At 37.8% G+C, this 72,089-nt stretch overlaps 3 protein-coding genes across 4 annotated transcripts; 1 reads left to right on the top strand and 2 right to left on the bottom strand.

Moving 5' to 3' along the window:
* Positions 1 to 1,275: 1,275 nt before the first annotated feature.
* On the top strand, positions 1,276 to 8,128 carry LOC149815716 (lipid phosphate phosphatase 2-like). Of its 2 annotated transcripts, XM_089988319.1 has the most exons (7): positions 1,276 to 1,506; positions 1,605 to 1,692; positions 1,802 to 1,911; positions 2,048 to 2,141; positions 4,219 to 4,407; positions 4,507 to 4,566; positions 7,767 to 8,128. In XM_089988319.1, exons 1-7 carry the CDS (start codon positions 1,291 to 1,293, stop codon positions 7,961 to 7,963), a joined length of 954 nt encoding a protein of 317 aa, XP_089844445.1. In that variant the 5' UTR covers positions 1,276 to 1,290; the 3' UTR covers positions 7,964 to 8,128. The 2 variants fall into 2 exon arrangements, with proteins under 2 accessions (XP_089844445.1, XP_089844446.1); XM_089988320.1 differs by lacking the exon at positions 4,507 to 4,566 and having other exon boundaries at positions 1,291 to 1,506; positions 7,767 to 8,094.
* A 4,666-nt stretch (positions 8,129 to 12,794) lies between these two features.
* On the bottom strand, positions 12,795 to 39,698 carry LOC149815717 (APO protein 1, chloroplastic-like). Its single transcript, XM_089988333.1, has 5 exons — positions 39,636 to 39,698; positions 39,464 to 39,500; positions 39,331 to 39,377; positions 15,194 to 15,561; positions 12,795 to 13,843 (listed from the first exon to the last, which is right to left on the bottom strand). Exons 1-5 carry the CDS (start codon positions 39,654 to 39,656, stop codon positions 13,006 to 13,008), a joined length of 1,311 nt encoding a protein of 436 aa, XP_089844459.1. The 5' UTR covers positions 39,657 to 39,698; the 3' UTR covers positions 12,795 to 13,005.
* A 2,252-nt stretch (positions 39,699 to 41,950) lies between these two features.
* On the bottom strand, positions 41,951 to 44,054 carry LOC149815718 (uncharacterized). The gene is made up of 2 exons (XM_089990616.1): positions 43,676 to 44,054; positions 41,951 to 41,973 (listed from the first exon to the last, which is right to left on the bottom strand). Exons 1-2 carry the CDS (start codon positions 44,052 to 44,054, stop codon positions 41,951 to 41,953), a joined length of 402 nt encoding a protein of 133 aa, XP_089846742.1.
* Positions 44,055 to 72,089: the final 28,035 nt, after the last annotated feature.

The raw sequence follows: 72,089 nt of genomic DNA on the forward strand, positions 1-72,089 counted from the left end.
CATTTCTGTTTCTGTTGCACTGAGCCATCGTTCTCTTTCATCAGAGTCGTACTGTTTCTACCAACCAGGTGAGATTTCATCATTTTTCTTTCCTTCTTGGTTCCTTCATTAAATTTCTTTTTAATGTCTTTTTATTGTATTTGCTTGGGTGTTTCTTTTTGGAGGTGATGTGTGGGTTTCTTGGGATTTTGGAGGGAGTTCTCTTTTTTTTTCTTGTGTGGGGTGCATGAAATTCTCTTTCTTGGCATAATGAGATGAGAATAGTGGAAAGACCTTTGTTTTCCACCATTGGTTATGTTTAGGTTGGATTGCTTGATAGTTGTTGCAGTTTGTGGCTGTGCTCTTGATCTAAGGTTGATTTATACATATGCCATCCAGGGCTAAGTTTTGCTGTGTTGCTTGCTTCATCGGTTTTTTTTCGTTGGAGGTTTTTGCTTTTCTTTTCTTTTGTTGATATGGGTATAGTAAAATTTTGCTTTTTGCTTTTTTCTGTTTGAGATACGAGGGTTTCGGATTTTGGGTAACAAATCTGTTCGCATGATTTTTCTCAGCAATAGAAAATCTTTCTATATGAAAAAAAATGTTTTTGAGCTATACAAAAAATCTTGGTATATTTATAATTAGAAATTTGAAAAATAAAAGAAAGTGTGAAAGTAAATATGAAAATGCTTTGATCGTGATATTTTTGTTTTCAGCAATTTTATTGGGATATCAGGGTATTTGAATCTTGCAATAAATTCACGTTAACTTCAAAATATTGTCAGTTTCTTTTTTTACTATGGTTATAAGGAAAGAATAAAGCGGTTCTAAGTAAACAAGGGAAACTATCTTTTTGTCACTGAAAATTTTTGTTTCACACATTGAGAAGAAATGTACAGCCTCAACTGAATTTAATTAAGAAGAGAATGCGGCAAACATGTAACTGAATTTGATCGAAGTATAAACCATGAAGAGAGAAAGGTGGCATCAAGAGAAACAAGAGAGACATGATATGTGCAGCTTAACTTGAAAATCTAAACTGCTTATCATTTCTTGTTCATTTTTCTTTTATTTTCCTATGGGGTGTGTTCTTTTGTTACTCCATGAGCAGATCGCATGGTTATGTGTGTTTTTTTCTCCAAACATTTATTTGGAAACAACGCCCACTTTTTAATAATAAAAGCTCTTGTTAGATACAGCACTAACAGTCAGCCGCACGAGCATTCCTAGAGTGTCAGAAATGAAATCCTACATTTCTCTTGAAAACGAACTTCTCTAACTATCCTTTTGGTTGTTGCATTTCAGGCAAAGATGCCAGAAATTCAGTTGGGTGCCCACACAATTCAATCACATGGAGTTAAAGTAGCAAAGCTGCACATGCATGATTGGCTGATACTTGTATTTCTCATAGTGATAGAGATTGTTTTGAACGTTATACATCCATTTTACCGGTTTGTAGGGAAGGATATGATGACTGACTTGAAGTATCCACTGAAGAGCAACACTGTGCCATTTTGGGCTGTCCCTGTATGTTCTGCTTTTCAGCAATTTATTCCCTTCCATACTGAAAGTGATGTGCCGCTTTGCTCTTTTAAGGTTGTGTTGATTACTGTATTTTTTGCCAGGTAATTGCAATTGTGCTGCCATTTGTCATCATCCTTATATACTATCTAATCAGAAGGAATGTTTATGATTTTCACCATGCCATACTAGGTAAACTGACTTGTATGCTTGTTTCTGAGTTGGAAGCATTAGTACTTTACAACATCAGATATCATGGATAACATTGTCCATAACGATACTGTTTTGCATGGATGAACAGGACTTTTATTTGCTGTATTAATAACGGGGGTCATTACTGATGCTATCAAGGATGCTGTTGGTCGACCTCGGCCTGATTTTTTCTGGAGATGTTTCCCTGATGGAAAGGATGTAGGGTTTTTATTCCTTCAAATCAGGAATTTATTTGAATCTTTCATATGTTATTTTTATTTTCAGTCTTCTTGTTTTTTGTTTATTGGTTTATATGTCATTTTCTGATCGCAAATAATTGTTAAAAATTTTGCAGGTCTATGATACTGTGACAGGTGGTGTTGTCTGCCATGGAGAAAATAGTGTCATAAAAGAAGGGCATAAGAGTTTCCCTAGTGGCCATACTTCTTGTAAGCTGTTTTCCTCTTCTTCCTTTTCACTTTTCCAGTTAAGATATCTGCTGCTAAACTTTTTGTCTTCTTTCCATCAGTACCATCTTTTGCATTCTCGATTAAAGCTTTGGTGTTTTAGAGCTCGAATGCTTCTATTGTTGGCATTATGGAGTTATCTTTTTGTTTCATGGCGAATCACATAAAATAAAGAGAAGGAAAAGAAGCACTAGGAATATTTGGTGACGTGGGGTCACATAAATGCACAATTAGGGCATAGCCAAAACCTGAAAAAGTGAATCATGAAAGGGGACTAAGAAGGTTAAAACCAATGAGCAGAAATAAATCTCTGTTCTTGTTGAGGTGTATGCACTCTGTGAAACCAATTTGGACATTAAATTGAATCATTGCATGTCTAATGCTAGACTAGTGTTGTGAAAAGCGTTGAGGCGTAGCGAGGCGCTCCACCAAAATCTGAGGCGAGGTGTAAGCCTCGAGGCGTAAAGCGTAAGCCTAAAAAAAAAATATAACTTAAAAAAAATATAAAAAATTATAAATAAATAAAAAATGCTTTATTGATGAAGCAACAACTAACAAGAAATAAAAAATCTCAAATAAATAACTGAAAAAATATGAGATTAGCATGTAAAAGTAACATTAATGCAACAACTTGATCTATGTAAGTATCAAAGAAATAAAATATGAGCATTCCTTCAATAAAAAATTAACATTAACAATGAAATGCATATTAGCATTAACAACATCATGTCATAATTAAAATGGAAGCCTGATTGAGAGTTTTTGCCCTTGCAGGGAGGGGGGTCCGGGGGCTCCCCTCGGCCCGGGTTCTTGCTTAAAACAATAAATGGCAGGGGCCTTGGCCCCTGCTTGACAGGGACCACAATCGGCAGGGGCCAAGGGCCCTGCCTGTCGGAATAAATCGCACGGCAGGGGTCATGCTCCTGCCTGATGGAGAGATTGAAGAGAGGGAGGCAGACACGAAGGAAAAAAAATGAAGGGGGTCGGGGTTACCTGGGGTCTGGCAAGGGCTGCCGGATTCACGATTGCTTTCGGCAAGAAGGAGGAGGCCGAGAAGGGCGAGATTGTGAGAGACAAGAGAGAGGGACTACGAGAGACGAGAGAGAGAGGTGGGAGAGACCGAGACAAAATGTGAGAGACTGTGAGAGACGAGAGAGAGAGAGAGAGAGAGGGGCTGCGAGAGATGAGAGAGAGAGAGGGAGAGACTGTGAGAGACGAGAGAGAGGGTCTGCGAGAGAGAAATTAGGGCCCCCGACCCTCATTAGGGTCGGGGGTAACATTTTAATGTTGGTCAATGAGGGTTTTGACCCTCATTTGACCAACAACATGAGGCGTGCGCGCCTCACGGTGAGATGCGCCTCGCCTCGAGGCATACGCCTCAAGGCGTATGAGGCCTACGCCTCGATGCTTTTACGCTTCATGACTACGCCTCAAGGCACAAAGGCCCTCATCTTAAGGCGGGGCACACTTTTTGCGCCTTGATGCGCGTTTTTAATAACACTGTGCTAGACACATTGGATGTTGATTTACCAGTTCCTCTTAATTGTACTTGCATCATTACGTGATTAACATGAAAGGAAGCTGACTATAAGCATAAGCCAACCCTACTCTCTCTCACACTAGGATTTATGAAAAGGCGAGATGTTGCTCTAGAAATTGTAGATGATGGTTCAAATGCTAAGATTTGGTATTACAGATCTATGATCCAAGAATGCATTTATTTATACAATTAAGGACATGTAGAGTTAAAAATTGTAGTTGAAACCATAATGCTACCTGGTTATAGTGGGCGTTAATATGTTTCACTTAGTTGCATAGCAATGATTTTTCTTGTGCATTATGCATTGATCCCTTGGTTGATAATTCAACATACCTAACCCCTTATCTTTTCAGCTTCTATAAATCATTTTAATATTCTCTTTTTTATTCCACTTACTTGGTATAGATTCCTTCAAGAATGTTGGCTTTCAAGCACAACTGCATGTAGCATGTTCACTTGGCTGGTTCTATATCCATCAGGAAGATATTAAGACATACTGAAAGTCAAAATCTTGTGCAGGGACTTTTGCTGGTCTAGGATTTCTTTCATTATATCTGTCTGGAAAAATTAAAGCATTTGATCGAAGCGGTCATGTTGCAAAACTGTGCATTGTCTTCCTGCCCTTACTTTTTGCAGCTCTTGTTGGAACTTCTCGTGTAGATGACTATTGGCATCATTGGCAAGATGTATTTGCTGGTGGTCTTCTAGGTTCGTGGACTATTATGATTGAGATTAAACAAAGTGAATCTTATCTAAAGTTGCATATTTAAGCTTGTTTCTTACTCGATCCTTTACTATATTCTTCAGGTATGACAGTTGCTACATTTTGCTATTTGCAGTTCTTCCCAGCTCCATATCATTCAGATGGTACATTTTAACCTTCAAATTTCTCTCTCATTTCCTTTTTATGTCTATATTAATCTCTTTTTATGCTATGAAACCAATTTTTGATAGCCCCTAAATCAATGCAGAATGTGACTTCCATCAAGTTAAAGAAGCTTGTTTTTTGTGCTATGCTACCTTGACACTTCTGGAGGACCAACCTCTCACTTTTCGACACTTGGACAATTGGACACCAAAACTGAGTCTCCTAGACACTTCATGGAAACTTCATTTTTCAACATAGATTTTTCCGACCATGTCTAACACTTTTGTCTTATTACGTAAAGTGTCTGATGTCGGACACTTTGTCTCAACCTTGTTTAAACCCTATTTTCTCTCCATATATTTTATTGGATTCTAACTCCACGTAAATGAGTAGGCATGCGTCATGCCCCTTTGGTATATAGAAAGAGGTTTCTCTCTCTCTCTCTCTCTCTCTCTCTCTCTCTCTCTCAATTTGATGGTGAAGTCAAGCTAGTTGCTCTTGCTATTACCACAATCGTGCCTCACTCAATCCCATTCAAGAATTTACCTTTTTTTTACAAATTTGATGAATTGTGTGGTGCCACATATAGGGAAAGGTGAACTGAGGATATCTCATTTTTTCTTTTGAAATAGTTCTTTCATTTTTACTTAATTACCTCTCTCTCTCAATTTGATGATGATGTCAAGCTAGTTGCTCACACTATTACCACAATCAAGCCTTGCTCGATCCCATTCAAGAATTAACTTTCCTTTTTTTACAAATTTGATGAATTGTGTGGCGCTACATATAGGGAAAAGTGAACTGAGGATGTGTCATTTTTTCTTTTGAAATGGTTCTTTTATTTTTACTTAATTACCTCTCTCTCTCTCTCTCTCTCTCTCTCTCTCTCTCTCTCTCTATATATATATATATATATATATATATATATATATATATATATATATCGTACCTACGTCAGACACTGAATCCATGTCAGTGTCCAAGTACATAGTTTTGTAGTCATGGGTTTCCTTGAACCAGAATTAATTTTCCAAATCGGTATCTTGTTTTGTCCAATCGACCTTTTCAAGCTTTCTAGATTTTCAAAAAGCATGATGAGCAACATTATTCAAGCATTTTTTTAAGCCATGTTTGATTGTTCCAGTTGCTGTCTTCGGTTAAGTATTAGTCCCTAAAAGTAGATCTCTCCATGTAATCTTATTGAGAAAATAAATATAGAAAGCAACCGTTAGATGACTATGTTTGATAAGAAAATTTCATATTGGTTGGTTGAATTTGTTATATCTTGGTAGTATGTCACATATGTGCGGGTGCGGGTGCGGATGCAGCACTTCAAAAAGACTTGGGGGGGGAGGGGGTGCGGAGAGGATATATATAATTTTTAACAGTTTTAAGTTAACACTACGTGTATTTGTATGCATTTATGTATTTATATATATAATATAGATAAAAATGGACTTGATTAGGGTTAACTGAATCTACTTTTGTATAAAAATGGACCTGAGTGTGGTTGACTTCACCTAACACAAAGGAAGCTGTGTCCAAGTGTTGCACCCGCGTGGGTGCGGGTGCGGTGCCCTGTTAGAAGAGTCCGTGTGACATAGCGTGGTAGTCTTCATGTTTCTAATCACTAGGAACAGTAAGGGGGAGATGCCAACTGACAGAAACATAGCAATGAGTTCTGCCAAAGTGTCAAACTGACAGAAATATAGCAGTGACTTCTGCAAAGAAGTTTGGGATGTTCCTCTTTACTACTGGGAAGGGCATGAACGTCTTCATCTGCCTTTTTGCTATATTACCATGAATTTTGTTTCTCATTTTCTTCAAACTGGCTCTGGTTGAGAAATCAAGGTTCCAATTGAAATTTCATGTAATTAGCCAGTTGTCTCGCTTGGTTGGCCAGTAATCTGGTCTCTGTTGGGGGATCAAGATTATGTAGAGCCTTCTCTTTGTAAGACACGTTTCATTAATCATTATCCATGTAATGTCACTCAGTGACAAGTGATTTCAAGAAAAGTTTTATTAGCAGATGCTTGACAGCTCTTTATTTGCCAGATACTCTGTAGTAATATATATTTCATGTCTTATATATATATATATATAATAGTCACAAATATTGTTATCAGCTAATCCCAGTGAGGTATAATATTGGGATATTATAGGTTTTTCATTAAATCTCGGAAAATCTCAGGATTTAAAAAATAAAATGAAAAAATAAAAAATAGGAAAAAAATAAGAAAAAATAGATGTAAAGCTTAATATATTCCATTTCTTTCCCTTTCTCTGTCTTTCTTTCCTTCGTACCTTCATTATTTCTTCCTTACCTTTTTCTCTACTTCCTTCTTCCCTCGTCGCAGGGCAGCCACCGAGATCCCCTTACTCTTTCTCTTCCTTCTTTTTTTCCCTGTTGCAACTCTCAAGGCAGCCACCGGGAGTAGGGTCAAAGTCAAAGACCCTCTTATGTTAAAAAATTTAAAATCCTAAGGGGAAAAGTTAAAAAACTGATACCAAAAGTAACCTTTTAAAAAAACATTAACATAAATATCCTTTTTTTTCTAAAATCCCAAAATACCCCTACACTAACACTTTTGAAAATTGAACAGCTGCTGGGATAGCGATGTGTTATATAAATTGCTGATATTTTCAAAATAATGTGATATTTTACCTTTAATATCGCGATATTTTCAAAGTATCGGCGATATCTGTGACTATATATATAGCCATCTGCAAACATGCTACAGATGCAGTACGCAGTGTGGTGTTTATCCTAGCTTGATTGGTGAACAACTAGAGGTGCAACTTCTGTCATTTTTTCTGCAGTAATGACAGTTGTTTTATTTCATTTGCTATTTTGTGGTATATGTTCATGCTTGAATCCGTTCATTTCTGTTAATTGCAATTCAATGCATAAAGCATGTGCCTACCACTTAAACCCACTTGAGATGCTTGTTTTTTCTGTATTTTGCGCTTCAAGTGGGTGGAAATGCCTTATGGGTGAAAACCCCCTCACATGTTTGTTCTCTGTCAGTTGGCATGATATATGATGTAACGATAGTCTGCAAAACTATCATATGAATCAATTTGTTTGAGAAAGCTAGACGCAATGGATTTCTTTTTGGTACTTTTCATTGCATGTTGGTGTGGTTACGTAAACTCTGTGTTTGTTGACACATACATGGTGTTGGTGGTTCTGATGCAGGTTGGGGGCCGCATGCATATTTCCAGATGTTGGAAGCTTCACGTAGCAACGAAGAACAATCAAATGCTAATCACCTTAGTTTACGAGGAACAGAATTTGAGACCTCATATCAACATTCTGTACAACTTGAGGGAATGGGAAGATACAGCACGCGTGACACCAGTCCCATACTTGATGTGGAGGCTGGAAGAAGGTGAATTCTTTTGTTTCTCCTTCCCCTACAGCAAAAACATGCCTCCCACTGTAACATAGTTGAGTACCTTCTGTAATTTGGCATAAACTCCCTTTGCTTCAGGTTTTGTGAATGAGCAGATTTTTTTTAGCCAAATGTGTATCTGCAGTTTCCAGGTTGATATATTTGTTAGAACAAACACACTTTTCCATTAGAAAACGTTGGTATTGAATCAATCACGACATATTTTGAGATTGCTGACCAACATGCTTTGTGGACGCAGGCAAGTTTGGATGAAATTTACTATATCTCACATTTATCATTTGTGAGAATATCTAATTGAAACTTTTTGTATGCATGTTGAACTATGTCACATGGACACTATAGATAGGATCTTCTCTCTGGGGACATGACAGGAAACGGTGATAACGGACCGCCCTTCCTGAGATTGGATGGATATCACAGTGAGAGAAATCAAGATTCATTATGGCACTGCTGTATAAGAGGCTGCTGCATAGAGAATGTTGTCTTTGGTGTTGGGCTCTCAAGAGTCGAGATGTTGCACGTTTGCTTTAATACATTAGCGCCTAGCGGCATGGTGAGGGTGACAGTCGATCGGCATTACCCTTTTTATCTTTTTTACAGGATTTGCAATTAACTCTGTTTGGGAACTGTCAGTCAGAGTGAGTTTAAGTATTTGGTAAAGTGGCAGCTGCCAATTTCTGGATTTGGCAGCTACCACCTCTGGGAGGTTTAATGCAAAATACAACGGGGAGGCCATCTCACCTCCTTTCCCAAATGCATAAAACACCTCCCAGCAATTACGTCCCAAACAGAGTTTGACCAAGTTTTTGTCAAATGCATAAACTCCTATCCCAGCAATTAGTTCCCAAACAGAGCCTTAATATTAGCTCCGCGGTCTACCAGTTCGGAAGGAGTTTAGCAATTAGAAAAGTGAAAGGCTTCCAATTCAATTCCTGGGATTGGCAAGTTCTTAGGGTTGGAAACTGATTGGTTTCCTTTGGATATCTGACATATTGATTACTGTTTAATCAGATTTGGTAGAAAATGCCAAGGCCCTGTTTGTAAGAGCCCGGATCGAGTGCAATCACATGGCATAAATTTTGTACATTAAGCACCTGATTGCCCTCCATTAGGCCTTCGCCCCACAACTGTCAGGCTTGTCACCAAGATTGAGGGTAATTAGGTTCTTAATGCACAAATATTTGTGCAATCATATCATATTGCACCTGATCTTTTCACTGTTTGTTAACTGTGGCAGCTAACGGTGCAGTTAAGGAATCTCCAAATTTTGTGGTTTCATCTAATCCACATGATTGTTTGAGATAAGTGGAACGGTTCATCTGATGATTTACTACTTTGGAATGCAGCTAAAAAACTGAAATTAATACAGAAAATGCTGTACTTATGACAAAAATGATGCGTTTTAAAAAATATCTTGCAATTTACTAAATCCACTGGCTGAATGGACAATACTATAGGCTTTCAATTTTTTTAACACTTTTACCTCTCATAAATACGATCTTCCGTTTTTTGTGCGTTATGACTCTAAAACAACATACCCACAGATCTCGTCAACAAAATCACATGGAAGATTGTGATCTTCCAAAAAGGATTGTGAGATTCTAAAAAATTTGTAAAACTCATGATGAGTTTAGCATGATCATTTGCAAAAATCATAAAATTTGTGAAAGTCTTGTAATTGTGAAATTGCATGAGTATTGCAAGGCACATTACAAAAAATCCTTTAAGTGTCGTGGAAGTTCATAATTTGTGAAATTTTGAAAGAGTATTGCACGATGTATTGCAAAAGTTTGATATTATGAAATTTCTTATTCGTATTGCACCGCTATTTCAAAATTTCTTTTTTTTTTTGTGAAATTACATCCCATATAATGACGTTTCATTTATCATTTCTTTTTTTCATATATGGATGCCCCACATTTGCAACCCTAGGGTTCTTGTGGTCTCCAATCGATGGCCCCAAATCTTTTCAGATGACATTTTGATGACATTATGACAACATTTGGGTGTTCATCCCCAATTATCAGACTTTTGCAAATTTTATGATTTTTGCAGGTGATTGCACAAAACTGGTCATGAGTTTCGTAATTTTTTAAAAAAGTTTGCATTTTTTTTGGAATATAGCCACCTCTGATGCGATTTTGTTGGTGAGTTCTGCGGGTGTATTATTTTAGCATCATGATGCACAAAAATAAAAAATTCACATTTGCAAGGGATAAAAGCATCCAAAAAAATTAAAACCTGCAGTATTGTCCATTCGACGAACTTGATAAATTACATAGTGTTTTTTAAAAATAAGTCATTTTTTGATATATAAATATATACTTATACTAGGAGTCACTACAATGACATTTTTTTTACAAAACAAAGACAATTAGAAACAGTTGAAACTACAGTTAATTGTCCCATTTCCATGCAGAATTAGCATATATATAGAGTGGTAGCTGAACAACTACCAGCGGAACACTGTGATAGGCTCTCAGCTTTGGTTTTCGGCCGAAACACGTTTAACAGTGACAAAAGTTGTCACTAAAGGTCTCAATGAGACTTTTAGCAACAAAAGTCACGCTAAAGGTCTCGCCAAGATTTTTGATGGTGACAAAAGTCGCCGCTTAAGGTGTTTTGGCAGTCATCCCATTTTTGTTGTGCTTCTAATGATTGCCTAGCTACCACCTACTCAGGTTGTCATATTCTAGTGATTTCTTGTACCAGTGGACAAGCAAATTGTCCCTTGTTATTGGACTGTTTTGGGCCGCTGATGCACATTGATCATCAACGACATTTTTTTTACAAAACAGAGACAATTAGCAACAGTCGAGACTATCGTTAATTGCCCAATTTCCACGCAGAATTAGCGATCATGACCGCCGCTAATTGTCCAAAATCAACCCTAGACGTGCAATATATATATAAGAAAAAGTGGTAGCTGCACAACTACCAGCGGAACGTGTGTGATGGACTCTCAGTTTCGGTTTTCCACTAAAACACATTTAACAGAGACAAAAGTCGCCATTAAAGGTTTTGTACGAGACTTTTTGTCGCCACTAAAGCTCTTGTTAGGCGGAAACAAGCATGGAGCATCCATCATGCGTGTGATGGACGTTCCGTGATTTTTGTAGACTTTTGAAAAAGTGATAGAACTATTGACGAAAAGGGGATGATTGGCAGACTTCTTGATTCTCATTCGCGAGAGTTTTGGGACAAGGAGAAAGAAGTGTCACCTCCAGACAAAAATAGACACATTTTTGGGATTTTTAATTTTTTTGAGATTTTAAATTGATAATATACAAGATCAGGTTCAGCATCACCTGTTTGTGGGTTGGGTATAGCCAACCAATTCTTGATTGGACTCATGGTTATCTACCTCAGTGAAATCTCTGGCTAAAGAAGGAGAACCTGCATCAACAAGACGGAAAATAGAGAATCCATTTCTAAGGTTTCACGACCTGAGTCTATGTTCACTTCATCTTCTAAAGTTCCCAGGATGTTCGAGGATTTTCTATGTGCCTTCAATTGTATAATCAAAATTGAACCTTTGAATGTAAAATCAAGTTTCTTATTGTAAAATTATGGCACATTTTAGGCTATTGATCTTTGGAGTCGTTTACTTGTCTCTACACATCGAAGTGGTTGTTGTCGCTGCATGTTCTTTTTTCACGTAGCGACCATTTTCACTCGTTCAGAAGAATGACTGAAATACTTTTCAATGCAAGTCTTGAACTTGTTCTTAAGCGACTCACTTCTATACCTTATCGAATCAGTTCTGGAAAAAGCATATGCTGAAACCTACAAGGTTTGTTTAGAGGGAAGAAGCTTTTGATCACGTATTTGCATTATGTAAGCATGTCTCAAGGGCTTAAAAAAAAAACGAACAGCCCCAATGTACAAAAATTGTAATTACTCAAAGTGTGTTTTCACCTAAGAACATATTGCAAGGTGCAAGTAATTAACAAATCATAATTAACACGAGTCAATACAACCCACACTTTAAGTTTCAGCTCAGTAGGATCATACCTTCAATTGTAGAAAATATTTAACCCGAATACACTTATAAATTAACAACCCTTATTGAGCATCAAAATAAATGTACACATGGAGCTGATTTGAACCTTGCAACATTAAGAAAATTCTTGCTGTTGTTTTTTTGTGTAATCGAAGCCTTACTAATATCTTTACTCCAACAATTTTACCCCAACTCAAAATTGGTTAAAGTCCAGCTCCATTGACAACCAACCGTTTTTGTCTAAAGAGCCAAAACAATTCATACCTAAATCATTCCAGTTTAAACTGCTCTGAATCTGGTCTAATCTAGATCCCAAACCAAACTCAACCCTACCTATTAAAGACTTAGCCTGATATTTACTTGACCTATTTGTATCCAAACCAGTATTATACACCCTTACATGATCACCTCTACATGTCTGAAGTATAGGATGCATCTGAACCCAATTTCCATTGGTTTGGGTTTAATCCAACTTAAGATCCCACTTAAATTGGATTAGTGAAATCCAGCTCCATCCCAAATAAACCGACCCACTTACACCCTTTTATGCGTTGACGTGAAAATGGATTTTCAGCCAAAAGAGTGCAGGCTAGGTATCATGTGCAGCATGTACCTTGATCATTGGAGCAACATCGTAGCATGCATGTCATGAGTTGAGTGTAAATACCGCATGCATGCAATGATCAGGTAGGAGTCAAACACAAAATAGCCAGTCACCTCTTAAAGTTGGCGAGCCATAATCTGGACAATCTGAAAGTTGGAAGTTATTAAGATGGGTTAAATCCTTTTGTTACATAAACCACATGACAAATGCAGCCCAATTAGATCCCAAAAGCAACTCACATGAATAGTACTAGAAATTTGTATTCAATACCTAACCTGTTTCTCACTTCTGTGAATGCATATACACAATGATCAATGATGATACAAACCCCATCAGACATGATGGGGTTGATTGGCTGTGTATGAACTCATACAAGGTAAAACAATGTAAAATGGTATAGTTCAGGATCATGGCATCATGCTACAAGTTTGGCTTCCTCACAATCTGGAATCACAATGTCCAACCTCATCATTGGCTTATACTTCTCTGGAATCTTTGCACCAGCCTGCACACACAATTCAACTACTGCTGGAGCCTTCCCGTAATATGACTTCAGTGGAAAACTGAATGATGGCCCACTTGGATCCCTTACATGCCATACATAGTTGGGAGGCACCACCTCGTCGAGTGTTGCGTCTTGCCAACCATGTTTTCCGTCCCGCCACTGATGCTTGAATGAACCACACAGCTTGGCATTGTGACCCCATGGCCCTATGTGCACCTCCGAGCAGTAGCCACATGCTTTCACCGTGTACTTCTTCATCAATTTTGCTGTGCCTCCCCTAACAGTTTCCCATGATTCAAGCGTCCTCTCAGCAAGCTCATGCATTTCTGAAGCTGGCAAAGGAGATGGATCAGGATCAACGTTTATTCCGTATGTATCAAGGTCCAAGAGCGCAGACTGTTCACGTGTACACCGCTTGGGCTCATCTACAAAACCACCACGATCTACTACTTTTTTCCCAAGCATACGGATGGGAACAAGCCGTCTACGCGATGGATACTCAGGCAAGTCCACACCTGCTTGGATGCATAGCTCGACGACTGCTGGGATCCTATCATAGTCGAATCTCTGCTCATGCTTGATACGCTTGCCAAATGGGTCATAGAGGTGATAGGATTCTATGGGGATGAGAACATCGTTAATGGTGCCCCTAACCCATCCATGTTGGCCTCTACGCTCACCATTGCCAATGCCCTGACAATCTTTCATCTGATGACCACCTGGAGCAACGTGCAGTTCTGAGCAGTATCTGTATTTATATATACGGTCAGAAACTTAGAATTTCGCAGTTGGTGTAACTCATTTACAGGAAACGAGCAGTTTAAATCTGAGACCAAACTACTACGTTTTATATCAAAACCTCCCAACTCTCCTATTAAATGTCGCTATGAGGAAAAGAACTATATGGGAATAAAGGACTAGGGAAGTATTATATGATATATCATGGTTATATAACCTGTAACTAACAATCATGAACTATATTTATCAAGAGATAAGCTTTGCATAGTCGACTTAGAATATAGGCACCTTATTGAGCATCCCCTCTTCTCTGGAATTGAGACTGAGAAGTATGCATGTGCTTTGGTCCTTCATGCTATAATTAGGGCTGGTAAAAGAACAGAGCAGCTTGTGTTTTGGCTTGGTTCGGCTCATCACAAACTCGTTCGTGATCGGTTCGTATAGCTGGCGAGCTGAGTCCCGAGCAGCTCATTTAGCTTAAACGACTTGAGCCCGAATACATGGTGTTCAGCTCGGCTTGGCTCGGGACAGCTCATATAGATAAAAAATATATATTTATATATAATATATATTTTATGTGTAATATATAAAAAGAATGCATAAAATATATATAAAAAGAGAATGATGAATGAAATATATATATATATATATATATATATGAACTATTAAGTGTAATATATAGCAAACATATATATTTTAAGTGTAATATATACAAATATATATGTTCCACGGATAAATAACATGAAATGTTTTTACATGAGCCAGCTTGTGTTGGACTCGTCTCATTTAGGGAGCTCGGCTCAGCTAAACACGAACACGAGTCGAGCCATGAGTTCAGTCCCCTGGTAAACGAACCGAACCGGAACATGCACTGTTCGGTTCGTTTGGCTCATTTACCAGCCCTAGCTATAATCTACTAGTAGTGAGATCCAAACAAAATTAATACACCAAGTTTTTGGGAAGTGAAAAAGAAGGATGATTTTCATTTTATGGAAATAGCAGAAGCAGTCTTCCTTTGTAAGCAAAGAATTAATAATCTTAACATGCCTATCAAAGAAATTTCTATGATCATGTCAGCTCGCTATCATAGCTATCCTAGTGACTAAGTGCTAATATTCCCATTAAAAATACTAGGTGGTGATCTTAGTGATGCAATTGGGTCCAAGGACACATTCATGCAGCCACAGCAGTCAGATATTTGGTGCAAACTGGAGTGAGCATGTCATTAAACTCACATGGAACTGAAGGTTATTTATTGGGAGATATTTAAGGTGTGGCCAACTTGCACAAAAGACATTGGAGGAAGAGCACACTTCCACAGTACAGAAAGTAACGAAGAAAAGACATCAGAATCAGTTACCTACAACCATAAACCGGAACAAAGTTGACAAGCACTGCCAGGCCTTTAATCAGAGCTTTCCATGCATCCAGAACCTGATAAGCCACAGGAATTAGCTCAGGGACAAGTAATCCATTCTTTGGAGTTTCAAGATGCTTCTCTATTCCCATTTGTGCAAGTTTCTTATCTGCCCTTGCAGCTCGTTGTATGCTTCTAAATGGAACTGCATATGGTTTCTTCTTGTTCTTTGGGAGAATAGGAGGGAGATCAACATTCTGAGGATATTTGCGGTGTTGCCTGCCATTTGTATCCAGACTGGGTTTTCCAGCAACACAAATGAAAGCCTTCCTTGATGTCTGTCCACTTGTCCAGATTGGGTGGATTCCAAACTGTGACATGCAGAAGCCACAAGTTAAAAAAAAAACACTTTTCACGTATTGTTTTGCTCAAGAAGGCAGTGTGAGATTAGAGCAATGCAGAGAATGCTCCTTTTTGGATCTTCAACTAAGTTCTCAGACTATTTATATATCAGAGCTTGGATTAAACATCTAGAAGCATAAAAAGCTCTACAACCAAGCATTTTTATCTTTAGAAATTGCAAATCTGATACAGAAGCTAACAATACTAAGTTTTTGGTTATCATGTTGACTCTCCACCTGATTACTGCTTCGTATAAGTGCTGCTTCAGTTCTCTACCACTTTCTGAAACTGCCTCAAATGAATGCAGATATGATTTGTCCTTTCTTTTTCTTTACACCACTCTTTCTTCTAGACTTCCACCAAGATAAACATCTCTTATTCCATCTTTATCACCTTAGCAAAACTTATAACCATATGTGTAATGAAATATGCGGAAGCACGAAACACTAGCCACTAAGGGCTTACAAGATCACAATCACACAAGTGCACATGCACAAGTCCACTATGGGACAATACAAAAGTCAATAAGGCAAAAAAAAAAAAAAACACAAAAATGTAAAAAATATAAGCCTTTATTGATCAAATGCTTAACCAGAGTTACCAGAAGCGCCTAGGCAAAAGGGGAAGCGCGCTTCCCCGAAGCGCGAGGGGAAGCGTCCCCCTTTTTTGGAAAGCGCGCTTCCCTTTTATGAGAAACATGCTTCCTATAAATGGGAAGCGCGCTTCCCCCTCACTTCCCAATTTTTTTCGTTTTTTCGCTTCCCCGTCGCATCCGGTTCGCTTCTGAGATGGTTCAGAATTTTCTTCTAAGTGGTCCCACGCTTCCTCGCTTCCTAAATTTTTGAAAGTTCCTCGCTTCCCGCTCCCGCTCCCGCTTCCCGTATCGCTTCCCGCTCCCGCTTCCGCGACTGGTAACTCTGTGCTTAACACAAGCATTGAAAGAACTAATGCGGTTTTACCCTTATTTATACACAAGACCACATTAAAAGGGGAGGCCATTGGGAGATCCAAAGACTCGTTGGAGCTCCCAATGCCCTAGCCTTTGGTTAAAAGACAAAAAATAAAAAAGACTGTCACTAGTTGAGAGTTTGATAGAGTTTATTACAAAGGAAAAAGACCAAAATATCACTGAGAGAATTATATATATAGATAGATATATAATTTTAACACCCTCCCTCAAACTTACAGTATAATCACCGAAAGTCTTTTTAGTAGAAACAAAAAACGTGGAGCAACAAGAGTTTTAGTAAAGAAGTCTGCAAGCTGGAATTCTAAAGTGACAAAAGGCAACTCAATAGTTTCTCTTAGAAATTCATCATGAACATAATGACAGTTCATCTCAAAGTGTTTGGTGCGCTCATGAAAGGTGTAGTGGTTGACAATGTGAATTGCACTTTTATTATCACAACACATCTTCGAAAGTTTGGAGATGTCGATACCCATATCTCTGAGATGACTTTTTAACGATACAAGTTTCATAGTTGTTGTTGTCATAGTGTATTCGGCTTCAGTAAAGGATAGTGAGACATTCTGTTGCTTCTTGCATCTCCAGGCAATCAGTGAATCTCCTTAAAACACACAAAATCTAGTAGTTGAAATTCTATCATTGTGATTTCCTCCCCAATCAGCGTAGTATAAGCACGTAAATCTAAAGATGAGGATGAGGATAGAAAGAGTCCTTTAGTTATGGTGTTCTTGATATATTTGATGATCCTTGGTAGAACACTCATGTGCACAGTTATTGAAGCATGTTGAAATTGACTGGCAGAGTGAACAAAATGTGCTATATCTAGTCTGGTAATAGACAGATAAGTGAGAGACCCAATCAGTTGTTTGTAAGGTGTGTGATCTTCAAGAAGAGTCAGATATTCAAGTCTTAATTTAGCATTCACTACTTCGGGATTTTCTGCTTATTATTTGAAATTTCAGATTTACCACATATATCTGCAAAAATTTCATTTGAAAAAAAATGTATCCTCTACAGGAATATGCAACTCCAATTCTTAAAAAATATCTTAAGAATCTTAGGTTAGACATATCAAAATTTTCTTTTAAAACATTTTTAACATGACTAACTCTTTGTTTGGCATTTCCTGTTATTATCATATCATCTACGTAAAGTAGAAGGATAACAATATTGATACCTATATTTTTGACAAAAAGAGAAGTGTCAATATAACAGGAATGAAAATCCAAATTAATCATAACATTACTGAATCTATCACACTAGGCCTTAAGAGCATGTTTAAGACCATACAAAGCCTTTAAAAGTTCAAGAGATTTTCCTTTTTCAATATCAAATCCCGACGGAGGATCTATATAGACTTATTAATTTAGTTCTCCATTAAGAAAGACATTTTTAACATCTAATTGATATATAGGTCATTTTTTAGTTGAGGCAACGACAATTAGAGTCCTAACACTAGTTATTCTAGCTACAAGTGCAAAGATTTTCTCATAATCAATTCCATACTCTTGGGAGTATCCTTTGTAAGAAGATGAGTTCTTGGATCATCACCAATCGAAACTTCAAATAGCTCCAACCAAAGTGACAAGAAAGATCATTCACAAGAACCACAAAGGTTCATACAAAATACCCAAAATGGGTATACAACAAGAAGAAAAAAAAATATTATAGAATGAGAAAAGCTTACATTGTAAGGGGGCAAAGCCCCATATTTATATTACATTGAGAGAGGGGTAGAAGAGAGAGTTGTTGGGCATTATAAGGGGGCAAAGCCTCATATTTATATTACATTGAGAGAGGGTAGAAGAGAGAGTCGTTGGGCTCCCAACGGCTTTAAATAGAGCCATTGGGAGTCCAACGACTCTTTTACTTTTTGACTAAGTCAAATATTGACTAGTCAAAAAAGCTAAAAAAGTAAAAAATGAAAAAGAAGAAAATCCTATTCTAACTAAGCTTAAAAAGAAAAACAATTCCTAGTTAGCCTAGGATGTTACATATTATTTAACACTCCCCCTTTAACTTACAGTTGGATAACCGAAAGTTTGTCCAAGAGAGTGAAATCAAGGAGAAGCAAAAGGTTTGGTAAAAAAATCTGTCAGTTGATATTCTTAAGAAACATAGGGAAGATCAATGGTGTTGTGTTCCTCTCATACATAGTGATAATCCATCTCGATATACTTGGTTCACTCGTGGAATGTCCAGTTGCTGGCAATATAAATAGAACTTTTGTTGTCACAGTATAGTGATGATGCTCCTGCACTTTGAACACCCATACCCATGTCATGAAGCAAGTGCCTTAGCGAGACTACTTCCATAGTAGTTGTCGCCATAGCTCTATACTCAGCTTCAGTTGACGAGATGGCAACTTTTTGTTGATTCTTGCATATCCAAGAGATCAATGATTCACCTAAAAATACACAGAAACCAGTAGTTGGGTGTCTATCATTGAGATCGTCTCCCTAATCTGCATCAGTATAAGCAGTTAAATCTAAGGAGGAAGAAGCAGACAAGAAAATTCCTCCAAAAATAAAAGTTTTAATATATCTAATAATACGTAAAACAACTCTCATATGAATAGTGGTAGGAGAATGCTGAAATTGGCTTGTTGTGTGAACGACATGCATAATGTCAGGTCTTGTAATAGAGAGATAAGACAGTGCCTCGACAAGTTGTCCGTAAGGTGTTGGATTTTCAAGCGGTTCTCCATCATCAATCTTCATTTTGATATTTATAACTTTAGGAGTGTCGACCTATTTTTCATCTGAGATACCAAACCAGTCAACAATATCTAGAGCAAATTTAGATTGAGTTAGCAAATAGCCTCTAGAGAAATAAGCAACTTCTATATCAAGAAAGAATTTTAAAAAACCCAAATCATTCATTTCAAAGTGTGTTTTGCTAAATTTTTTTATATTGTTAACTCCCCGTTTATCACTTCCAATGTTCATCATGTCGTCTACATAGAGGAGAATAATAATAATACCTGCATCAGAATTCTTAACAAACAAAGGTGTGTTAGTAAGACAAGATTGAAAACCAAAATCAATCATAACTTCACTAAATTTGTCATACCAACCTTTTGGGGCTTGCTTAAGCTCATACAAAACCTTATTTAAACGAAGAGCTTTTTCTTTAGGAATATTGATGCTAGGTGGTGATTCCATATACACTTCTTTGGCTAAGCTCCCATTGATAAATGCATTCTTGACATCCATGTGCTATATATGTCATTTCTTTACAGAGGCAAGAGCTATTAAGATCCTAACTATGGTCATTCTAACAACTAGAGCAAAAGTCTCTTCATAGTTTATTTCATACTCTTGAGAATAGCCTTTGGCAACTAATCGGGCTTTAAACCTCTCAAGAGTGTCGTCACTTTTGGTTTTAACTTTATACACCCATCGACAACCTATAGGCTTTTTGCTCGGTGGAATATCTTGAATAGTCCAGGTATTCGTCTTTTCTAAGACTTAATTTTGTGGTCATTGCTTCGACCCATTCAGACTGTTTCTTTGCTGCAATATAGTTAAAAGGCTCTAGGTAAGAGTAGGCAATGTAGGCTTGATACTTCGGTGAAAAAGACTCATAGGACACAAAATTTTTTAGTACTTTTGCCACTCTAGATGACTTTTTAGTTGATGTATCTTCCTGTTCTTTAGTATATTTTTCGAGAGCACATGGTTGTTCTAAATTACCCTACCTAGAATATTGAATATAATCTTGATTATCACTAAATGATTATGTACTTATCATGTCATTTTGATCATATTGATTTTCATTAATATCACCTTCATCAATCTTTGAAACTAAGTCTAATAAGAAAGAATACTCATCTATTTCCTTAGAGTTCTCATTCTCAAAGAAACTTTCCTTATCTAAGAAAGATACATTTATTAATACATATAACTTTTTAGTTTTAAGGTCAAAACATTTATAGCCTTTTCAGTGATTTACATATCCTAAAAAAACACAAGGAATAGCACGAGGAGAGAGTTTGCCATTTTTGTCAGAAAAAACAAAATATTTGCACCAAAAAATCCTTAACCTAGAAGAGTCTGGAATTTGTTTGAAAAGTTTTTCAACATGAGATATATTGTTTAATGAAGAAGATGATATTTTGTTAATAAGATAGACTGCAGTTAGAGTGGCTTCGGCCCAAAAAATCTTTGGTACTTATGTGTAATGAGTAAAGTTCTTGTTGTTTCTATAATATACCTATGCTTTCTTTCTACTAAATCATTTTGTTGAGGAGTATAAGGATATGATTTTTGATGTGTAATACCAAATAGATTCACATAATTTTTAAATTCTTTTGATAAAAACTCTCCCCCTGAATCGGTGCGAAAGATTGAAATATCATTCTTAAATTGATTTTTGACTAGATTATGAAAATGTGAGAAAACTTCATATTTATGCTTAAGAAAATAGATCCAAGTATGTCTTGTAGAGTCATCTACGAAAATTACATAATACATAAAACCACATTTTGATATAACATCCGAATGTATTAATTCAAGTGGTCGAGAAGAGACAAAGGTTCTTTCTTGAAAATGTAGTCTTTTAATTTTACCAAGAATATATTTTTCACATGTAAAGGTTTCAAAATTATAAAAAAAATCATCTTTGGAAAAAACTAAATCTTGGATACACTAGGATGAACAAGTCTCTTGTGCCATAGATTCAAATCCATTTTATGAACATTACAACATAATATATTCTTGGGTATTACGAAAAAATCCATGTAGTATAAGCCTCCTTTATGGCCTTCCCAAATTAACTTCCCTGACTGGTGATCCTGCACTCGACAACCACGAGAGGAGAAGAAAACATGGTATCCATGGTCAGATAATTGAGAGACAGATGCAAGATTTAGGTTAAGTTTAGGAATATATCTAATTTGTGAAATACAAAATCTTTTTGAGTTTTAAAAAATATTTTCAAAATTTTCTATTCATTTGATTTCAAGAGATGATCCATCAGCGGTAAAAACATTTGACCCATTTGAGTTATGACATTCGGATAACATATCAATATTTGGTGTCACATGAAAAGAGACACTTGAGTCAAAGAGATTTACCGGGATCAGAGTGTTAAAATGTAACATATACATAATATAATAATAATAATATGATATATTATTATTATTATATTGTATATATATTTTTCTATTTTTATTTTTATTTATTTTTAATTTTTTTACGTTATTTACATTATCTAGTTCACTTAGAACTAGATAATGAGCTTTGGTCAAGTTCCAGATGGAACTTGACCAAGCAATCTAGTCGTTGGAACTAGTCCAACGGCTAGATTTCTAGTCGTCCAACGACTAGAAGGGAGAGCTCCTTGTGAGCTCTCTCCATTGCTCTTGTACAAATAGGGGTTCAACCCCCTCTTTGTAAAACCACTTCTTGTAATGCTTTTTAAGCATTTTCTTACATAAATAAAAGTGTGTTATTTATGTGTGTTTTTCTATTTTTACCCTTTTGTGGGCTTTGTGTCTTTTAGACACTTCCTTTTGAGTGATCCAAGTGCATTCGTGGAAGATCACGGAGAAAGGCTGCCTCGATTTTCGTGACCCTTGTGCAAAAGGTGTGTTATCACCTTATTCTTGCAAAGTGTTTCGTCACTTGGAGAGAAGTGTTTTATCACTTCATTATTGGCTGCAAAGCGCATTATTTGAAGGGCTTCAACATCTTTTGTATTGCATCTCTTTCCCTTCTCACATTTTTTTCATTTCTTTTCTTCTATCTTTTCCTTTTCTCTTCTTGTAAACGATGGATGACAATGATAAAGCCACCATCATCCCTATGAAATTAAGCGACAAATTATGTAACATGGGCTTCAATCATGAAGCACCATATATGGGGTAAAGGCTTATGCGGAATTGTGGATGGTTTCGATTCGGAACCTAAACTATCCTTTACTAAGAAAGAGGGAGATAAAGAGGTCCCATTATTAGAAGAGGAGAAAATCAAGGCTCTAGCCTCCTATGAAAAAAAGTGGAAAGAGTGGAGAATGAGACATGCGAAAATAATGTCATGGCTTATCAATAGTGTTGACATTAAAAAATGTTTCAGTCTTGCCAAGTTTGAACATGCTGATAAGGCATGGGAATATTTGAAAAATATGTATTCCCTTAAAGATATTGCACATGTGTGCAATCTTCAAGAGAATGTTTGAATGAAGACCCAAGGAGATAAATCAATTCGCGAATATTACAATGGGTTGTCCAAACTCTGGGAAGAACTATCTCTTTTGGAACCAAAATGGCACTGTGCCGAAGATATCGAGCTTCGCCAAAAGCAACTCGATGGTGAACATTTTTACCAGTTTATAACTGGGTTAAGGCCAGAATTTGAGTCCACCAAATTGGCCCTCCTTCACCGGGAGAAAGTTCCTTCTATTGTAAGAACTATTGAAGAATTAACAATGGAGGAAAATCGTCTCCGAAAAACTTCTTCTAAAGCTGATGATGATACCGTCCTAGCTGTATCTAGGCCTGAGAATCATACTCACACTTACAGGCCACCTTATTTTAGGATGTAGAATGACGAGTTTGACAAAAGAAAAGTTATTTGTCACCACTATCATAAACCGGGGAACTATAGGCCTCAATGCCCAAAGTTAAAGAATAGAGATGAAAAAAAGGTTGCATCAGTTGAAGCCGAGCCAAAAGATCAAAATGCACCCATTTCTATGGCTCAACTTATGAAGATTCTTCAGCCTCTTCTCCAAGGGGTATCGTCTTCCGCTGAAGCCTCAACTGGAGCAGCAGTCGCATCTGTATCCGGTCCAGGTAACTTTCCTTGGCTTTTAGATTCTGGTGTCTCATTTCATATGACCCCAAATCATAAATGTTTATCCGAATGTCTTAAAAATAACTCAAATATTTTAAAAGTCTTTACAGCAGATGGAACATCTCTCGAAATTAAAAGAATTGGATGTTTTGAAATAAACAAAACCTTTTGTATTCCAGAAGTTAGATATATCCCAAAACTAAATTTAAATCTCTTATCTGTTTCTCAAATTTCTGATTATGGATGTAATATATCCTTCTTTTCTGCTGGTTGCTAGATACAGGATCGTCAGTCAGGGAAGTTGATTAGGGAAGGCCATAGAGAAGGAGGGTTATATTACATGGACTTTTTGGAACTACCAAAGAATGTTTTTTGTTTAAATGTTCAGAAATTGAAAATAGACTTATGGCACAAAAGACGACCATCCTCATATGTTTAAAATCCAATTCTTTCTAAATTTGGGAAAATTTTGTAAATCTAAAAATTTTGCTTGTAAAGACTACATTCTTGGTAAAATGAAAAGATTATCGTTCTCTAGTAGAACATTTGTCTCTACAAAACCTCTTGAGTTAATACATTAGGATGTTTGGGGACCCACACCAATTATTTCTAAAGGCGGTTTTGCATATTATGTCATCTTTGTTGATGATTTTTCTAGACATACTTGGATTTATTTTCTTAAACATAAATCCGAAGTTTTTTCCCACTTTCAAATATTTCATAAAATGGTCACAAACAAATTTCAAAACAATATCTTCATTTTTCGCATAAATTCAGGGGGAAATTTATGTCTGGAGAATTTAAAAACTATCTTAATTTATACGACATTATTCATCAACGATCTTGCCCAAATACCCCTCAACAGAATGTTCTGGCAGAACGCAAACATTGTCATATTATGGAGACCACTCGGACTTTGCTAATCGCAAGTCAAGTGCCTAAAGGGTTTTGGGTTGAAGCAGCTCTAACTACCACTTATCTCATAAATAGAATGTCATCTTCCTATTTAGAAAACATATCCCCGATTGAAAAACTTTATGTTGTAGATCCAGGTTACTCCAGGCTAAGAGTGTTTGGTTGCAAATGTTTTGTATTTACAGACAAGAACGATAAATTCTCTCCTCGTGCAATCCCATGTGTTTTTTTAGGATATGCTGAAAATAAAAAGGGTACAGATGCTATGATCTTCAAAATGGTAAATTATATGTGTCAAGAAACGTGACCTTTCTTGAAAAAGAAAATTTTTTTGAAAGTGAAAAATCCAAGGATATTACTGAATATTCTTTTTTAATTGATTTAACTTCAAAATCCAGTGAAAAGGATGTTGAATATAACACTGACAATGATCAAAGTCCTGCTATCTATGAAAATAATAGTGAAGATCACACCAGTAAGGATGTTAGCTTACAGTATTCAAGACGAAGAATTAGAGAGCAACGACCTCCATGTGTGTTAGAAAGATTTTTTGAAGCTCCTCCTCGCAGGACTTCTAGAATCTCTAGACCTCCTGAAAAAATTGTCTCTTATGAATCCTTTTTACCCTCATATAGGGCAGCCCTTGCATTAATTCAATCCTATGTTGAACCATCCTCATACTTTGAAGCCAAAAATCATGAAGAATGGATTGAAGATATGAAAATAGAGTTAGATTAATTAGAGAAGGCCAACACTTGGTCCATCCAAGACTTGCCTCTTGAAAAAAAACCTATAGGTTGTAGATGGGTCTATAAAGTCAAAACAAAAAGTGATGGGACCCTCGAAGGGGTATAAGGCACGACTCGTGGCCAAAGGCTATGCTCAAGAGTATGGCATTGACTACGAAAAAACCCTTGCTCATGTGGACCGAATGACCATAGTTCGAACTTTAATTGATTTAGCTTCTATCAAAAAATGACTTATATTTCAAATGGACGTCAAAAATGTTTTTTTAAATGGGAATCTTGTTGAACAAGTATACATGGAAGCTTCGTCGGGTATCAGTCTTCTAAGGGTAAAATTCTTCGTCTTAAGAAAGCTCTTTATAGTCTCAAATAGGCACCAAAAGCCTTGTATGACAGATTTAGTCATGTTATGACTGATATTGGTTTTCGTTCTTGTTTGACTGACACTGCCTTGTTTATTAAGTAATCTAATGCAAGTATCATTCTTCTTCTTCTTTATATGAATGATATGATTATCACTGGAGGTGACAAACAGGGAGTTGCCAATATCAAAACTCTTCTTAAAACTCATTTTGAGATGTCTGACCTAGGACTATTACGATATTTCCTAAGAATAGAAGTTGTTTATTCCCCTATAGGGTATTTGATATCTTAATCTAAATTTGCCTTTGATATTGTTTGCAGGTCTGACATTACAGATGATAAGAAAGTAGATACTCCAGAAGTAATGAATGTTAAAATGAAAATTGATGATGGAGAACGACTTGAGGATCCTACTTCGTTAAGACAACTTGTTGGAGCACTTTCCTACATTTCCATCACTCGACCAGACATCGCACATACTGTACACACAGCTAGCCAATTTCAGCATGCTCTCAACTCTGTTCACATGAGAGCAGTTTTACGTATTATAAGATATTTAAAGAGTTCCCTCAAACGAGGACTCTTCTTGTCTGCATCGTCATCTTTAGATTTACTTGCTTATACTGATGCTGATTGAGGAGGTGATCCTAATAATAGGCACTCAACCATTGGTTTTTGTGTGTTTTTAGGTGAATCTCTCATATCGTGGAGGTGCAAGAAGCAGCAAAAGGTTTCTCTTTCCTCCACTGAAGCTGAATATAGAGTCATGAAAACTACCACAATGACAGTTGTTTGGCTCAGACGACTGCTAGCTGATATGGAAGTTGAAGCAACACAAGTATCACGCATGTGTTGTGACAACAAAAGTGCAATCTACATCACAAGCAACCTGACTTTTCATGAATGCACCAAACACATAGAGATGGATTGCCACTATGTCAGAGAGGAGTACCTGCATGGCACCATTGATTTGCCATATATTACATCAGAATACCAATTAGTAGATTTCTTCACTAAACCTCTTGCAGCTCCTAGATTCCACTTCCTTTTAGACAAACTTTCGCTCATTGTACCATAAGTTTGAGGGGGAGTGTTAAAATGTAACATATACATAATATAATAATAATAATATAATATATTATTATTATATTGTATATATATTTTTCTATTTTTAGTTTTATTTATTTTATTTTTTTGTGTTATTTACATTATCTAGTTCACTTAGAACTAGATAATGGGCTTTGGTCAAGTTCGAGTTGAAACTTGACCAAGCAATCTAGTCGTTGGAACTAGTCCAACGGTTAGATTTCTAGCCGTTGGACTAGTCCAACGACTAGAAGGGAGAGCTCCTTATGAGCTCTCCCCATTACTCTTGTATAAATAGGGGTTCAACCCCCTCTTTGTAAAACCACTTCTTGTAATGCTTTTTAAGCATTTTCTTACATAAATAAAAGTGTGTTATTTGTGTGTTTTTCTATTTTTACCCTTTTGTGGGCTTTGCTTAAAGTGTCTTTTAGATACTTCCTTTTGAGTGATCCAAGTGCATTCGTGGAAGATCACCATTTCATTCCATGGTATCAAAGTTGCGGGATTATTAGATCTTGGAGAAAGGCTGCCTCGATTTTTGTGCCCATTGTGCAAAAGGTGTGTTATCACCTTATTCTTGCAAAGTGTTTCGTCACTTGGAGAGAAGTGTTTTATCACTTCATTATTGGTTGCAAAACGCATTATTTGAAGGGCTTCAACATCTTTTGTATTGTATCTCTTTCCCTTCTCACATTTTTTTCATTTCTTTTCTTCTATCTTTTCCTTTTCTCTTCTTGTAAACGATGGATGACAATGATAAAGCCACCATCATCCCTATGAAATTAAGCGACACAAATTATGTAACATGGGCTTCAATCATGAAGCACCATATATGGGGTAAAGGCTTATGGGGAATTGTGGATGGTTTCGATTCGGAACCTAAACTATCATTTACTAAGAAAGAGGGAGATAAAGAGGTCCCATTATTAGAAGAGAAGAAAATCAAGGCTCTAGCCTCCTATGAAAAAAAGTGGAAAGAGTGGAGAATGAGACATGCGAAAATAATGTCATGGCTTATCAATAGTGTTGACATTAAAAAATGTTTCAGTCTTGCCAAATAGAACATAGTGTTAGAGTCGTTAAGCTTAATGGGTTTAATGGTGACATTATCATTGTCAACAATTTTACAAGGTTTAAGAAAGAAAATAAAGAAAAAGAAGAAAGAAGAAGAATAGAGAAGAAGAATAGAAGAGATGAAAGAGAGGATAATGAGTACTCCACCACCGATAACGAGTATGAGTGCTCTTCCAAGCTTTTACACGATCACAATTTCACATACACTTGAAAAGAACTTCGCTTCTTCAAACTTTGAATGACATGTTTCCCGATGCACCAAAAATAAACTTAGCTTGATCAACAAGCTCTGATACCATGTAAAAAGATGAGTTCTTGGATCATCCCCAATCAAAACTTAAAATAGCTCCAACCAAAGTGTCAAGAAAGATCATTTACAAGAACCACAAAGGTTCATGCAAAATACCCAAAAAGGGTATACAACAAGAAAGAAAAAAATATATTATTGAATGGGAATCACCCTTAGAAAAGCTTACATTGTAAGGGGGCAAAGCCCCATATTTATATTACATTGAGAGAGGGTAGAAGAGAGTCGTTGGGCTCCCAACGGCTCTAAATAGAGCCGTTGAGAGTCAAACAACTCTTTTACTTTTCTACTAAGTCAAATATTGACTAGTCAACAAGGCTAAAAAAGTAAAAAATAAAAAAGAAGACAATCCTATTCTAACTAAGCTTAAAAAGAAAATCAATTCCTAGTTAGCCTAGGATGTTACATATTATTTAACATTTTTTAGCTACTAACCTAGTTTTAGATCTTTCTAGAGTTCCATCACTTTTGGTTTTAACCTTAAAAACCCATCTGCATCCAATGGTTTTCTTGTTTAAAGATAATGTAACTATTTTTCAAGTTTTTGCTTTCTGAAGGGCATCTAGTTCTATATTCACCGCTTCAATCCAATGAGGAACAATTTTGGCTTCATTATAATGTGAAGGCTCATGGTGTGAATGTAATGCTATTAGACAAGTCCTATAATTAGGAGATAACGACTCATAAGAGAAAAAACTATTTGGTGGAATAGATACTCGGTTAGATCTTCTAAGTGAAGCTTTTTCTATAGGCTCGCTATATTGAAATTTTTTTTCTAAGGCACTAGTAGGATTATTTTGCTCACGCCGGGTATAAACTTGAATATTCTTAGGAGAACTATTAATGATGTCATCACTACTCGGTGATGCCTCAATATTGGGGTATTGATGGTTGTTATTATCTATAATTTCATGATGATTCATCATGAGTATGTAAATCTTTTCTTGGAGAGAGATCATAAAAAACATATGGTCTATTTCCTCTTTCTTATCATTATCTTCAAAACCATTTTCATCCTCTTATAATGTCACATCTTTAAAAACATAAAGTTTATTATTTTTGGGAGCAACACATCTATATCCTTTTTGGTTTTTACTATATCCAACGAACACACATTCAATTGATTTTGGAGATAACTTATCTCTTTTGTGTAATAGCACAAAACATTTACAACAAAAAACTCATAGACGATTGAAATCGAGTGTCATTTTGCGAAATTTTTCATAAGGGAAAACATTTTTCAAGGTGGATGATAACATTCTATTTATCAAATAAGTGGAAGTTAAAACGGCTTCGACCCAAAAACTTTTAGGAATATTTTTTGAAATAAGTAGAGTTCTAACGGTTTCTATTATATGCCTATGTTTTCTTTCCACTAGTCCATTTTGTTGGGCACGATTTTTTATGGCAAATCCCATTTTGCCTTAAATAGTTTTGAAATTCATTTGATATGTATTTCCCACCCGAATCCGATCTAAAAATAGATATATTGCTTTGAATTTAATTTCTAACTTTCATGTGAAAAGACTTATAATTTAAATCCCCTATGGGATGAACTAGCACTTTTGGAGCCTAAGTGGGTTATCATTGAAGATGTGAAACTTAGGCAAAAACAAATGGAACAAAAGAGATTTTTTCAATTATTGTATGGGCTTCGTCCCGAATTTGAACAAATCAAGGTTAGGTTGACTTAGACTCCCATATAGATATATTAAATAATATATATACTTATATTACATTAATCTTAACACCCCCCTCAAATTTATTGTGTCTCAGTGTAAGTTTGAAATTACAAAAGAAAAAACCCATTACACAAGATGTCTTCGTAGACTTCATCAAGTTTTTCCATTTGACGCCTCTTAAAGGGACACTCAATCATATGCTATATTACATAAATGATCTTTAATATCATCAATCCTTGATATTCTCCAAATGTCTTTAGGATCATTCCTACCGTTAATATTTGAAGAACTTGTAAAGAGAGTAAAAACAAGAAATAACTATATTATATATATATATATATATATATATATTATGGAGAAATGATGGCTAAGCACACAAACATAAGATTCGTACAAAATAAGTCAATTTAACATTTTTCAAAATCATTTAAAGTAAGAATTTTAAACAGTCATTAACTACAAACATGATAGTTATTGACAAACTTGATCATAATAGAATAATATTAAGAGATGCAAACAATGAAAATCATGAACATATATATTTATCACAAAAGACATTAATGCATAACAATCATAGATTTTCATCATTATTAATACTATGAAGGAATAACTCAATAATAAATCATCTTTATACAACGAAAGATATAAATAGGAATTGATCAATTAGAAGCAATATTTAAACTAACAACTAATGCATATATGAATGAACCATGCAATAAATAAACAATCTTTCAAGAACACATGCTTGGAAATAAGCAAAAATAAAAGAATCCCAATGAGGATTCACACAAATACAATAGTAGTGTCGAAGCACTCAAGAGCAATCAAATGCACACAATAGCCACTAATGGGCATACACATACGAGATTTTACTAATGAAATGCTTAAAAAAACATATAATAAAATATACAAAATTACAAAAACAAAGTGCAAAAGCACATACAAGTCCAAGAGTGGACAATATAAAGGCATGAAGATGTAATATAAGCACAAAAGTGCAAAAGCACAAGTTCACTATAGGACAACACAAAGGGCCAACAAAGGGCAACACAAATAAGTAAAAAATATATTCGTTAATGAATATATGCTTGAAAAAGCATAAACTTATACAAATTATGCAAGACAATCAATCATGGAATAACTCATGCAACTAAAGCATAATGCAAAATGTATGAAAACATTTCAACAACAATTTCTCATAAAAGAGCAAATGAGTTTAAAAAAAATTATGAAGAGATTTAAAAAAATATCATTTATCATAATTAATGAATCTTGCAAATTAAAACACTAGTTTGACCACCACAAGCAATCACCTCCTAGGCCTCCAAACCTCAAATATCAAGTGTATCAATGACTAAAACAAGAGCATAATGCCAACGAAGGGCTAAAATCACATATGAAGGTGTGAATAAACATCTTTTGTCAACATATAATGACACTCAAAAATCAAGTGTATCAACGACTAGATCAAGAGTATAATGCCAACAATAGGCTAAAATCACATACAAAAGTGTGAATAAGCATTTATTGTCTATATATAATGCCACTAAAAAAATTAAGTGTATCAACGACTAGATCAAGAGTACAATGTCAACAATGGGCTAAAATCACACACGAAAGTGTGAATAAACATATCTTGTCTACATATAATGACATTAAAAAATAAGTGTACCAGTGACTAAATCAATAGTATAATCTCAATGCCAACAAAGGGCTAAAAACACACACGAAGGTGTGAACAAACATAATGACACTTAGATAAGAGGCATATAAAGGAGAAGACACTCAAGGTAAAAATGCTTGTAATGGAGACACACTAATGTCATAAATAAGAATATCAATTTTAACAATCTTTCAACACGCTTTAGTTTCAAAAATAAATACCATCACAGATAAATAGAGTTATAAGCATCCATAATAATAATGAATATACAACAAATGAGTGAAACACCACATTTCAGATCCATAAATCAAACAATTGTCAGTTGCAGTCAAACCATAAGTTGACAATTTAAACTGACATAAAACGAAGTGCACACAACTCACCCCAACAAATATCTCTGAATCAACAAAAGCATATATGTATTCAGAGGCCAATCAACTATCAATCAAAGCTAAGATTGGTGTCAACATGACATACATAAACTTTGATAATTGCAGATTTATAAGATTATTTGAGGTGCACACATAGCTTACCTCAACGGCTAGCTCAGAATTCCAACAATAATGAGTTCAAAGGCCAATCAACCATCAATTAGACCAAGGACAAGTGACAACACGTCACTCTTAACCTTTGAAAATCTAGATTGATAAGAAGACATGAGGTGCACACACAACTCACCTCAAAGACAAACCCTAACCCAACAAGACCAAAAGAGATGATGCATCATATAAAATTTTGTGATGGATAAATAAAAACGCCATAAAAAGGCAATACAAACTCACATGATTCAATTTCCAAATAGGGGAGTTCATATCAAATAACTGATTTGAAAAGACAAGTTTCAAATCAAATAAAAAAAAGTTAGGTAAAAACCTTAGTATAAAAATTAGTGCAATCATATACACAACAATATGTCAATGGATGCAATTATATGCAATACAAGATGTCTTATGACAATTTTCAAAATCTTCAATAAGCAAACAACGAGTCATGCTCAATATAAGCACTCTTTATAGAGGTGGTGGAATTATGAAGTTTGAGAATCCTTCAAAAGATCATAAATTTACCAATGAGAACCAAGTGCACTAAGCATATCACATACAAAAGTAGAATGTCAATACACAAGAGAGAAATCACAAAAAACAAACACATTTTTTATACGATAACAAGTCAAGCTTATGCCTTTTAATAATTAAGGCATATACCAAAAATAAAATCTTAATCCAACATGTGTCATTTGAAAATAATCTTTACTTAATAGAGTAATATTGCTCAAATATATATGAAATAACATATTAAAAAAGGCTTCATTACAAATAGATCACGATAAAAGATTATGCGTGATCACATCATAATATAATAAAAAATTTCAAAGATAGTCCATACATATGCTAAGAAATATAAACTTTAGTATTTTGCAAAACACATAACATTATAAGAAGCCACATATTTAACTTAAGTGGATAACTCCAAAGGTGTTCTAAAAGAACACAATCACAAATCCCACAAGAGGATAGACAATAAGGTACAATATATATATATATATATATATATATATATATAATTGTTCAAATGAAATGAGTGTATAAAAGCATATGCAAAATATAGTTTTTCACTACATATATCCATAATCTAAGACATATCAAAACACCACAATTTTCACATACTTTACAAAAATATTTATTTTTAACATAATTCATTTTTTTAAACTTACCCTACATATAAAAAACAAGAAGTCAAAGATATATACCGAAATGCAAAATCTTTGAATCTATTTCATTTATTAATACGAATCATTTCCAAGACCTTGATGCCTTGCTCTTATACCATGTCATAAAATGGTGCAGATTCCCATGTACTCCAATTGATGATCTCCAAGACTCAAAACATTATACATTTAAACAACAAACTAAAGAATCAAAAGGCATATCAAAAAATAAATAAATAATTTTATTCATAATGGACATTAAAATAAATACAAAATAAAATTACATTCCATCCTTACTACAATGCATTAAAAAAAACAATACACAACCCTAATACTACGTATCACTCTCTCACCTTTACAAAGGCACCCACCCACCCATATTTATAGAGAAAGGTAGAGAAGAGAAGGAGATAAGTAAAAAAAAAGAGAAGACTTCACATGTGGGAGAGAGCTCCCAATGGCTAGAATTTTAGCCATTGAGAGTTAGTCAAGCTAGTTTGACTCAGAGTTGCCAATTGAGGAAGCGGGAGTGGGAAGCGAGGCACTTTCAAAAATGTAGGAAGCGGGGAAGCGTGGGACCACTTAGAAGAAAATTATGAACCGTCTCGAAAGCAACCTAGGAAGCGAACCGAAAGCGAGGGGGAAGCGAAAAAAAAAGCGAAAAAATGGGGAAGTGTGGGGGAAGCGCGCTTCCCATAAATGGGAAGCATCCCCCATAAAAGGGAAACGCGCTTCCCATAAAAGGGAAGCGCACTTCCCAAAAAAGGGGGACGCTTCCCCTCACACTTCGGAAGGGTGACGTTTCGCGCTTCCAAAGCGCGCTTCCCCTTTACCCTAGGCGCTTCCGATAACTCTAGTTTGACTAGCTCCCATTAGCTAGAGTTCTAGCTGTTGGGAGCAAGTCAAGGCTAGTTTGATGTGACTCCCATATATATTATTATATTAAACAATATATATGTATATATATATACTTATATTACATTAATCTTAACAACATCTCCCTCTAAAGCCTTCTCTTGATCTCCTTCAATTTTTGTGAGCTTGAGTTGGGGTTCGGGGATAGTGCCCATCACATACCCCCAAAGCTTCTTTCCTTTGAGACTGTTTTTCATGGTGGATACTCACATCATGTAGTTTTTTCCATTGAGCTTGAATGAGAGGTCAATTTTGGTCTTCATTATATGAGAGAGAGAGAGGAAGAGGAAGAGAATGGAATGGAGAAAAGGAGAGCACGGTACCTTAGGAAACTTTGTCGCGGACACGATCACTTGATGGCAACTTTTCACAAATCCAAGAGCACTATGGTTCACTTAATGGCAACTTTCAAATCCAAGAGCACTATGGTTCTGATATCATGTAATGAAATATGCGAAAACACGAAACACTAGCCACTAAGGGCTTACAAGATCACAATCATACAAGTGCACATGCACAAGTCCACTATGGGACAATACAAAAGTTAATAAGGCGAAAAGAAATATACAAAAATGTAAAAAATATAAGCCTTTATTGATCAAATGCTTAACACAAGCATTGAAAGAACTAATGGGGTTTACCCTTATTTATACACAAGACCACATCAAAAGGGGAGGCCATTGGGAGCTCCAAAGAGTCATTGGAGCTCCCAACGGTCATAAATATGATTGTTGGGCAGCTCCAAGACCAAAGAGGCCCTAGCCTTTGGTTAAAAGACAAAAAAGAAAAGAAAAAGTAAAAAAAAAGGCTGTCTCTAGTTGATAGAGTTTATTACAAGGGAAAAAGACCAAAATACCCCTGACTTAAAAAGAGAAATTACAGATATATATATATATATATATATATATATATATATATATATATATATATATATATATATATATTATTTTAACAATATGATGCTTATCTTCTTATCAAACTCCTAACCAACACATGTAACAAAAAAAGCTTCTATAGTCAAAGAGGGACCATCATATTAATCCCAGATTAACTACAACTAAGATCCACTGATTCATCCAAATTCAAGTAAGAAAATGTGAAAATACTTATCTATGGCTGTAATTCCTTGATTCTTTTGGCCAACTGAGAGGATTCTAATGGCTATGATCTTCTATGAATTAATTGAATAAGAAAATAGGGTGAAGTCCAGGTTTTATCATGATTGTGCATTATGTCCTCTTCTGAGTGACTTTCATCTTCTCCTTCAATAGACTACCTGATCAAGCTATAGGCAAATTTAGTTTAAAGGTGAACATAATTCAGTCTTTCCTGTCTGTGATATGATTACAAAAAATCTGAAAAATCTTTCTTCTTTCCTGTTTCAAATCACAGCAAGTGGTGATATCTTTGTGAAAGCTGATCTGAAATATCATAGTTAACAACACACACACACTGTGTGTGTGTGTGTGTGTCTACGAATTTCTGATTTATGTCCTTAAAATCTGTAATGCAACAATAACATGATCATTTTATGAATAAAACTCATGGCACTCAAGAAGAACAGGAGGTCACATGTGACTGTGGAAGTAATCCAGCCTGACAGAAGAAACCTAAGCAGCAAAGATGGCAATACTGTGCAAGTCACAGTATCAAGCTTTCATCTACTGAGATTGGTTTAACCTAGACCATGTCAAATTTCATCTGCCTTAGTTTTGTACTTGATGGTCATCTTTCAAGCTAATTTGAAATCATATTATGTCTCATCAGCAATGAACAGGGATCAAATATAAAGCACCAGCAAGAATTAAAACATACTATTTTCTCAGCACTGATCTGTGATCAGCATGTTTGTTTATCTACACAGTTATTACAGTACACTGACATACATACAACAACAACAACAACAACTACGCCTTCATCCCAAAACAATTGGGGTCAGCGATATGAACCAAAAAAGAAATTCATTTTGGGTCTTCCACATGAATCCTTTTCCTCCAATCATTTCTATCCAACGCCATGTCCTCGGTGAGGTTCAAAGCATTCATATCCTTTCCTATCATCTCCATCCAAGTCTTCCTAGGCCTACCCCGACCTCTTTTAACTAATATATTTTCCCATTTCTCCAACCTTCTAACTGGAGCATCATTAGGCCTTCGCCGAATATGTCCAAACCACCGTAAACGATTCTCTCGCATCTTATTTTCAATGGGTGCAACACCTACCTTCTTACGTATCTCTTCGTTCCGAATCTTATCTTTTATTGTATTTCCACACATCCATCTAAGCATCCGCATCTCAGCTACACTCATTTTTTGAATATGATGTCTCTTGGCAGCCCAACATTCCGTACCATATAGTAAAGCGGGTCTAATAGTCGTCCTATAAAACTTTCCCTTCAACCGCAATGGCATTCTACGATCGCACAACACTCCAGTAGCACTTTTCCATTTCATCCACCCAACCTTTATCCTATGATTTACATCTCCATCAATTTCTCCATACTTTTGAATGATGGATCCCAAATATTTGAAATAATCATTCACCGGTATATCTTGCTCACCAAGCTTCACTACACTCCCATCACTACTTCGTTGCTTACTAAACCGACATTCCATATATTCAGTCTTACTCTTACTCAACTTAAAACCTCTAGCTTCCAATGTCTGTCTCCATAATTCTAACTTAGCATTAACCCCAGCTCTAGACTCATCAATCAAAACAATATCATCAGCAAACAACATACACCACGGTACATTTTCTTGAATTGATCTCGTAAGCTCATCCATCACTATCGCAAATAGGAAAGGGCTTAAAGCAGATCCTTGATGTAACCCAACCGTTATCGGGAAATTGGTTGTCACCCCTCCACAAGTGCGGACAATGGTTACTACTCCTTCATACATATCTTTAATTATACTAATGTACTTGAGAGAAACACCTTTCTTCATCATTGTCCACCAGAGAACGTCCCTAGGTACTCTATCGTATGCCTTCTCTAAATCAATAAAAACCATATGCAAATCTTTGTTCCTCTCTCTATATCTTTCAATAAGTTGTCTAAGAAGATGTATAGCTTCCATAAGTACACTGACATACATATTTTACAAAAATATTTTAAAGTGTCTCCCTTAATCAGGTTGGTCGATTTTTGGAAATACAATGAATGGAGTTATTGAATATGACAGATGGATAGGCTAAAGTCACCTTCTGTCCCAAAGGTCTCTTGGGTCTGAAGACAATGGGGGACTATCCACAGGTTGCTTGACAAATAAATGAATTATCATACTGCAATCCAGTGATATTCTTATAATTGCATCACGGATACCAGTTTATCTGATTATATTCATAGGCAGTCCTAGACATAAACATTGACAAACAAATTATATTGCAACTTTTTCAGATTTCAGAGACTCAAAACCCTTTACATTGTGACACTGAATTCTCAGTTGAGTTTCAAGCATAAGCAAATGGTATGTTCTTTAATTAGTTCAGTCTCTGGGGAGGAAAAGGGTAGTGGGGGGGGGGGGGTGGATAGGGCGTATTAGCCAGATTCATTATCAAATGGATCTGTGTTCTATTTGTAAACTGATTTTCATTTGGTATCAAGATACTGTAGGCCTTTTACCTCCAACATAATAATCCTTCCAGTATGAACGCTAGCATCATTGGGCATGCAATTCTGTTGTTAAAGTTCATAAGTTCATTATTCGACAATAAAAAATACACAACCAGTTAGATCATGGTAGGCATTCTCAAAACTCGGTCTCAGATCAGCTATTTGTGACTCTATAACTCGGTGAGTCGACTAACTCAGACGAGTTGAGAATCTTACTCAATTTATTAAAATAAATAACAAGCATACAACAACAACAACAACAACAACAACTACGCCTTCATCCCAAAACAATTGGGGTCAGCGAAATGAACCAAAAAAGAAAATCATTTTGGGTCTTCCACATGAATCCTTTTCCTCCAATCATTTCTATCCAATGCCATGTCCTCGGTGAGGTTCAAAGCATTCATATCCTTTCCGATCATCTCCATCCAAGTCTTCCTAGGCCTACCCCGACCTCTTTTAACTAATCTATTTTCCCATTTCTCCAACCTTCTAACTGGAGCATCATTAGGCCTTCGCCGAATATGTCCAAACCACCGTAAACGATTCTCTCGCATCTTATTTTCAATGGGTGCAACACCTACCTTCTTACGTATCTCCTCGTTCCGAATCTTATCTCTTATTGTATTTCCACACATCCATCTAAGCATCTGCATCTCAGCTACACTCATTTTTTGAATATGATGTCTCTTGGCAGCCCAACATTCTGTACCATATAGTAAAGCGGGTCTAATAGTCGTCCTATAAAACTTTCCCTTCAACCGCAATGGCATTCTACGATCGCACAACACTCCAGTTGCACTTTTCCATTTCATCCACCCAACCTTTATCCTATGATTTACATCTCCATCAATTTCTCCATACTTTTGAACGATGGATCCCAAATATTTGAAATAATCATTCACCGGTATTTCTTGCTCACCAAGCTTCACTACACTCCCATCCCTACTTCGTTGCTTACTAAACCGACATTCCATATATTCAGTCTTACTCTTACTCAACTTAAAACCTCTAGCTTCCAATGTCTGTCTCCATAAGTCTAACTTAGCATTAACCCCAGCTCTAGACTCATCAATCAAAACAATATCATCAGCAAACAACATACACCACGGTACATTTTCTTGAATTGATCTCGTAAGCTCATCCATCACTATCGCAAAAAGGAAAGGGCTTAAAGCAGATCCTTGATGTAACCCAACCGTTATCGGAAAATAAATAACAAGCATGTATATTATAATTTTATACTATAAGAATCAAACGATCTAAGGTCCTAAACCAATAATAAACAGTGAAAACAACAAACCTTTGCTGAATATTATTCATATTTAAGCTAATTTCAACATATAAAAGTAAGATCAAACATTTATGTTATCCAATAACTAGAGTTTATAGAGATCCAGGTTAGTCACAGGAAAACAATAAATAAAGCATTAAAAAAAAACTACCATCGCAATAAGATCAAACATTTATGTTACCCAATAATTAGTTTAAAGAGATCCAGGTTAGTCACAGGAAAACTAGAAATGAAGCATTAAAAAAAACTACCATCGCAATATTTGTAGGTTTGTTCGGAGACACACACACACACACACACACACACACACACACACACAGAGAGAGAGAGAGAGAGAGAGAGAGAGAGTCCTGCCAGTGACACTATGGCGGTTTGGGACTTGGACGGTATAGGGCAGAGACTAGGAAAGATGCTCAGAGACGGAAAATGGGAGTGGGGTATCTTTGCCTTCTTCCCAAAAAGAAATTCAACATTGCTTCTCCCAAAAAAATTTTTTTTTTGAGAAATTGAACACCAATATGCGATTATCTCGAGAAACTAACAGAAAAAGGAGAAAATCTGCCAAAAATCAAGAAAAATAACAAAACAAAAAAATTTCAAAGAACCTTCAGCTGGACAGCGTCAGAGTAATTCCCACCGAATTTTTTAATCCCTAGAAATTTAAAAAAGAAAAAAAAATAGTCAAAGAAAAATGTGAAACACAGAAAAGAATGAAAAACAAAAGGGAAAACCACAAACCTCCAGTTGTCGCTATCTTCGGCAGATTGGGCGCGAGCTAACAAAGATAAGAAAAACAAAATAAAACGAGAGAAAAAGAAAAATCATAACCAACAGAGATGGAATTATATTTCCTTCTTCCCAAACCGAAGAAAAGAAAAGGCAAGAGGAAATTTCACGGGTTCAAGCTTACCGCGAGGGTTAAGTTCTCCATGGGAGCAAGCACCAGCAGAGTAGCTTCGGCAGGGGCGCCCGCATCAGTGGATTTCTCTTTCCTTGTTCTTGCTTATACGTGGATTCGGGGCCAACCATAAACGGGTCGGACCTAAATGGGTTAAGGAGCAAGAATTTGTCCAACCCTTCCAGGAAAGGTTCCCATGGTAACTTTTACACCACAAATGGGACTATCTCCATATAACAAGCAGAAAAGTTGCTTGGGAGTTTTGGCGTAGTGGGTAGGGGCCATGGCTGCTAGGCGGGCAATCAAGGTTCGATTTTCATAGGTGCCACCATCTACCTACACCCAGCGTAAGCCTCCGTGTAGAATGCGAATTCTTCGGTTTATAAATAAGAAAAATGCTTCAGGTAGTGTTGGATATCCAACTGAATCCGAGTTTATTCAGTCAAATTCGGTACATAAAGTCCACTCTGATTATTAATTTAACTCAGATTTAATTTTTAGCAAATTTCACATTTGAAGCATATATAGTCTTTCTTAAAGACTGACAAGATATGAGCTGTGAATATATTACATTATAATGTTATATACCCTGGCTAGATTTGGATTTGATATAGCTTCTTCATATGAGTCCAAATCCAATTACCTTAGATTTGACTATTTTGATCCATTTAGTTTCCTACGTGACCACATCTTGAAACATGCTATTTATAGATCATTAGATATCCAATGCTGATTTTCCATGGCCTACAAAGTTTGAGTTAGCAGCTTTATGTTGAATTAAATTGTTATGAAAAGAGGTATATATATGTTAAATTTGAAATCTTTGGGAGGAAAGGCGAGCTCCGATTAAACATATTGTGGTTATGAGCTTTGCTTGGAGATATAGTTTGTTGCCAATGATGTTTTCTTGTTTCCTTCATGGAGAATATATATAGTTATAGTTATGTAACACCCCGATCTGGGACCTCAGGAGTCCGAGTTCGGTTGGTATTACTTCCCAGAGGGAAGAGTGCAAAGCTTACACAGTGAAAACGTGGCTAAAAAAAAAAACTTTTTATTTCATTCTCATAAATCAAACTTTTTCTTACAATTGTTCATCATTCATAATAACTAAAACAATTACATCTTATTCAATGACAAGGAAAGTAGAAATATACCACTGCTCTGCTGAAGACTGAAAAAGAACTGCTCACAAGCGACTGATTTAATACCTGGAACCTACAGTTGTAATTAAACACAAATGGGGGTGAGTCTACAACCCAGTAAGAGATAATCATAAGTAAACAAACAACAATTTACAACTGTAGTGGGCTCTAAGCCCCTAGTCTTATTTTAATTCTCGATACACCACACATGTTTGTCTATTTTAATTTCCCCCATTATCATTCTCAATTACTCTCTTTCACACAACTATCACTAGGCTGGCTATACCGGTAATAGCCATCTATGGGCGTAGCAACCCTATAGAACACCCCAATTCTACATGTTGGCCAGACAATGAACCATACACTCCCAGTGGTCCCCAGACCACCAGGCACTGCAGTGAACCACCGCGGGGACCCCACCGGTAGCTAGCCGGGAGATCAAGCTCTCAATCTCGGCATGGTTCATGCTACATCCTAAACATGATGGTTATTAACCATCCATGGTCCTCTAGAGTCTCAAACCAGTGTGAGTGAAATCCTAAGTCATAGCCAAGTTCACACATTGAACAATATTCTCAAATTCAAAGTTCACTCGTTCCCTCACGAGTGGTGTCATGACTAATCACAACAATCTCATTCTCAATCTCATGATGACGTTAGGACTCACACCGCTCTCACTTAGCACGCAATGATGTAGTGTCTCTACATCATTAAATCACCGGCGGCCCACTCTCCATGGTGGCTGCACTCTGGCCGCGAACCAAGTAGCCCTTGCCACAGGTCGCCACTTCCGGGATTTAAGGGGTACTGCATGCTGAACTCTAAATATCCATTCACACCACATGAATGAATTAAATGAGACTCTAATCTAACTCAATCTTATCACAATGCATGATATAAATGCTCAATTAACATGCAATCATAAACACAATCTCTTTCTATCATGCATGACATATTAACACTAACATGCATCTCAAAATAAACATGTATTTAAAGTAACTCATAATTGTCAAGCATGGAATTTATGCATGTCAAGGTCTAACACAAAGCTATCATGCTAATCACATGATCTCTATAGCACTACGATAACAAGCAACGTGTAAAGGGTTTATTCACATCTAAAATTACTTATAACATCTCTTACCTCAAGTGCTGACTCTGTGCTCTATCCGAAATCGAGCCTCACGAAGCTCTAACACCAGGATCTGGTCATTAAGGTAATTTACTTTAATCAGTTCACAAACTTCTTACTAAAATTACTAAATTACCCCTCCCGAATCTTATTAAAGAAACCACAGTTTCTGTATTACTATTTTGACTGACGTTCATAGACCAATGGATTTCTCTCTTTAATACGAATCCAACGCACCAAACCTCGCTCGATTCCGAGTTCGGAGTGCGAAGCTATGTCCATTTTACTGAAATGGATCCCACGGATCCAAATGGATCTCTGGCGCATTTCGGATTTCGGGCCAATCCGAAACTATTTTCAGATCCAATCTTGATCTGGATCCAAACCCTGTCTGTTTGGATTCAGATCCTTCTCATGACTGGATCCAAAACTGCTGACTGGATCCAGAAAGTCTCACCGGGTCTGAACTGTATCCGTTCCTTTCTGACTGGATCCAGAATAGCCCGACTGGATCCAGGAAAGCTAGGTTGGATCTGGGCCTGCTGGACTGGATCCTGGCCAGTCTGATTGGATCCAGACCTGTCTGACTGGATCCAGGATCATCAGACTGGGTCCAGACCTGCCTGACTGGGTCCAGATCTGAGACTGATCCAATCAGATCTTGGACCTGGTTAATCTGGATCTGAGACAGGTTCAGATTGAACTGGGTCTGAACTGAAAACCCAGATCCAGACCCGAATGATTCGGTTTGGACCTTGGTTCAACCGGATCGATACAGATCTGATCCGGTCTGAACCAGTTCTGCCTGAACCCACAAATAACCGGATCGGTTTGGCTTGAACAGGTTCGGCCTGAATCGGTTTGGCTTGAACCGATTCGGTCTAAACTGGTTCGGCCTGAACCGGTTCAACTGGAACCGAATCGGCTTGAAGCGGTTTGGCTGGAACCGGTTCGATCCGAGCCGGTTCATCCAACTCTCACAACCCGGTTTGGTCTGGGTGCGACCCGGACTGACCCGGTTCGGTCTGGGTCGCACCCAGGCCGAACCAAACTTTTTTTTTTTTTTAAGTACACAGTCTGGGTCGCACCCAGACCAACCCGGTTTGGTCTGGGTCACCCCAGACCGACCCGGTCTGCATAAAAAGGACCGAAAGGGGCAAAGCCCCTTTCGTTTACAGGGAGGGGGCGGCCCCCTGCCGACCCTCTCCACTGTGTCCAGGAGGGCATCGGCCGGTGGCCGGTGCCGGTCGCCCCCCCAACGCAGGGAGATCGGCCACCGGCGTCGGCCGGCTTGCCGATCCCCTCTCTCCTCTCTCTACCCCTCTCTCTGTTTCTGATTTTTTTTTTTTTTTTTAACAGTAACTCGCCGGCAGCCATGGCTGCCGGCCCCCCCCTTGCTTTGACGGAAAAGAAAATGAAGAAAAAGATGAGGGAAGGGCTTACCTCACCGCCGCCGCCGTCGCCGGTAAGTTCTCTCTCTCTCTCTCGTTCCCCCTTCACTCTCTGCCTCTCTCCCTCTGCCGCTCGTTTGGGTGCGGTGGAGGGAGGCTGCGTGAGGGTTTTTATAACCCTCACGCAGGGTGAGGATAACCCTCACCCTCCCGCGGATTTCGGGGGTGAGGCTTATCCTCCCCTCTCCGTTACGCGGTTTCCCCAAAGGGGAAACCGTAGTTTCCAATTTTTTTTTTTTTTAAAGCTTATCCCCTCTGGCGACTTTGCCGGAGGGGGTTTTACAATTCTACCCCCCTTAAAAGAAGATTCGTCCCGAATCTTACCTGGAAACAAATGTGGAAATTGGTCGCGGATATCAGATTCACGCTCCCAAGTAGCCTCCTTTTTGCTGTGATGACTCCACTTGACCAAAACCATAGATAACTCCTTGTTTCTGAGCTTTTGCACTTTCGTGTCCAGGATCTCGATGGGTTTTCCCCTCATACTCAAATCATCTTGCAAGTCTAATACAGTCTCAACTGTATCCAATATATGAGAGGGATCTGGCACGTACTTCCGCAACATGGAAACATGGAATACGTTGTGAATTCGAGATAAAGAAGGAGGTAGAGCTAACCGGTATGCTGCCTGACCAATCTTCGCAAGTATTTCAAAAGGTCCAATATATCTGGGGTTCAACTTTCCTCTTCGACCAAAACGCATTACGCCCTTAAACGGAGATATCTTTAAAAACACGTGATCACCTTGCTCAAATTCTAACTCACGACGTCTTTTATCCGCATAACTCTTCTGACGACTTTGTACTGTGAGAAGACGCTCTCGAATGAATCTCACTTGATCTGTCATTCGTTGAACCATCTCTGGTCCTAACAGCCTCCTTTCTCCGACTTCATCCCAGCACAAAGGAGTTCGACATCGTCGACCATACAATGCCTCAAATGGAGTCATGCCTATACTTGCTTGAAAGCTGTTGTTGTAGGCAAACTCCATTAATGGCAAAATATCATTCCACGAGTCACTATACTCCAAACTACATGCCCGGAGCATGTCCTCGAGGGTCTGAATGGTTCGCTATGACTGACCATCTGACTGAGGGTGAAAAGCTGTACTCATTTTTAATTGTGTCCCCATAGCTTCTTGAAAACTTTGCCAAAAACGTGATGTGAACTTCGAGTCTCTATCTGAGACAATGAAATCTGGTATTCCATGAAGTCTCACAATCTCTCTGATAAACAATTGAGCCAGTTGGTCACACGAGTGAGTTGTCTTACAACCTAAAAAGTGCGCTGACTTAGTTAGCCTGTCGACAATCACCCACACAGAATCCATCCCATTCTTCGTCTTAGGAAGCTCCGAGACGAAGTCCATTGATATATCCGCCCACTTCCACACGGGTATGGGGAGTGGTTGCAAAAGACCACCTGGTCTTTGGTGCTCAATCTTTACGTGCTGACATACTAGACATTTGCTAACAAACTCAGCAATGTCTTTCTTCATACCATTCCACCAAAACGTATCTTTCAGATCTCGGTACATTTTGGTGCTACCGGGATGAATGGCATATCTAGAATGATATGCCTCTTCAATCAACTGTTTTCTAAGTTGATCGTCCTTAGGAATGCACACTCTCTGACGAAATCTAATAAGTTCTTGATCATCAATTTTGAATTCTGATCTTTCATCTTCTGAAATCTTCTTTCTTACTTGCATTAATTTTGGGTCTAAGGGTTGTTTTTCCTTAATCTGCTCCCACAATTCTGACTTTAATGTGGTTTGCACGAATAGTAATCGACCTGGTAAACATTGAGCTTCTGCCTTCTGATGAGCCACCGAAGAAAATAACTCCCAGTCTGCAAGTCTAGCTAGAGCTCCTGCCTTTCTGCTAAGAGCATCAGCGACAACATTCGCCTTACCCGAATGATACTTTAACTCGAAATCATAGTCTTTCAGAAATTCCAACCATCTCCTTTGCCTCAAATTCAAATCTTTCTGAGAAAACAGATACTTGAGGCTTTGATGGTCGGTAAAGACCTCAAATTGCTCGCCATAGAGATAGTGCCTCCATATCTTAAGGGCAAAAACTACTGCTGCTAACTCCAGATCATGCGTCGGGTAGTTGACTTCATGAGTTTTGAGTTGACGAGATGCATAAGCTATCACTTTTTCGTGTTGCATCAGAACGCAACCCAATCCCTTGTGAGAGGCATCACTATAAATAGTGAAACCTCCAGATCCAGAAGGTAAGACCAACACTGGAGCAGTGGTCAAACGCTTCTTTATCTCTTGAAAACTTTGCTCGCATTTCTCATTCCACTCGAACTTTACATCTTTCTTTGTGAGTTTCGTCATAGGAGCCGCCAACAACGAGAATCCTTCAACGAATCTCCGATAGTACCCAGCTAAACCCAAAAAGCTGCGAATCTCAGTAGGATTCTTGGGTCTTGACCAATTGGTGACTGCTTCAATCTTTGCAGGGTCTACCATAATCCCGCCTTTAGAAACAATGTGTCCAAGAAACGACACTTGTTCTAACCAAAAAGCACACTTAGAGAATTTGGCATAGAGCTTATGTTCTCTAAGTGTCTGTAGAACTATCCTCAGATGCTCTTCATGTTGCTCCTTTGAGGTAGAGTATATGAGGATGTCATCGACAAATACCACGACGAACTTATCCAAATAAGGTCTAAACACTCTATTCATCATGTCCATGAAGGCAGCTGGTGCGTTGGTCAGACCAAAATGCATGACCATAAATTCATAATGGCCATATCTTGATCTGAATGCTGTCTTGGCCACATCTTCTTTCTTAATCCTCAATTGATGATAACCTGATCTCAAATCCAACTTTGAGAAGCATGCCGCTCCTTGCAGTTGATCGAACAAATCGTCAATTCTCGGCAAAGGGTACTTATTCTTTATGGTTACTGCATTCAATTGACGATAGTCTATACACATACGCAGTGATCCGTCCTTCTTCTTCACAAATAAAATTGGAGCACCCCAAGGAGATACTGAAGGTCGAATAAATCCTTTCTCCAATAACTCTTGTATTTGCTCCTTGAGTTCCTTGAGTTCTGCAGGGCCCATCCGATAGGGAGCCTTCGAAATGGGTGTTGTTCCCGGAACTAGATCGATTTGAAACTCAGTCTCCCGATCAGGAGGAAGACCTGGAAGATCTTCTGGAAAGACATCATCATATTCACAGACTATGTCTACATCTGATATTGAGAGATCTTCTTTCTCTTCGGTTTTCATGTACGCCAGGAATCCCATGCATCCATTTTCAATATTTTTATTGGCCTTCAAACACGATATGACAGTTGGCTTATGCAACTTTCTAACACCCTGGTATGTGAAAGTTGGAGTATGGGGTATCTGAAAGCTGACACACTTTCTTCGACAATCAATAGTGGCATGATGGTCCGACAACCAGTCCATGCCCAGAACCACATCTAGATCTTTGAAGTCGAGTTGCAACAAATTCACAGGCAACTCTCGATCTTTAATTACTACAGCGCAATTAGGATACACAGTATCCACAAAAGTAGTTTCTCCTATAGGGGTATCTATTAAGTAAGAAACACTCAATGGAGAAGGTGCCACTGGCAACCTTTTCCCAAAAGCTGAAGTAGTAAAACTATATGTAGCTATAGAGTTAAGCAATCCATATGCGATATAGAATTAACTACGTAATAGACTTATTAATTGATTCATTTATACTCATATAAAATTCTATCACATGCTAGCGATTACGCCACTCAGTTACTTAAAAATGTCTTATTTCATTGCTCATCCAAGCACACATAAATAAAATATTACTCAACAAACAAGATGAACACAAAGCAAAGTAACAGATAATCGAATTAGACTAAATAAAGCTAAGTATCCCTAAATTCATCGTCATGTTCCTCTTCGATCTATCTAAAGCTTGGTTCTCTTCTTGAACTCTTTTGCATTGATTGAAGGTGGGTTGGAGGAGAAGTATTCAAGTCATATTGGGGTAAAGCAAGAGTGTAGGTAGGTGAAGTAGGATCAACCGTAAGATCTTCATTCTCGCCTTTCTCTCAGAATTTTCCCAAAATCGTACACCCTTGCCCAAACCCTCGGTCACCTTGGTTGGCTCCCGTTGCCTGCCGAGCTGCTTCGGCTGCCTGAAATGCAGCTCTCCGAGCTTCTTCAGCCAGAAGCTCATGAAATGGAGGTAGAACCCTCTGGTTTCTCCCACTCATGGCAGCCACATAACTAGCTCGGGACATATGTCGCCCCTGTGCTCTAGCCATACGAGACCCTCCCCGAGGCACAAAGTTTGTGTTCGGAGATGCTCTTCTCCCGATGCCTCCTCGTGCCGCCATTTGGTTTCTTCCCATTCGTCCACATGCAGCCCTCGCTCTCTGACAGTTGCATTGAAGATTCCTCCTCCCGTAGGGTGGAGGATGTGGCCCCTGAGTAGTGTACGGGTAGCTCAGACGATAACCATCCCGGTCCCCGAGAATTATGTAGATCGGAGGTGGCTGAGGTGTTAACTCTCTAACCACCTGAGTCATGCTTGTGATGACTCCCGTAACCATTGTCATTGCGGCAAAGAATTCATCTCTTCCCACAAAGATAGGCTCAACTGGGTCTTGAGCCCGTGGGACTTCGTTGTTTCCTTGATTGTTAGCCATTCCTAAATACACAATAATTTAATCACTAACGTGTATTATTCAAGCAGAGACTTATATCTTGTCATTGAGTCTTATTATGAATGATGAACAGTTTTCTGTGTAAACCTGGCTTTGATACCACTTTGTAACACCCCGATCTGGGACCTCAGGAGTCCGAGTTCGGTTGGTATTACTTCCCAGAGGGAAGAGTGCAAAGCTTACACAGTGAAAACGTGGCTAAAAAAAAAACTTTTTATTTCATTCTCATAAATCAAACTTTTTCTTACAATTGTTCATTATTCATAATAACTAAAACAATTACATCTTATTCAATGACAAGGAAAGTAGAAATATACCACTGCTCTGCTGAAGACTGAAAAAGAACTGCTCACAAGCGACTGATTTAATACCTGGAACCTACAGTTGTAATTAAACACAAATGGGGGTGAGTCTACAACCCAGTAAGAGATAATCATAAGTAAACAAACAACAATTTACAACTGTAGTGGGCTCTAAGCCCCTAGTCTTATTTTAATTCTCGATACACCACACATGTTTGTCTATTTTAATTTCCCCCATTATCATTCTCAATTACTCTCTTTCACACAACTATCACTAGGCTGATTATACCGGTAATAGCCATCTATGGGCGTAGCAACCCTATAGAACACCCCAATTCTACATGTTGGCCAGACAATGAACCATACACTCCCAGTGGTCCCCAGACCACCAGGCACTGCAGTGAACCACCGCGGGGACCCCACCGGTAGCTAGCCGGGAGATCAAGCTCTCAATCTCGGCATGGTTCATGCTACATCCTAAACATGATGGTTATTAACCATCCATGGTCCTCTAGAGTCTCAAACCAGTGTGAGTGAAATCCTAAGTCATAGCCAAGTTCACACATTGAACAATATTCTCAAATTCAAAGTTCACTCGTTCCCTCACGAGTGGTGTCATGACTAATCACAACAATCTCATTCTCAATCTCATGATGACGTTAGGACTCACACCGCTCTCACTTAGCACGCAATGATGTAGTGTCTCTACATCATTAAATCACCGGCGGCCCACTCTCCATGGTGGCTGCACTCTGGCCGCGAACCAGGTAGCCCTTGCCACAGGTCGCCACTTCCGGGATTTAAGGGGTACTGCATGCTGAACTCTAAATATCCATTCACACCACATGAATGAATTAAATGAGACTCTAATCTAACTCAATCTTATCACAATGCATGATATAAATGCTCAATTAACATGCAATCATAAACACAATCTCTTTCTATCATGCATGACATATTAACACTAACATGCATCTCAAAATAAACATGTATTTAAAGTAACTCATAATTGTCAAGCATGGAATTTATGCATGTCAAGGTCTAACACAAAGCTATCATGCTAATCACATGATCTCTATAGCACTACGATAACAAGCAACGTGTAAAGGGTTTATTCACATCTAAAATTACTTATAACATCCCTTACCTCAAGTGCTGACTCTGTGCTCTATCCGAAATCGAGCCTCACGAAGCTCTAACACCAGGATCTGGTCATTAAGGTAATTTACTTTAATCAGTTCACAAACTTCTTACTAAAATTACTAAATTACCCCTCCCGAATCTTATTAAAGAAACCACAGTTTCTGTATTACTATTTTGACTGACGTTCATAGACCAATGGATTTCTCTCTTTAATACGAATCCAACGCACCAAACCTCGCTCGATTCCGAGTTCGGAGTGCGAAGCTATGTCCATTTTACTGAAATGGATCCCACGGATCCAAATGGATCTCTGGCGCATTTCGGATTTCGGGCCAATCCGAAACTATTTTCAGATCCAATCTTGATCTGGATCCAAACCCTGTCTGTTTGGATTCAGATCCTTCTCATGACTGGATCCAAAACTGCTGACTGGATCCAGAAAGTCTCACCGGGTCTGAACTGTATCCGTTCCTTTCTGACTGGATCCAGAATAGCCCGACTGGATCCAGGAAAGCTAGGTTGGATCTGGGCCTGCTGGACTGGATCCTGGCCAGTCTGATTGGATCCAGACCTGTCTGACTGGATCCAGGATCATCAGACTGGGTCCAGACCTGCCTGACTGGGTCCAGATCTGAGACTGATCCAATCAGATCTTGGACCTGGTTAATCTGGATCTGAGACAGGTTCAGATTGAACTGGGTCTGAACTGAAAACCCAGATCCAGACCCGAATGATTCGGTTTGGACCTTGGTTCAACCGGATCGATACAGATCTGATCCGGTCTGAACCGGTTCTGCCTGAACCCACAAATAACCGGATCGGTTTGGCTTGAACAGGTTCGGCCTGAATCGGTTTGGCTTGAACCGATTCGGTCTAAACTGGTTCGGCCTGAACCGGTTCAACTGGAACCGATTCGGCTTGAACCGGTTTGGCTGGAACCGGTTCGATCCGAGCCGGTTCATCCAACTCTCACAACCCGGTTTGGTCTGGGTGCGACCCGGACCGACCCGGTTCGGTCTGGGTCGCACCCAGACCGACCCGGTTCGGTCTGGGTCGCACCCCAGACCGACCCGGTCTGCATAAAAAGGACCGAAAGGGGCAAAGCCCCTTTCGTTTACAGGGAGGGGGCGGCCCCCTGCCGACCCTCTCCACTGTGTCCAGGAGGGCATCGGCCGGTGGCCGGTGCCGGTCGCCCCCCCAACGCAGGGAGATCGGCCACCGACGTCGGCCGGCTTGCCGATCCCCTCTCTCCTCTCTCTCTCCCCCTCTCTCTGTTTCTGATTTTTTTTTTTTTTAACAGTAACTCGCCGGCAGCCATGGCTGCCGGCCCCCCCCTTGCTTTGACGGAAAAGAAAACGAAGAAAAAGATGAGGGAAGGGCTTACCTCACCGCCGCCGCTGTCGCCGGTAAGTTCTCTCTCTCTCTCTCTCGTTCCCCCTTCACTCTCTGCCTCTCTCCCTCTGCCGCTCGTTTGGGTGCGGTGGAGGGAGGCTGCGTGAGGGTTTTTATAACCCTCACGCAGGGTGAGGATAACCCTCACCCTCCCGCGGATTTCGGGGGTGAGGCTTATCCTCCCCTCTCCGTTACGCGGTTTCCCCAAAGGGGAAACCGTAGTTTCCAAATTTTTTTTTTTTTTTAAAGCTTATCCCCTCCGGCGACTTTGCCGGAGGGGGTTTTACAAGTTACTAGAATATGAGAACTACTATGTGAACCGCAATTTTTATGCATATTTTGTTATTTTTCTTAAATCTAACCACACAGATATAATCTACATGTTTGATTTTATTAGAACCAGCTCTAGAATCATCCAATTATGATGCATAAATGAGATTTTTTAAGGCTTTAAAATCGATAGCTCATAATATTCACGAATACTCAAGCACTCAAAAATCAGATTTTTTTTCATAAAAGATATTCCTAGCAAATTTGGCATGTCAAACACATCTACATGGTTGGAATTGCAAAAAAAAAATGTTTGCAATGGCTATATTTTTCATTTTCATATTCTAATTTTTTCATATTCTAGTGATTCTCTCTCTCTCTCTATTTTATATATTTTGGAACACCCATTTACACCTAATGACCCTTTTACCTTTTGAAAGTTTTACCAAGTCTGGTAATGCATCTCATCCTTTGTAGCATCCAACTGCTTTGCACTATGGCTTTTTGATAAGTGTATGGATCCACATATCCAATTGAAAGTACATGAGCAACTACATTTTCTTTTCTGTAACGAATAAGTGGTGTCTTGATATGAAACATCAACCCGTAAATATGCTTGTGATGACTCTTTTCTAATTTTTTTTTCATTCTTCATTTTGTCCCTCTAACTCCGCCTGCATTTAAGGTTTATCACCTTTTTTCTTATTTTTTGCTTCACTTTTATTTGCTGAGTTTTTCATTGAAAACTACCTCGCTACTAAGAATTCCAGGTAAGTATGCATACATGCACACGTATAAGCAATTTATCACCTCAAGCATTCAAAATTCTGATGCATAAATCAATACTCAAGCATTCAAAAATCAGATTTTATTAGAACCAGCTCTTGAATCATCCAATTATGAAGCATAAATGAGATTTTTTAAAGCTTTAAAATCGATAGCTCATATTCATGAATAACTCAAGCATTCAAAAATCAGATTTTTTTTCATAAAAAATACAACAGTTGATTCCTAGCAAATTTGGCATGTTAAACACGTCTACATGGTTGGAATTGCAAAAAAAAAATGTTTGCAATGCCCATATTTTTCATTATCATATTCTAATTTTCATATTCTAGTGACTCTCTCTCTCTCTCTCTCTCTCTCTCTCTCTCTCTCTCTCTCTATATATATATATATATATATATATATATATATATATATTTTTTTTTTGGAACACCCATTTGCATTACGGGTGTGATGACTCTTTTCTAGGTATTTTTTCATTCTTTATTTTGTCCCTATAGCTCTACCTGCATCTAAGCTTTATCACTTTTTTTCTTATTTTTGGTTTCACTTTTATTTGCTTTTAACATGAAGTTTTCACCGGAAACTACACGACTAAGAATTCCAGTGTATTACCAGAATAGGTACTTATGCATACATTCACGTATACATATGAGAAGCAGAGAATATGAAATTATTTATCAAATTCCAGTGAACAATTTTCAAAGGAAATAAAAGACTTTTGTGGGCAGCCTAATTAGATGAGGCTCCCCCTGTTCCCCCGTAAAAGAATACGTAGGCCGAGCGTGTTAGGGTAGGCCCACAGCTGACATAGGAATAGTAATTGGGGTGGGACATGTATACTAATTCTCCAGCTGGATGCCTGGGATGACCATCGCCATCGATGTAGTAAACGTTCCTGAAGCTTGCTACTATGTCCAAATTACCGTCATAGCATAGGTTCCTCCTTGTGTCAGGCTGAAGGCCATTGCCCATCTGGGTTGTGGTGAAGTGGCCTCCAGGATTTGTGTTGAAGACAGCACCTCCCCACAGCACACGAGTAGCCCATCCATTCATGTAGCTAAACAATGAGCTTGGCCAATATCCAACGCGTCTAATGCCGTTAATTGACAACCACCAATCATTTGTGTTCTGGTCCTGAATGAGAAAACAACACACAGATTCAGATAAACAAGCAAACTATATATATTGATGACCAAGGAAAGCCCTAACGAGAACCAGGTCACTGAATGAGCCTGCCTCCCTGCAACATAAAACTCCGGGGTTGAGAACACGACTACTCAGCCTTATGTGCCCCAACAGAGATAAAGCAACGGCAGCCCTCATGTGCCAGCAGAATTCAATCCTGGGAGCTTGATACAGGACCCAGCTGACCACATGGATAACCACCACGGTGGTTGAGGAACCAGCAACGTTAGCAAAAATAATCTCTCTAGAGAGAGAAAGACAGAGAGAGCTTCTACACTACCTTCTCTACTAAGAGAGCTAATTTAGATGTGTCTTTTCCAGGAAGTGTGACATCCAAAGTATCCCCAAGAACAAATGTGGTGTCGACTTGAACAAAACCCGGGCATTCAAGGTTGTAGCATCCGATTCTGTTACTTTTGGCACCCTGCTATCCGCAAACTTTGATTAGATAAAAAAAAAAAACGAATGTGTTCTTGTTGTTGAATTAAAAAATCAGTCCCCTTTTTCCATTAAAAACAAGTTTCCTTTGTTTTTTTGATATTTACAGGAAGAAACGGCCCTCACCGAGAGGCATGCTGCTATTATGATACCAAATCTATTAGAATCATTTTATTCACATTACCTCCCAAATGTGGAAGATGTTTCCAAAAACTATATCACATATCAGTTACAAGGATCAATATATTCAAAAAATTTGAAAATACCATAAAACTGATGGTTCAATTTTACGTCCTGCATACCTTTTTCTTGCCAAATATTCTATTGATCATAATATATTTATTTATGCTAATTATTTTGTTGCTGATATATATAAGAAATTTAGAGGACTAGATAATTACCTTCCAAAAAAGGAATGATCTTGTTTTATTATCACCATAATGGCTTGGATTAACCTGAGGATGTGGCAGCAGAAAGAATGTTAGGAGCAAAAAAGCTAAGATAATACAGAAGAAAAACTCATTAAATATATACATGACTAAAGACAAACTGATTTTAACCGACAATCTGACTGTTTGAAGATTTTAGGTTAGATTATGCCACTGAGAGACCAAAGCTAGGAGAGCAAATGGGATCAAGATTGACTAAAGGAAGTCTTAGTATCACTAACTCAAACCCATTATTGGATCCTGCTCGTCAAAAACATCGTTTGTGATTTGTCTTAGAAATCACCCACCAAACTTGGGCTCCCTACGTCTTTGCATTCTGTGCACACAAAAACAGTAACAGACAAGAGTTGCACCAAGGAGGGTTGGCGTAAGGGGGATAGGCCTCGGCTACCATACAGGTGGTTAAGGTTCAATCCCTGTGGAGGTCACCTCCCTGCCCAGCATAGGCCCTGGGGCGAGGGTCCTAGCCACGGAGTTTTCTGACCTTGGGGGTTGAATTTTCGGACCTGGGGAGTCGATCTACCCGTTCCTGGACCTCGGGTTTCTCTGTGTAACTAAATAAAAAAACAGGCAAGAGTTCAAAAGTGCAGACCAATTAATATCTGTGCACTTGATGACGGTAAAGAACTGTACACGAGTGTGCATATATGCACATACTCTGGTAAACAATCGGTGCGAAATAAGTTATGGAGCTATTGAGTATACATAGCCCTTCATTCCATAAAATTTTCATTTTTTTTATAGATCAAAACCCATAGATATGATTCACATGGTTCTTAAGCAGAAAATGGGTTTTGAATCATGTGAATGTGACAGGTAAAAAGATTTTTCAAGTGTTTCCAAAATCAACAGCAACAAAACTTGATGACCCCAAAACTTGCATTTGTACATCAGAAAAACACAATCCAAGGTACAAGCCTTTGCAAAGTAACCTTGTTGAACAAATTTATGTGATCAGATTAATTCAATGCAACTGGAACTTAGGATTTCCAGCTCAATAGTTCCATACCAACCTATATCATTGGAAGTCATAGATGCAAGTTGAATTGACTCAATCTGACGACATAGATGTGTCCATGGTCTGTTTGCTAGCGATCACATCCTAGAGTGTGTATGTGTGTGTTTTGACATAAAAAGCATGAACTTTAAATCACAAAAGTTTTGGTATATTTTAGGTATTTCAGAAAGACAGATACGAGGACGCGTGACTCGGGTTCAACTCCTAAGTTTGATTTTTTTTAGAAAATAGGACATGGGTACATGGATTTTTAAAATTTCAATCATTAAAAAACTAAACTTTTGATAATCTAAAGTTTAAAATGTATCTTTTTTTTAAATGAAACATTAAAACATTAGAAAATAATAAAATGATATTAAAATATTACCTATACGTGTCAGTGTCCATGTGCTGAGCGTGTCCGCTCGTGTCATGGGTGTGTCCCTGTGACAGAGTTTAAGCCACCAGAGAACATCCCTTGCACATCACAAACACGACCTATTTAATCTAAATAAACGAACCATGAAGATCAGATCTAAGAGTTCAGCAACCCAAGTGCATGCCAATTTGTCTAGCTAGGCTAAGGGTTCAACTCCACTTGATACAATCTTCCAGAGAGAGAGAGAGAGAGAGAGACCATCCATCCAACAAAAACAGCATCTTCTCCTTCGGGTCCAGCATTTCCAAGTGCCATCCTCGCAGAACTCCAATCGTCAGGTGTTTCTGTAATTGGGTTCCATACATCCAAAGTGGACATAGCTCCAAAGTACCCATAATTTGGATATAGGTTTCTTGGAGACATAGTAACATACTGCATTAAGATATCACTTAAAATCATTACAGTGCGACAAAAGCCCACCTGGTGTGTCTACATTTATATGTACACACGCATACACTATAATGGCAGGACGGTGCAGGCAGTGCCAGTTTTTATTTTATTTTATTTTGTTTAAAATTTGGCATGATCTTCATGGTTTGTTTGGTAGGAATTGGCTTTTGAATCATTCAATTATAACCTCTACAACATTGTATGTTTTCATGACTAAAAAGTTGTATCTTCCATAAAAAAAATGTGATTCAAAAGCAAGTTCCTGGCAAATGGACTAATTGGAACATAGAACATTAAATACTAGCACTGACTGCATCTTGCACTATATATATGATGGAAACCTGCAAAATAAAACATGCAAAATAAGTTCTTCAAGTTTCTCTTTTGAAATTCGAACCTTACAGATGCAATCTCATGCTTGATTTCATGGGAATCGGCTGGCTCTTGGATTGTCCGATTCCAACGAATATATTTTTATAGGATCAACAACCTAAAATTCGTGTAAATTTTCAAGGCACCAAAAAAATCATTTTTTAGTCAAAAAACAAGACCTAGGTGTTGATTCTTAGCAAGTTATCATGCCAAACACATTTACAAAGTCAATATTGCTAAAAAAATGTCAAAAAGCCCATTTCAACTGATTTTGTATGTTTCCATCTCTCTCTATATATATAGATAGGTTTACCTCGCGATGAAGGTCTTCTTGATTATCAGACAGATTGGTAAAGTTGCTTATTATGGTGGTCGGATGAGAAAGTTGTGCGTGTTTTCGTGCCCGAGACCTCAGAATAGGGATAGCTCCGTCAGGGCATCCTGTACTCGACCCTTAGTTTGGAGGTACCGGCGGTTAGTTCAGACCACTCCTTGATTCCGTCTGGATATGAACTTGGCCTCATCTTCATTTCATGAACCCCATGCACATGATTTCAGGACAAATTAGTATGGAATAAATTAATGAGCAAACATACTGGAAAAAGATTAGGGAAGAAAAAGGAAGACAAAGGTTATATGCTAAACAACCTGAATGACATGATCTTTAAGAAGAGGATGTTGTAAAGATGGTTGGCTGTAGATGTCATAACAATCAATCACATCCCCACCTTCCCTCTGCAATGCAAACCAAACAGATAATATTAGCCTTTAGTACTTCAACATGGTAAAACAAGAGATTGTTATGATGATGATGATTAGATTGGCACCAACATAGATGGTTTTCAATGGGGAGTTGATTCTAGTTGGAGCTACTTTTCCATCTGCTCCATGACAGAGAAAAAGTGCCACTACTAGTAAAAGCAAGGCCATCACTAAGAGCAAGAAGAGGAATGATACGACAGGAGGAAAAGCAGTGCAGACTCTAATGCGGATTCTGAGTTATTATGCTCTCTCTCTCTCTCTCTATATATATATATATATATATATATATATATATATATATATATATACACACACAATGAGTTTTGGTGATCTTAAAATGAATCCGGACATGTGGGTTATAGCAAGGAAAGATGTGTTGGAACATTTATTTGGAAATTGCGAACTTGACATGAATGGTTTGATTTCTTCCTATAAAAGTTTTCTCAGTTAGTGTTCATTCGAAAGACTTTCCTAAATAATTGATTATCTACAAAAATTGGTTTCAACCAATAACCAATTTTAGGATTATTGAAAATTTCTTTCTGGCTATGAAAGTTTTCTTCCTGTAGTGTTTGATCAAACGACTTCTATGAATAACTAAATATTAAAAATGGTTTCTTCCAACAATTATTTTCTATAGTTTGATCCATGCCATAGAGGCCCTCTGTTGCTGATTTGGGGCGACACACCAAAAGAAAGCTTATGTAGAGGCCTCTATTTTTTTTTTCAATTTATCTGAAGAAACTGCACCCGACATGACCTGGTTTTCAGTATGCCATACATGTCGTCGTCATGCTGCTGGCATAAAACTCCGAGGCCAGGATTCCTGCTCCTAGGGCCTACCTATGCTAGGCATCAGCTTATGCAGAGAGGTGATGTCATTTTATGCAGAGAGGTGATGCTCATTGGAATCGAACCTTGACGGCTCATCTAGAGGCCTCTAATTTGATTCACTACAAGGAGGCATGTCAATAGTGGTGATGTATCTCGCCTTTATTGCCTTGTTTTTCACTACTATAGGCCTATAATGACAAAAATTCTCACTGACAAGTCACCAAAAAATTTAACCTTTGTTGAGTAATAACGACGCCATTTATAGCTCTCTGATAAAGGGTGAACCAACACCAACGATGATTCTCATCGAAACACCAATAGCGGTGTGACAATATTTAATAACGAGGTTGTTTTAACAACAAGATAGTATATAATGACAAGATCCCTAGCTCCCTGCTATATGGGTGAGATCCCTATCTCGCTGTTATAAGCTCAGAGAAAATTAACTTGCTATTATAGTCTATAACGGCGAGACATGGATCTCACTATTATAGGCTATAAACCTAAACAAAAAAAACAAAAAAATAATGGATGTTGTCTTGTTTGTTCTAGGCCATTTGCTTTGTCTTGAGAGAAATAAAAATATCACTCGAGATTAGATAATACAAAAAAAGTAATGAAGATTCTTTCCTCATGAGAAAAAGTAACAAAGGCAAAACAAGCATAAAGGATTAAATGACAATTAGATAGGTAATGCAGATTTTTTCCTTTGGAGAAAAAGTAACAAACGATTGAGGTAGATATTTATAAGATAATATAGAAAACACTGCAAGAGAACATGATTACAATCTCTTTTGTTAGAACAAGATAACATGTATGATTCTACGAGATAAACATTATTATAGCATATGAAGAGAATAAACAAGAAAAACTTACCATGTTAGATGATAAGGCTTTTGAAATATCTCCTATAAAGATATGCAAGAAAAAAAAAAACAAAAAACTATAAGCCATTTAATTTTCAAACTGATACTCATCATGACAATATCAAAATCATTAATTGGGAAGCAAACACAATGAAAGAGAAAGAAGCAAAGGCACATGAACTACATAGGAAAAATTTCTGATTGAGACTCACCTTTTACCTGATATTCCATGTAAGGCACCAACCTCTCCTAGACCCCAATTCTAGGCCTAATGTTTCTCAAAAAGTGTCAAATAGGAACTTTGGTTAACCTTGAAAAACTTCTAAGTTTTTTTAAACACATGATTGTAGAGAACACCTAAAACATTATCCAAATATCCTTATTTTATATCAAAAAATGCTGAAATAGATCATTAGAAACTGCAAGTGTCCCAATTGCATATTAGATAAAGATAAATAATCAACAAGACATGTTTATGTGCAGAAGTGCACTTGCTAGGTAAGACCACAACATTCATCTTAATACCAGAGGCATCATAATTATGAAATACTGTTAAAAAAGCAATATAATGCATGAGATCTTATATAAACACTACCACCAAACAAAACAAAGTAAATGAGAAAAGCAAAGCAGTAACACAACCAAACATAGTAATTGTGCACATGAGCTTATCATTATCAGAATAACATTAAACAAATGGGAAAAAGGCAAAAAATAGTAGCTCTACACACCACAAATGGTGAAGCATGAATCTTGACATAATAGATTATGTGAAAAAATATATGGAGGATAAATGTGTAACTTTTCTATGCCAATGAAATAGATATAGAATGAGAAAAGAAAATATATATCTAAGATAAAAAAAAGTTCAAAGATTTAACCTTAAAAACAACTTCCTTACAGGTTGATTTGGTCCTACATCTCGAATTAAGCATTGTGAATGGAGGGCGGTTAGATAAAAACAAATTAAGTAAATATGCAAAGCTATAAGTCTTAATAGTAGAATGACTAAAATAATGAGATATCAAAACAAACATGCCACTCTCCAACACAGTAGGTCTGACAACAAAGATTTGGCCATGACAAAATGGACCTACGGACCCATGCAGAATATGTCAACCGGAAGTCAAAGACCAAGTAAAACAACATTTGCTCTACAAAATGTTTAGAGCAAAACAAATTCTCTCGCATAACTTTTACGTGTCGAAAGTTAATCTAAAGTTACTACCATATCATATATATACACATAAACATAACATAAGACCTATGGAGTTAGTTTTATGTGTCCAAATAAAAGTGTTAGCCATTCCAACTTAGTAAGTGAATGACATCTATGCTGACATCTCCAGCTTCTATACCCTCAACGGTCACCAGCAAGACATTTTCAGAAACATCAACAGAGCTCTTATTGTTGACTATTTCCTGCCTATTTGAAATATTGAATATATATTGTTTTACCTCGCACCTGTGTTGGCTCATCAAAAAAACTTACTTACCTGTTTAGGTAAATATTCCTACACATCCAAAAAATTACTTACCAGTTTAGGTAAATCAGGTCCTATAAATGTGATCTCTATAGCTTATTTCGTGGAAAGAATGTATTAGATTATATAAAAATCAACCAAAAAATCCAAATTACTTGATTTCATTCAATATATCGAAAGGTTGTCTAAAATCTCTTAAAAAAAGGAACAATTAAATCAACTAACTCACAGTCAAAATTCAGTTAATTCGACCAGAAAAGCCGCTTCAATGGAACAAGATTGAGTTAGCACTTTAAAATCGTCTAAAATCTTTTCAAAAAAATAAATAAACTAACTTATTATCACAATTCAGTTAATTCGGTCAGAAAAGAAGTTAGCGAAGCAACAAGAGATTCCTAACGCATAGAAGAAGAGTTAAACATAACGAAGACTCAGCCAAATGCTAAAGCAAACATCTCAAATTGTGACGATCCCTCTCGTAGAGGAAAAACATGAATGCAATCTAAAATCAAACTAAAATTTAAGCTAGAGAGATAGAGCATCGACTCGCCTGGTTGACGAGTTGTTGAGGACAGAGTGGGGGATCAGTGAGGGACCTTATGCATTCACAGTGCACAGACATTTTCACTAAAGCCTTGGGCAGTGAGTAACTCTTTATTCTGAAGGCCAAGTTGGGCATGCTCGATCTACATGCTCCAACTTGAGGGAGCGTATTAACGCTGTTTATCCTTATCATTTTGTTACCTACACTTTACGATAAGGATCAATCAAGATAGATCGACCAAGATAATATCCTCTAGTTAGTTACTTAGATCATAGGAAAGGAAAGAATTGACCATGTGTAATCAACATTTGATGTTGTTATATATTTTAACCTAGTAAAGAGAATTAACACAATGAGAAAATTCGATTCTATCTTCTTTCAGTTGTCCTGAAATGTTCTTTAGTTTGCACCGATATCAGAAACAGGCCATCCTTGAGCGAGGATAAGGCTACCCCTGGCATTTGGGGTCATTGGGTGACCAAGGAATCCGGCGATAACTATCCATTTGAAGGGCTCCAGCAGCTTCTTGTACAGGCTTGCCATGATCGTGATTTTCGACGTGGTGTTGTCTGAATTTGTTGTATAAGCTTTAACAGGGGTAGTTTTCACCCTCCACCCTCTAATATTCTTGCCCAAGACTTATTGGCTTGGCTATGAGTAGATGAAGCTGCTATGATATTCGCATTAACTTGATTCTCCGTAGGAGTCGGTCTGCCTCCATTAATTGCAGTGGTGTATCCTAAGAGGGGCCAGCCTGCAGGATCCCTCGCCCTTCCGTCATCACCTTCAGTTTCTCCCTCTATTTCAGCATTGGTTGATAGGATTTTTTTGCTTTCTATTCTTATAGAGAATTGCAAAGGGTCAATGGCCTTCGTTGACAACTGAACTGCGCAACATAAAATGGTATTACAAAAATAGTGTTAATGTAATTTTTTTGTTGGAGAACGTTGAAAGCGTATGAAGGTATTACAAAAGATACCCTCCATGCCACATATAATCTTATTGAATTGGTCGCATTTTTTTTTCAAAATTTGTGGTAGAATAAGAAATTAAAATATGGGGTAGTTTTAATAAATCACTTTTAAATGTGTAATTATCAGTTTGACATGTTATCGTGATTTACCAGTTGAGAGTTGGTTCTTGGACTTGAAAGCTTAAAAAAGTATAATGTTTTAGCTTTCCGATGAGTCAAGGATTGCTTGAATGGGCGGTTTGTTAAAGTTTTTGGATGGCAAATCCGGCTTACCCATCTGATCCTTCAACTCATTATTTATCTCTAACCTAAAATTTTGGGATTACTCTCCCAATGTGTTCCCCATCGTCTCTATACATACCCTTTTAGGTGCATCTAAAGAAGAATAAACTTGTAATTTACCCCTTCAACTAGCTAGACCTTAACAAAAATATTAGCCCTATAAATAACTGGATCTGAGATCTGGATGATTCATTCTCAAAGTCGAATAAGGGGACGACCTCTTAAGGTTTTGGACCATCTAAGAACTTAGTACCTAAGTGTTGACATTGTGAGAGAAGACCCGGTCCTCACTTTACCTCTTTTCCAAGTTTGAGTTTGGAGTTAGTGCAAGGAAGTTCTATTGGATCTGAAAAGGAGCCCTAGTCGTACTTAGGAAATGCCATCCAACCTCTCTCTCTCTCTCTCTCTCTCTCTCTCTCTCTATATATATATATATATATATATATATATATATATATATATATATATATATATATAATCAGGATTAATATTTGGTGTTATTGAATGCACTGCACTATTGGGTATAAGTCACCTACTTTTGGTATCTTTTAGATTTTATTGGAGATTAGACCTTGGGGATGTGATCTACAAGTTTTGTTTAGTAGAAAATGACTTTCAATGGTTCACAATGTATTAAAAATTTTTGTTATCTATTAGGTAAGCTTGGTATTTTTTTAGTGCAAGCTGAAGTTGAACTTTGCCACTTGCTATTTTTCCTTCTACTATGATGAGTGTGACAGATGAGTATACCACGATCGAAGTTGACTTCCTCACAGCTTAATCAAAACATGTTTTCTATTGAATAAACAATGATGACCTAATATTTCAAATCTAGAATAAAAACATCTAAAACTCTCATTTATGGAGGTCCTAACATGACAAGGAAAACAGGGGCAGCACAATCTGCATTTATGGAGGTCTTAACCGTTGGTTTTTGAAATCCTTAAGGGTATGTTTGATGGCTTATCGAGGGTTGGACGAAATGAACAAAAAGAAAGGAACAAAACATTGGTTATGTTCGTTCAGTAACAACTGTTCCAAGTCCAATGTTTGTTTGGACCGTACTCAAATGCCATGTTTCAAATGTTCGTTGTTTGATGATGATGTGCAAACAACTTGGACAGTCATGGATAATGGGTCAAATTATGTCATTTTAGATCATATGACCCGATCCATCTACCATTTTACATGTTTTAACAAGTTTATTATGATTTTTTGCCTTGATATGGATCCAATTATGAAATTATATCTAAAATCATGAATTTTTGCCCTAAATATAAATTTGAAATTTGATTTTTGCCCCGAATATGGATCTCGAATTGAATTTTCATATTCTTAAATTCTCATAAAGCAATCAAAATTCACACCAAACTGCCAAGATTTCAATTTTTACCATTATCATATTTTGTAGCATCAAGTTAATAACATTTTGATGAATAATGAAATAAAAAAATGAGCTCCATAAAGAAAGAATGAAAGGGTTATTGTTAATACCTTAAAACCTCAACTTCCAATGCCAAAAATCAACTTGTTTATGCTTAATACCAGCTTTTTGTCCTATGTTTGAGTTGGCAGGACAAATTGTCTTGGACAAATACAACTTGTTTTGGACAAGAATTTTTTGCCAAACAAAACTAACACATTTCTGAAAAAATTTAATTTCTTAAACAAGTTTTAATTCCTCAAAAAAAAGAAGTAATATATTCTGAATAAAAAATCATCTCTTGAGATTTTTCATGAGCCAATATTTTTCCAATATTTGTGACTATAGTGCAAACCTGTTTGGGAAACCAGAATTATCATATTCTTGAAAATGTAGAACTCCACTTAGGAAAATGATTTCTCAAAATTTATCTTTCTAAATTTCTTTTTCTTTTTTTTAAGAGAACTGAAATATAGATGCTCAAGAAGCAATTTCCCAAATCCAAGCATACCTGTGCAATATAACACCAGATTAATATTTGGTGTTAATGAATGCACTGCACTATTGGGTATAAGTCACCTACTTTTCCTGTCTTTTAGATTTTATTGGAAATTAGACCTTGGAGATGTGATAAGTTTTGTTTAGTAGAAAATGACTTTCAATGGTTCACAATGTATTAATTTTTTTTGTGATCTATTAGGTAAACTTGGTATTTTTTTAGTGCAAGCTGTAGTTGAACTTTGCCACTTGATATTTTTCCTTCTACTACGATGAGTGTGACAGATGAGCATACCACGATCAAAGTTGACTTGATCACAACTTAATCAAAAACATGTTTTCTATTTTATAAACAATAATGAACACCTAATATTTCAGATCTAGAATAAAACATCTAAAACTCTCATTTATGGAGGTCCTAACATGACAAGGAAAACAGGGGCAGCAATGTATTAGAATTTTGGCAGCTTGGACTAAAAAAAAAACTTATATGAGTTTGACAGATGAGCCTACCACGATCGTACCTGTTGTTTTCTTCACCACCTCTGGTTTTAAAGTTTCAACCAAGGAGGTGGAGCACCTGTTGTAACCAAGGAACTTGCGCCCCAAAATGTTGGTTTTTGAGCCCGAGGTTTTCTTCTGGTTTTTGTAATCTAGGTTTCCCTTGGATTAATAAAATGTATCGACCTGAACAGGCTTTGAAACTCAATTATGAGACACTGGCTGCAATAAAAAAAACATTGAAATTATATATGCCACCAAATCGACAGATGGTAGGTGAAACATCTTTATTGAAACTCAATTATGAGACACTGGCTGCAATAAAAAAACATTAAAATTATATATGCCACCAAATCAACTGATGGTAGGTGAAATATCTTTATTGAGAGAGATAAGGAGCAAAGGTCCCGCAGATTTTTGGGAGGTTAGTCAAGTTGGAACCCGGATATAATGAGCACCGTCAGATCCGAATCTGAACATACCAGGCATCTCGTGGATCGAGGTGGACTCTAATTAAGCTGACAGGGTTATCAAAACTTGCATATCTGGTAGTCGAGAAGGTTGTTGAAACATCTTGATAAGATTAAGCAATTGATGCAGGAGGAGAGAACACATCTCCGAGGTCTGATCTTTAAAACATAAAACATTGAAAATCAACATCATTTCTTTTATATATATATATATAAAAGCCGATAACAGTGCACCAGCAAATGGTTTACTCTTATCGAACTCCACTGATCGCGCGAGGATCAGGAGAACGTCGCTGTTTAAGTAAATATATCATGACCGCCACTAATTATCCTTTTTTTCACACAATTGACACCCAAGGCGTGTCCGAATCATCGTTGGACGATTAACCTTTTATGTTGTCAGGGCTTATATGTATCATATCAGTAGAAAATCAATACGATACTAACATAAATCGGCTATTTTTTTAATAAAATGTAAAGAATGCTTAAAATTAATTTTTAATATTATTTTAATGGTTTTAACATGTGTCACGTTTTGATTTGACAAGAAATATTTTTTTTAATAATTTTAGCTTATTCAGAACGATTCACTTGAGAATCGGTATCGGCCAAACGATTCAGGGCCAATACTTATACTGACAAGTGGAGGGTACGGGTTTTCATCTTCTAATATTAAATTAGTTTTATTTAAGACTGTCGCAGCAGGTGCCACCATGAGTTGGGATGAGTTTTCTTCATTGGGTCTCTCTTAAAGTAACAGCAGACCATTAATGCATGTAGCTTAGCTTACCTGGATCTCTGATCTGGTTTCCAAGGCTACCATAAATGCAAGGTATTCATTTGGCAACCCTCTTAAGAAATACATGATCACAAACCAGTTTACCGGCAACTGCTAATTGATGAGCGATTCCCTTAACCTGGAATATCAGGTTAGAAAGGTGTTCTTTGTGAGCATCAGGGTGCATGACTACCATTGAGAGAACGAAGACATGAAGAGCTTCTGTTTAAACCCAATTCCGAGAAGCATTATTTACCTTTAGAGCTCAGCTGCTTCTCTGTATCCGAGTTTAAAGCTGTTGGCTTGGAGGAAATTGGGGAGTTTGGGGCTGCATCCTGCTGAGGCCTACGACCTGAACGGGGGCCTGGTTTTCCTGGTTGTCATTGTATCTGCTTCGAGTCTATCAGGTGAAGTTTATTGTGCTTTGTGTCTTAACTTTTCTGCTCAAGATGACTATTCACCACCTGGGTCAGCTGATGCGGTGCTTTTTGCTTTTCCTTTTTTAACGATATTGTTTTTTTCATTCAGAAAACAGACGCAACATTCAGCTTGTGAAAGCGAAAAAGAGGACATGGCAAGGAGTCAGTACATGAAGGAGGAGGCAGGGCCAACAAGGATGCTACCAAAGCAAGGTCCCTTTGAATTTGACGTATTTTTGAGCTTCAGGGGGAAAGACACCCGCAACCGCTTCACAGGCCATCTCCACAAAGAACTGGAATGGCGTGGCATAACCGCCTTCGTAGACAGTAAGGACTTGAAAAAGGGTGAGCAGATCACTGAACTGTTCAAGTACATCGAGGGATCGAAGATTTTTATGCCCATCTTTTCCAAAAATTACGCACACTCTAAATGGTGTCTAAAGGAGATAGCCAAGATGGCTGAGATTGCCAAGATGCCTGGGAGGGAGAACTCCATCATTCCTATATTCTTTGATGTTTATCCTTCAGACGTCCAGAATCAGAGGGGATCGTTTGGAGATGCTTTTCAAAACCATGAAATCAATCAGGAGTTGGATCAGAAGACGGTGACCGAGTGGAAAAATGCTTTGAGAAGAGCAGGGGATATTTCTGGATACTGTCTTCTGGATACTGTCAACCCTGAGACAGATGGGTCAGTAACATCTCTCTCTCTCTCTCTCACTCTGCCTCTGCTATGTCTGTGGTCCTTGATGAGTTTTCTGTTTTGTGTTCGGGTGTTTTCTGTTTTTTTTTGTGTAAATGGCGTTTTCATGTTTTGCTGTTGTGTTTGTGCTTGTGGGACTCAACGCTTTGTTGAGTTTCACTTTTAAGTAATGTTGATCGCTTTTCGTCTTTCTCTCTCTCTCTATAGAGAAAAAGTAGTAAGGTCGTGCATGTAGCGTAGATTAATGTGCCTTGAGCTCCTGGAGTTTATCCCTAGAACTTGAACTCGTTGTGTCTAGCGCTCTCTCTGCTGAACCCCGCGTACTGTTCTCCCTCGTCCCTCAAGTGGAGCACAGCCCCTCATCCTCATCCTCTCCCCTCCTCGAAGGGCTTCTCACCACATCACAAAAAGCAATATCATATACATGAGACATACTTTTTTGCGAGAACTTACTATGTTGTTTTGGTCATCAATTTAAATGTGCTCTTCTTTATTGGCATATTGCAGGAACGAGGCAAAGCTGATCACAAGTATAGGAAAAGAGGTTTCCATTAGGTTGAGAAAGGTCCCATTTAACATACAACCTATTGGGATTGATTCTCCCATAAATGATCTGCAGCAAATGTTGGAGAGACAAACAAATGGTGTTTGTGTGATTGGGATCTGCGGTCTGGGTGGGCTTGGAAAGACCACAATTGCGAAGGCCATATGTAATGAACTCTCTCATAAATTTGAAGACATATGCTTCCTCAAAGATGTTAGGGAAAGTGCCAAGGCCCATGATGGACTTTGCAAACTACAAACCAAGCTTATTTATGACATTTTAAAAGAACATATACCTGTAGGTGATGTCGATGAAGGGATTACCTTGATCAAGAAAAGAATGGGACGCAAGCGAGTTCTTTTAATTTTGGATGACGTGGCACACATAAACCAACTTGAGGCATTTACACCCAAGCGAAAAGGTCTGGAGCAAGATCAGGAAGGTCTGGAGCAAGATCAGGAATGGTTCAGTGCAGGAAGCAAGATTATTGTCACAACAAGGGACAAGGATGTGCTCCTCAAGCATGGACTGAAAGAGGAAGAAATTTATCTCCCAAATGAGCTAGATGATGTGCACTCACTTCAGCTATTCTGTCGCAATGCATTTGTGAGTGACCAACCCATGGCAAAGTTTAACGAGCTATCTAAGGAAGTTGTGAAAGCAACGGGGGGCTTACCACTGGCCCTTAAAGTATTTGGGTCACTCTTTTCTGATATAAGAGATAGAAAACAATGGCAAAAAATGTTGAAAACATTGAAACGAGATCAGCACAAAGAAATTCATGAAAGGCTGAAGATCAGTTATGAAGCACTAGATCCATGGGAGCAGCGCATATTTTTAGACATAGCATGTTTTTTTATTGGAGTGGAAAAAAAATATCAAGTATACATGTGGGAGGATCCTCGTTGTTTCCCAGATACCAAACTTAAAGTTCTCCAACACAAGTCACTTATTGAAATTGATGGAGAAAATAAGTTTAGAATGCATGACCAAATTCGAGACATGGGAAGAAAGGTAGTTGAAGAAGAAGGCAATTTCGTCCCTGTGAAGTACAACAGGCTGTGGGATAAGGATGAAATATCAGAGGTATTGAAGGATGCGAAGGTATGATCTAAACTGATCTGTCATTTACCTTCATAGTATTAAGGCGTTGGTCACTGCCACAAGATTGATTATGACCAAAACTGAATTCTGTCATTTATTTGTATAATGTTAAGAGGCTGGTCATGGACAAGATATCGGTCTTTCATAGTATAGCTGACTCAACATTGAGCTAAAAAAAAGAAACATGATTTATTGATCAAAATTTAGCTTAGACTTTAGAAAATTAGCCTAGTTTAATATTGGTTATTTCAAAGTGCTTAGAAGGAAAATTTATTTGAAACATATACTCTGTCATGGGCATAGAATGCTTCGCAAACCCGGGACACCAAGCTGGCCAGCCTAACGGCCAAAGGCTGCATACAAACACCTTTTCATGTGTTGAATTCTTTTCATTGGCCGTGCGCACCACCCTGTGCGCAGCTGCCTATCGGAAGCTGATCGAGCGCATTTCTAAATGCGCATTCTATATAGTCCATGTTGCTTAGTGTATAGCTGTCCCATACTAGCTATCACCTCCAAAAGAGTCACAAACTTTGCCTTAGCAGTGCGTGCCATGGAGCGTATTGCGATTCCATGCGCACGACATAGCAAAATCTTGCCGCCGAAGGAATAAGACCTTGCGGCCCTCAATCCGAAGACCAGTTGATGATTGAACACCATAGCGAAAATCACCACCAAACTCATTCGTCGGCGCTTAAGCATTCACTTGCCTAGTCGCAAGTCACCATACTCGGTTGAAACCACCTAAGGTGATCCCTTGGAGAATTAGCCCTAACCTATACACACACCCATGCGTCCAACCGCTACGCGTGGGACACTTCGCAAGCTGAGAGGTCCTTAACCAAATCTCCAAAGGCAACATCCTCTGATCCGCTGGCACTGCTTAACCAAACAATGCTCCACGTCTGTGCCGCCACATAGCGATGCACTAACGACGATACTGATACCTAACGCATGTCGTGCTATCACCGCACGTCACCGATCAAGCAAACACATACTGCTCATTCCTACACGATGCATTTTCCACTCAGTAGAGCTTCGCACTGTACATGTCTTATTCTGAAAGATCGGCCTGAGACATTTTTTCCTACCCAAAACCATTGTCGTCCTCGCTAATGCTGGTTTAGGTAAGAACACAGTCTTCATTGATATGCCAGTTTTCCTTTGTACTTATCTTTGGTTTACTCTTTTTCTTCTGCCTACTCAACTTGTTCTGGATTACATCCACCATCGCTGCAACCTTTAACACGACAAGTCCTATATCTTTAACGCATCTTCGATCACTTAGACATCGGTCTTCTGCTTTATCAACATCGAGCATTCTCTACTCATGAGATCCCAAGATCCCAGTGGACATACATAAGCAGGTCATCTTCGTCCGCACAACAAACTTGCCGTATTTAAGCTCATGGTTGGGGTGCCTTTTAACCCCAACAAGCGCAATTCCAAGCCCTTCGTGGTCCTCGCAGAGAAAGACGACCACCAATGCATGCCACATGGATATCAACTCTCTTAAGCACCAATTTGTGTTTTTTCAACGGTCCAAACTAGTCCTTAAGTGGGGGACACCTTCTTTCTTATCACCCCAATGTGGTCCTTCAAAGCATCTTCCTGAGCACTCGTCCTCACATGGGCACCTTTGGCCGCTGTAACTCTACTTTTGAAGCCAACATGATGTAACTCTCTCTTAGAGTCAGCAAAACGTTTTTGCAGGAACTAACGAGCTACGAACAACTTTTTCTGCACACACAATCCATTGAGGATCTGGCAACTCAAGGGACCAAAACAATGAGCATTCTGCTCAACGTGGGCACATAGTGACAAACGTTTTTATCGGTAATTTCTCGTTTTTCAAAAACTCGCAAGAAATTGAAAAAAATCCATAAATCTTGTGTTTTTCTTGGTAAAATCTTGGTAATAAAAAAATTAATTAAAAAATATATTTTTTTATAAGAAAATATTAATAATTTTTTTTAAAAAAATAAAAATACATGATTTTTTTTATGATAAATAGCCATTTAAAACATAAATATCGCATTTAAATCATGATATTTATGTTTTTTTCTAAATCTCGTGATATTATATAAATCTCGCGAGAAATTTCCGTTTTAAACTTTCGGGCAATTTCTCACGATATTATCGCAAGATTTTCATAAATCTCGTGATATTTGTCACACTACGTGGGCACTTTGCTAACCCACAAACTTGAGAGAGAATTTAGAAGTTTAGTTGAGTCTCCCATACCCAAAGGTGCAAATCCATCCAGCTGAATCCAATGCGCATTCTCTGCATGCACAAGGCAAACGTCACGCTCCACCTGTGAGCTTAACGCACAACTGGTAGGAATCTTTGACTTATCTACGTTCCCTTAGCCAACTGAACAATAACTTTACACTTCGGCTTATCATCGACAAGATATCCCATACCATCCTGCCAACATCTTGCTTTTGTGCTCGGTCAACCGCACTTCAGCTGCGAAAATTTGCGTAACCAAGATAAACCATCATTGTCCTCTTCAGTGTTGCACACAATGAACAACAAGGTCTTCGTAAATCTTTCTGCTCTGATGCCAATTTGTCACAGGCATAGAATGCTTCTCAAACCCGCGATGCGCCAAGTTGGCCAGCCTAGCGGCCAAAGGCCACGTACCAACACCTTTCCATGCTGAATTCTTTTCATTAGCCCTGCCCACCACCCAATGCACAGTTGCCTAGCTAAAGCTGATCAAGCACATTTCCAAATGCGCATTCTATGTAGTTCATGCCGCTTAGTGCATAGCCGTCTCATACCAGCTATCACTTCCAAAAGAGGCACAAACTTTGTCTTAGCCTTGCGTGCCATGCAGTGTATTGCGACTCCATTGGGAACGACATAGCAAAACCTCGCCACTGAAGGAATATGACCTTGCGACCTGCGGTCGGAAGACCAGTTGATGATTGAACACCATAGCGAAAAACACCAACCAAACTCATTCGCCGGTGCTTAGGCATTCACTCGCCTAGTCTCGAGTCACCATACTCGGTTGAAACCACTTATTAGTTCTAACCCACATGCACCCCCGTGCGTCCAATCGCTATGCTTAGGACACTCTTGCAAGCCGAGAGGTCCTTAACCAAATCTCCAAAGGCAACATCCTCTGATCCGCTGGCACTGCTTAACTAAACAATGCTCCACGTTTGTGCCACCACACATCGATGCACTAACAACGATATTAATGTCTATCGCATGCCGTGCTACCACCGCACATCACCGATCAAGCGAACGCATACCACACATTCCTACACTCGATGCATTTTCAAATCAGTAGTGCTCCGGACTACACATGTCTTATTCCGAAAGATCGGCCCGAGACATACTCAATCAAACAAGAAATAGAGAAATTCTTGGAGGCATGCATACGAGCGCTCTCTTTAAAGCAACGGTTGCCCCTCTAGGATAAAATCTTTGATGCAATAGGGTTGACTGCAACCTTGCTTGCATGATACAACCAAGCATCACCTTCATGCCTTAAACATGACCCCAACTTGCATTATGGAGGCCACCTATCAAGACACAATCACCTTTGAGTAGCTTTAGATAGGAAAAGGTTTGAGATAAAGTACCTTTGAGTAGCTTTAGATAAGAAAAGGTGTGAGATAAAGTGAAAGAGGAGAAAAATTCATATCACAAAGAATTTTTCGAATGTATAGACTTAGTTGAGTAAA

The sequence above is a fragment of the Nuphar pumila genome, chromosome 15, assembly GCF_984573655.1.
Source record: "Nuphar pumila chromosome 15, dmNupPumi1.hap1.1, whole genome shotgun sequence".
Taxonomy (NCBI): domain Eukaryota; kingdom Viridiplantae; phylum Streptophyta; class Magnoliopsida; order Nymphaeales; family Nymphaeaceae; genus Nuphar; species Nuphar pumila.

What these genes read in the sequence shown, in the direction of transcription:
- LOC149815717 (XM_089988333.1), bottom strand. Translation starts at nt 39,656, where the DNA reads ATGGAGAACTTAACCCTCGCG. An exon ending in GAAGATAGCGACAACTGGAG is followed by an intron (nt 39,378 to 39,463) that starts GTTTGTGGTTTT and finishes TTAAATTTCTAG; the next exon opens with GGATTAAAAAATTCGGTGGG. An exon ending in CTGACGCTGTCCAGCTGAAG is followed by an intron (nt 15,562 to 39,330) that starts GTTCTTTGAAAT and finishes TGCATGTCACAG; the next exon opens with TTTGGAATCCACCCAATCTG.
- LOC149815718 (XM_089990616.1), bottom strand. Translation starts at nt 44,054, where the DNA reads ATGCGTTTTGGTCGAAGAGGAAAGTTGAACCCCAGATATATTGGACCT. An exon ending in ATTTCCACATTTGTTTCCAG is followed by an intron (nt 41,974 to 43,675) that starts GTAAGATTCGGG and finishes CTTAATGACCAG; the next exon opens with ATCCTGGTGTTAGAGCTTCG.
- LOC149815716 (XM_089988319.1), top strand. Translation starts at nt 1,291, where the DNA reads ATGCCAGAAATTCAGTTGGGTGCCCACACAATTCAATCACATGGAGTT. An exon ending in TTTTCACCATGCCATACTAG is followed by an intron (nt 1,693 to 1,801) that starts GTAAACTGACTT and finishes ATGGATGAACAG; the next exon opens with GACTTTTATTTGCTGTATTA. An exon ending in ATTTGCTGGTGGTCTTCTAG is followed by an intron (nt 4,408 to 4,506) that starts GTTCGTGGACTA and finishes TATATTCTTCAG; the next exon opens with GTATGACAGTTGCTACATTT.